The 72,089-nt window shown below is 42.0% G+C and overlaps 1 protein-coding gene across 1 annotated transcript; it reads left to right on the plus strand.

The window, feature by feature from the left end:
• The first annotated feature begins 3,973 nt into the window (after positions 1–3,973).
• On the plus strand, positions 3,974–30,963 carry DPT (dermatopontin). Its single transcript, XM_005433356.3, has 4 exons — positions 3,974–4,284; positions 14,105–14,230; positions 24,277–24,384; positions 29,551–30,963. The coding sequence occupies exons 1-4, from the start codon at positions 3,986–3,988 to the stop codon at positions 29,615–29,617; spliced, it is 600 nt and encodes a 199-aa protein (XP_005433413.2). The 5' UTR covers positions 3,974–3,985; the 3' UTR covers positions 29,618–30,963.
• Positions 30,964–72,089: the final 41,126 nt, after the last annotated feature.

Consider the following 72,089-nt stretch of genomic DNA (forward strand, 5'->3'; position numbering starts at 1 on the left):
TTCTCACTGTGAAATACCATGATATGGTTACATTAGCTTGGAAGCATATGTATATTGCTGCTGCTACTGTCACCGCTTCTGTCATACCTACTTTGTGTACAGAAGACCTCATGGCACAGGGGATATACACTCAGCCTCCTTCACCAGCACAAAAAGCAAAGCTTCACTTCTGGCTATAGTCCTGAGTAATATGGGATGGAAACTCTCTTGTGCATCCTAAAGGTTGAAGTGCTGTGAGGTAACACTTTTATATGTCCCCTCTTCCCTTACAGTGGGGTCAAAAACTAGGTTGCCCATGAGTGAGACCATTTCAGACACAGGAACTTCGGCAGCATGGCTACTCCAGTAAGACCAGATGACACTATTTTCATGCAACCCTGTTCTGTAGAGTTGTACCTGCCCCTGACCATGTCTGAACCCTTGCTATTCTCATTGCAGCTCCAGTGTCTCTGTGTTTGCCAAATAATAAAGCTTCTCTGTTCTTTCTCCTATTCTAGTACAGAGCTTGGGTGCTAAAATAAAACCCATTAAGCTGGCTACTGTTATTCATTCAAAAAGTACTACTGCATCTGTGATTTTAGTTCAAAGCACTGCAATCTCTCTGCATTTCATGGCTGTAACAAGGCATGGCAAGAGAATACTGCAGCATTTCTCCTAATGGCTCCACAGCAGTAATAACAGCTGCAGCACTAAGTAACGCTGCATTTAGTATCTGCAGCAGGAGAGAAACACAGAATAATTCAGGCTGGAAAGGGCATTCCTCTTAAGGCCTCTAGTCCAAACTGTGCTCAAGGCAGAGCTAACTTTAAAGTTAAGCCGGGGCGGGGGGGGGAAGGTAACAAGAACAATCACTTTCATCTGCCATCACTGGGCAAGGCTGAAACTAAATACTTGTGTGCATTAAATGCAGCATTCCTAAGAACTGATTGGGAATAAAATTACCAGCCAATATATATTCCACAGCAAGGAACTGATAATGAAAGTTTGGTCTCAGCACCTCGTATTTACTACTTCATTCACACTTTCTGCTTTTCCAAAGGTTGGATGTGGAAGGCATGCAGCTGACATTTTTAAAGTTAAATTAAAGGTTAAGAAATTTCAGAGAGGGACTGATTTTTAAATACCGTTGAGTTTTCTCCTCATGCAAACCCTAGCTGAAGAAGCCTAAAGTCACCAAGCTGCAGACTAGTTTGCAGCTCTTCTAGCCACTGGATTTTAAACGGCTATGTGTGATTCACTGGCCAGAACAGAATAAGGCATAGTGGTTAACATGCCAGTGAGTCAATGGAAACACAGCCAGCTCTCAGCACTGACAACATAAGTGGAATTATCTGGGTTGGAGCAATGGTGTGAAATGTTAGCTAAACAAGTTGCATGTAGCTTCAGCTTTTCTCCATGAATCGAGCAGCTGTGAACTGCAGAGCTGAACGAGCATTACTCAGAAACAAAATTCATGTATGCACACTATTCTCTTTTTTTAACCCCTACAGGAATTTTCAAATCACAGTTCCTCCCACTCACAAATACCATCCTTCTCCAAGATGACTAAAAATCATTATGTCCCTCCTGTAAGAAATTCTGCTCTCTTCTGGTTTTATTCAGTATCAGAATGAAGCATAAAATGTAATATTAAAAGTTCCCAGAAAGCACTGGATCCAGAAACACAGAACTGTAGATGTTTAGGCAGTCCTCATGTCTGCACTGCCGTGACTGCAACAGGGAGTTTTAGTTCCACATCTCTTATGTTCATGATCTTCCCTGCACAGCTTTTTCCCCCAGCCAAACCACTTATTGATCACAGTACAGCATGGAAGTGCCACCCTATCCACTAACTGGGATCAGGCAGGGTAGACTATGTAGCAAGTGACAACAGACACCTCAAAGCTTCACACGCATGTCAAAGGTAGGCGAAGGAAGACTGTGCCCTACTCTCCGTAGAGCCCTCCTCCCCCTACTCATACCCTCTTGCTGCTGGTTTTGTGTGGGTTATGTGAGGTAAGGATCATATATATATGATAATGTGCTGCTTCCTGCTAAAACATCTACCAGAATGCCTCTCAGACATATACAGCACTGTGCAGCGCTTTCAGATGTGACTACATGTGTAAGGAAGTGAGAGGGAAAAATACCATGCACTAGTGAGTGAGCTGAAAAACTCATGCGAGATCGTGCAGTTCAAGTCTGCATCCTGGTGCCCGTCTGTTTTTTTAACCTCCTCTCTCTTTAGACTTGGCTACCTGTGTCCCCTAGTGTTCCCTAAGATCTAGAGGAGGGCAGCTCCAAGGTAAGGGCTGTTCTGTGCTGTCTCCATAGCCCTCCTCCCCCGGCATCTGGGGCTGCTACAGCTGGAGGTGAGGCACTGAGCTAAACCAGCCACTCTGAGCTGCCAGGTTCATGTGGATCTGCACCAGCTGTGAGCACGGGCAACTGAGATATGGCTGCACTATGCTCCTGGCAAAGAGCTCAACCCCTCCTTACAGTTTTGTTAAACAAGGCTCTGCTACAAAAAAAAGCCAATAGCTAAAGGCACAAAAGCACCTGGTTGATGAGGCTGAAGGCACCTTTTGAGGTCTGGGGCTTGTTAGTAAAAGCACCTGCCTCCTGGGATGCTTATGCTCCTGCAAAGCAGTGACCAGGCATGACGGGTTTGGAGATCCCTAGAGATGCGCAAGTCCACTATTACCCATCACAGATCTTCTTTCTGATAGCATCAGCAACAGAATAAAAGCTCATACACTTTTCTAAAAAACTTCTTTTTTTTTCCATGGCGCAAATAGGGAAAAGAGGTAGTGAAGAGAATGGAGGAGAAACTTTCAGCAAGAAACAGTCTCTGGGTCCTTTGTGGTGATTTCACTGATGAAGGGAAAGGATCTGAATCTGGAGCTGTTCTCAGGGTCACACATTTCACTAGTAACACAGCATAGGCAACATAGGCATATGTGTAGACTATGTTGGACAGACATTGAACTGTCTCACCTATTAAACATGCTCAAGTCTCACTGTTTTCCATGGGTCAAGTACACAGTTAAGTAAAGCACACTGTTCCACTCTCCTGAATAGGGTAGGTTCCTGATAAAGAAATTACCTGAGGATGTGGCATATAAACACATTTCCAAGTGGCAAGTCACATTCTGAAATTGCAGCACAGTAGCTCCTCAGCAGGAGCCCCATGTTTCTAGCTCATGATAAATGCGAGGTAGCTTAAAGGGCCTTGCTCAAAGATTTCGATAGGCTATGGTGACACATGGAGCTTATCTCCTTGTAACTTGCTTATGTGCTTTACCCTCACATTAAAACATTTGCCAAGTCCACAGTTTTACAGTGCCACATACAGTCATAGCAAAATCAGTTCTGTATGGAAGAAGCCAATGCCCTGCTTCTCAGGGTGGGGTGTTTCCATGCAAAGTCAGTCTCAGTCATTCAGACTCCACCTTCCCTCCAACCAAACCAAACCAAAATGTCTAAAGGATTTTTTACAACAGGAGTGGTGAACTTCCCCACCTTGCCCAATTCCATTCTTTCTAGGGACTGGCAGAATCATGTCACACATATTTAGGGAAAAGAAGGTGGGGACACACACATGACCACATTTTGTTGCATGTTATTAATGATGGAAAATGATAACTTCAAATCTAGCTTTAATTTTAAATAGTTTTCAAACTTGACTGTTGTCTTGAGGATGAAAGTGGGATGTCTGTGACAGTTATAATGCGCATCTTGCTCTATACAGTAGCTCTGCAGCAAGGGTTCATAGACGGTTTGTGGTCGTGGGAAGACCCTGCTTTTATGGCCTGCAGACTTACTGTACTTGCGGAATTCCACCTTAAAAGTAATTGGACGAGTCTGCAACTCAGAGGTTTGCTAAGCAATGACACATTGCACTTGGATTGGAAGCATAACATCTGGAAGCCAAATGTTAGAGGAGATATAAAAGGGCCAGCCCAACAAACCAGCAGGGCATTTCTAAGCCAGGAACATCCTCAGGATGGACCTCGTCCTTCTCTGTGTGTTCCTGCCTCTGGTGACCGTGGCATGGGGCCAGTACAGTGACTATTACTACGGTCCCTACAACTATGGAGATAACGATGAATGGGTCAATGTGTACCGGCAGGGTTTCAACTTCCAGTGCCCACATGGGCAGGTGATCGTGGCTGTCAGGAGTGTTTTCAACAAGAAGGAAGGCTCCGACAGACTGTGGAACTACGCCTGCATGCCAGCAGCACAGAGCCTTGGTGAGCCGACAGAGTGCTGGTGGGAAGAGATCAACAGGGCGGGAACCGAATGGTAGGATACCCCCAACCATCCCTGGAGGGCACAGCCCTGCTACCCCCTGTGGAATAAGGGTGCTAATACTGTGGTCAGAGCAATGCAAATGCATATTAATGCCATCATAACCAGCAGCTTTACTGCCCTGAACGACTGCCTTAGACTCATTAATCATGATGCATGTGTGTGAGATGATCAGCATCACATTTGCCTTCTCTATAGCAACTTCTTGCTGGAGGGTCTCAGTGTGCTTTAGAAATGCTGTGTTGCTTGGTCACTCACCTCAGCTGCAAAGTGGTTCTGTCTTGCTATTTTTTCACAGCTGAGGAAAATGAGGCATGAACCTTCAGTGAGGAGAGGATAAAGTCCCTCTTGAAAGGCCACACACTGAATCAGTGACTAAACTGGGGAACAAACTATAGAACTCCTCACCCCATCCTCCTGTTCTTATCACTAGAAAAAAAAAAAAACGTCTCTGTATTGCACTGGGTTTTCTCTTTGTGATTTTGTTGCTAAGCTTTTTGGCTTAGGCACAGTCAAAGGCTGTTTTCTAGTCATGCTGGTATTACAGGAGCCAAAAATGCACACTAACAAGCAATGATGGTCGCATATATATGCATGATCATGATAGCAGAGGATCACGTTAATTCCCTAATACAGTCAGTTTTGGTTAACTAAACATTACATTTTCCATCAACCTTAGAGGCAAAGGTGATCACATTTTATGGCCACAATAATTTCTGGAAAGATAGTTCACGTTTAAGCAGCATGTACCCAGTATTTAATTATCTTCTGTTTTTTTGAAGAAATGTGAAACACAGTTTTGGAAACCCTTGAGTTTGAAATATTCTTTGGACAAAATGAAATGAATGCAAGAATACTTCGAAATACTTTAAATGGTTTTGTTCCAGAAATTGCAATGTAATTTTTGTAGATTTCATGCTATATGGGAACAGGTTAGCAATGAAATGTGAAGCTTCTGCTTTTTAAATGATTCAAAATTTTGTTCTGAATTATTCATACTCTTTCATTTACCACGTGACACATTCATATGGCTGATGCAATGCTAAGGAAAAAAAAGATTGACCCTATACTTAATTTTGGAATAAGAATCGAAAAGAAAGGGGGAGGGCTGCAAAACAGGCAGAAAGACACTGTGATAATCCTGGATGACTTCTTCATTTTTCATACATTGATGCAATTTCTACTTATTGCACAGTAATTTTAAATTAGACCTTTCTATTGTTCAAAATAAAATTATTATTCTCTTTCTAAAAATCCCTGTCAGCAATTGCTCAAGTTCACTTCTCACAAACAGGATACTGTGTAAATCTATACAGAATGTTTTCTTCTGCTGTTTAACCATGGGGCTGTATTCATCACCATGCTCCGTATGCTTAGCATGACTATATCCACAATGTACTATCTGAATATTATTTCCTTCACCTCTTAAAGATATCTTTCCATTTTGTTGTCTTTCTTGCCTACATTTTTTTCTTCTGCTAACCCTATCTTTTCCCCAAATGTATTTCTTTTCCAGCCCCTCTTTAATATGTTTAACTGTTTCATTCTCTTTCCTAGCTTTAGGAGTTATTTTAGTTACTTCTTCCCTAGCTCACCTTTCCAGTCCATCTTTCTGTCTTTTACATCTATCTGTCTTCTCTGCACAGATCTCCTTCTTACTTCCTTCTATCTGTTTCTGGGGGAGGAATACACCAAAGAGATAAGGGAACACATACCCCTTTGCAAAGGTGAACTTGTGCTCCTAATTACTTAGGCTATTTCTGTAAATCTTAGCTAGCTGTGCCTGGTTATGTTCTGCAGTTTTCTGCACCCAGGGCTGTGCTGGTTGCATCTACAGTGCTTCACGGACAGAAGCTTGCTGTAAGCCAGCACATCCCTTGCTGTGTCCAGACACTGCTGCCCAAGAACCCAGCTGGCTCATCCCAGACTGGAGTGAAAGTGTGGGCCAGCAGGCAGCCAGCCTGGAGTGTCTGAGTGCCAGCTCAAACCTCAGATTAACGTGACAGCATGGATGTAGCCTGTGGGGCCTTTGACAGTCCCAGACCTTCTCTCTTGGCAATTTTGCTTCTCATAGCTGCATCTATTTTCTCTCTCTCTCTTCCATGCCCAGCTCAGTGTAATTTGGAGCCATCCCCAGTTCTAAAGCGACTCACTTAGTAATCAAGTGGCCACAAATATGAGTCACATTCTGTACCATTAGTTCCTGTTTGGCCACCTCTGTTTCCCCACTGATCTGACAAACCAATCTGTTGGTGAGCAATACATCACCCTCACGTCAGCTGACACAGTGCTCTGCTGAACTCATTAGTCCATTCCCCATCCTGGCAGGATGAACTGCCATATATTCCTTCTTCAGCTCTGCCTCACAAGGTATTTCGTCTCACTTTGCACATCACATCCAGAGAGATTCAATGACTTATACCACCAATAACTACAAAACTGACAAGATTTTCCCCAAAATTTAAGGTACATTTCCTCTGCTGTAATTGAGGCTTTTTATTCTTTGTCCTGCCTTCACTAAGTACTGAGAACAAGCACACCACATCCTTTGTAAAATCTCTTTAACTTATTAATAGGTAGCAGCTATGTCTTTCCCTCACTCACAGACCTTCACCCATGCTTTTGCTTTCAGGCAGAACATGTCTCCATTCTTCTCCTTTGGAAGTTTCATATTCCAACATTCCTAAGCAAGCACTGATGATACCTACAGCTCTCCTCTGAATTCCTTCCAGTTTCTCAGACGTGTCCCAGAAACTCTAGTCTGGCAGAAACACCAAAAAATGACCTCTGACAAATTATGTTTATGGCATTATACAAATTACCATTCCTGACCGTTGTGCAGCTGCACAACAGAGAGAAACCCAAGAAATATTTCCTTAGAAAAGACAAAACAATGAAAGCTTTAGAGAGAAAATGAAGTGCCAACATAAAGCAGAGAGAAGAAAGAGTCTCCAACTAAATCAATTTTTTTGGCCATTAGCACAGGAGGGGAATGGCAGAAATGGATGTGGGGAGCATAGCGATAGGAGAGTTGGGGGACTGGAGCACAGGAGGAAACCACTGTTTAGGTAAGTTTACTTCCTACACTAACTCTAGGTATTATATGGACTTCCAGGAACAAACGTATAAGACTGCATCTTACAGATATGAAAAAATGTGTTCCACACAAAGAAGGCAACTACCCAGATCCACATTAGGTGTCTAATCACGATGCCTACTTTATCACCTCTGCCCCCTTCCAGGGTCAATGGAGAGAAATGGGTACTCTGAAAACTGCTCTCTGGGGCAACCTCTCTCTCTCCAGAAGCAGACTCATGAAGACCAATCATCTCTGATAGTTGCCTAAAATTACCTACTGACATTTCAGAATACATCTAACTATAGGTACTCCACTTAATAAATGCATCCCTGAAGTTAAGGATATATGTACATACACTTCTGAAGGCAGCATGTTCTTTTGCGTTTTGCTGAATGGACGTGAGAAACATGTGAACATGCTACAAGACTCACAGGGAAAATTTTGGCAATAGATTGGATCACCTGATCAAGGATGTCTTCTCAGCTTCATTAATCTGTGAATACATTTAAAGTTAAGGAAGTGTACAAAAGCTTTGTTGAATCTGTCCCAACACCTTACTTCTGCAATGGCTACCTGTTAACCAAGATGCTATTCAATACTGGGAGCAGAATCTGTTCTCGGCTAATTTGGAAACGCTCAAGTCTGAAGTAGGGAAAAGCGTTCAGGACATCCCGTGATTCCACACAATCCTTCTAAATGTTTGTATCCTGTGACATCCCATGGAATCCTGCCTTTTCAGACAGAATAAAGCTTATGCTCTTTGCTCTATTTGTACTGGAGGAAGCTTGACCTTGGGTAAATATTTCAGCACCTAAGAAAAGGTAAGTTCTGAGTGGTTGTGGGTGAGGCTGTTCTTCACTTCTTTGCTGAATACTACAAAGTTCTCTCTACAGTCTCTTTGAACAAATTACTCAAGAAAAAACTATTTTTCTTGCCTGAAAGTAATCATACCAAAGGACGGGAATCACACAACCAACCAACCAAAAGTTTGCAAGTAAAAGACAAGCAACTCTTCCTTCCAAGAGAAAGCATTTGTTTTACACCACATGATGCAGATGGAACCATGCCACATCCCCAATGCACTCCTGGTTACCCTTAAGGCACAGAGGAGAAACGTTTCCAGCCAAGTGGTATTTAATGCATGTTTACTGCTTCTTTTCCCTGTTTAGACTTCTGAGAAAGTGTTTGGATGGGACTTGGAGAAAACAAATACCTAGATTCCCCCTCCCTAGTCCCATTCTCACTCTCCTTTGCCTTCTCTTTAAGTGCACAAACACACATGCAGATCCTTCAAGTAGGAATAAAGCCCTATTTCCTACAAACTAGTGCAAAGACAGACTCATGGGCAACGGAAATGTCTGCAGGAGCCTTCTGTTCAGGCACTGGCAGCAAACCCGGGTACATCTGTGAGGAGCTGGTTTTGTTCTCAATGTCTGACCAATCCCAAGTCTCAAATCTGAGACTGTGTTACCCAAACACAATAATCAAGCTGCCCTTTCACAATGTTCCCATTTGTGCTATCTACGCAAACAAGTTAATTTTCTTCCAAACCCTAGATTTATATTAAAGCAATAGTGTTATGAGCTTTTAGCACAGCTGCAATGGACCGAGTCCAGTGGGAGCATTTGAGGAGGATTCTTTCTGTAGATAGGAAACCTCATCAGCGACTGTCAAAAAGAAATCAACAGGGTGAATAGGGCCTTGCCTTCCCTCTGGGTGGGGAGCAGAAAGAAAGAAAGTCATCACTGACCCCTAAATGAAAGAAAGAGCTGAACATGGCAGTAAGGTTGCCTTTGGCATGTGGAAGTCATGATAAGACATCTCACCATCCCATAAGATAGTGAAGACTCCTCATAGGAGTGACCATCGGAGACTTAGCATGGCCTAATCAAACACGGAAAAGTTGTTCCCTTTGAGTGCCAGAGTTTCAAGTGGCCTGAGCCTGCTCTCAGCCACTTATGTCTTCCCACTCATCTGTAACAGCCTGATGGTTAAATCAGCTTTCATCATGCCACTAACCAAATTATGGAAAAGGAAGGCACTCTACAAAAAAATAACTCAGAATAGCAGGACTGGGCCTCCCCTCCACAACTGTATGAGAAGGAAATTAAGTTTTGGATAGTGAAAGGAACAGACTTTGGTAAAATAACACTCCAGGAGAACAGTCTATCTAATGTCTCATTTAAAAACGTCTCTCACACTCTAACTGTGGTCTTACTGGCTGCACAAGGTTAGGCCACTTCTCTCCATATGCAATCCAGGGAAGACTGCAGATGAAAGCATGCAGAATTATTTCTATGTCAGTTTGCCTTATCTGATATATCTCCATAATATACAGATCCATTCTGCTGCGACAGGCTCTAGAGAGATAGCTTTAAAGTAATTAATGATGCAAGTTTTACAGAAGCCATCTGCTCTACAGCAAAACAGTGGGATTTTTTTGAAGTACATAGAATGACACTGTCAGGTTACCCCGTTGTAAGGAACAAATTGCCCTTAATGCAGCATGACCCAGTGACTACTGAGCAATGTATCAGACTCTGCATGTTTCCAGAGAGCTTCAGGGAGTGCTAGCCAACCAGTGCAGCGGGGGCTCAACAAAGAGTCTAACAGATGCACTTATGGCATCTTGACTTGGGCTTCCCTGAGGGGATTTGTAATGAACAGGCTTCCTCTTTGGGTTGTCACCCTCAGGACAACATGCCGCTTAGGCTAACTCCTGAGGTATCTGAGGGACAGGGGGCCTTAGAGAGAGGTGTACACCACAGCACCAGCATTAGGTGGGGCACAACACTCTGGGGCTTTGTCGAGCAAAGAGTAAAAATAAGATGAGGGCATAATTATGAAGTGTCACCACAATTGGTGCCAATGCCCAAAACTATTATACTGTTGCAAGCAGTGTTTGTCTTCAGGCTGGCAGACAACTCTGTTGAGTCAATGAGGTACACGCTTGGCCACTGAGGCTATTATCAATGTTTGCAAATAATGTGGCACAATTTACGTGCATCTGTAGGGTGAAACAGTTTGTGTATGGACCCAAAATTCACATATGTGTTTTGAGTGGATTTGTTTCAAACCAGCTCTAGTTTGATCTCACAGATAAAAGCTCATTGATGAACAAGGAAAGCAGTCCTGATCTGAACTAAACTGGTAACATGGATGTACACTATGGGTGCTTGCCATGACAGAACTCAGCTGTGCAACACTCATTAACCAGTCCAGAAGATTTGGTGAAGGAGGGGCTCTTCACAGCAATTGCAGCAGGCCAGGAAAGTCTCAGCTACCATATCCCTATTATTACACCAAACTCCTCCCAAAATAAGGCTGCATTGTTTACTTACTTTCTATGAAACACTGCAGTTATTTCCAACAGATGTAAACAAGGGAAGGGAAGGGCAGCTGCCCATTCAACAGCACCTGACCTTCACCACCACCCATCTTCCCACTCCCACACCTACCAGCCAGCTCACCTCCTCTTCTCCCAGTACCAGATGCAAAAGGCAACTCTTCATGCATTGCAACTTAAGCCAACAGAAAAACAAAACAACCTATGCAACTTAAGCCAACAGAAAAACAAAACAACCTATCCATTGCCAAGTTTAATCCCACACAGTCCCAGCCAGTTTCTCATACTCTTCTGCATTCAACTTCTAAGCAGTATCTTCCTCTCTTCTTTGCAATGTCAGGATTTTATGAGTGAGGAGAACCCAGTGACATGAACTCTGAATACTGAATTATCCTCTATAACAGATGTGCCACAGAGTGGGTCTAGTGAAAAAGGCTTTTTTTTTTTTTTTTACTTGACTATAAATCAAAAGTCCTGAATCACTAGTTTCTCTTCACCATACTGGTTTGCAGGATTTGCTGTGACAGGACTAGCAAATTTAACAGAGAAGGAAGAAATCCTCACATATTAAAGTTGTTTTCAGACTAGCGCATAGAGCAACTGACTAAAAAGGTGTGTGGGGAGGGGTTGTTTGTTTCCTGTGAAGAATTATTTTCTGCTTGTAGGAAAGATGCCAGCTGGGAAAAGGAAAGAAAAGAAAAGATTTTATAAGCTCACAAATAAATACTCCAATTTCTGGGAGCATCTCTTCATCCAGGAATATCTAGATTTGACTTGAAATTAGAAAAGTCGGTGGGGTGGGGGGGGTGGGGGACCTTACATTATGTCAAAGCTAAAGAAAAAGTACTTCAGCGTTCCCAGTATCTTTCTTTCACTGAACCCAATATTGAGCTTGAATAACACATCGCAGGACTTTGTGTGTATAAGACAGAAGTAGAGAGGGAGAAGTTATAATGAGCTTAAAATTATATTTCAGATTTTATTGGGAATGTTTTAAAATATATTGGAAATTTAATTATAAGACATGACTTATGTCCAGTTACACTCCCCATCCAGGAAACTAATTTTTAAGGTAACACCAAAAATATTTTTTTAAAATAAACTTTTCATGAGAGGATAGGATCAGGATCAAAAATAACCAAATTTTCCTAAAGTTTGCTGTCCAAATAACACTCTCATGTTTACATGCGTGTATAAGTTAGCTAGACTTTTTTCAATCCACTATAAAGAGAAGGGTCCATCAGTGACATTTCTATCAAAATGAATCCTTCCATCAAAATCAGACTGTATTAGTAGAGGTGTTCAAGAAAATAAAAACTGTTGTAGGGCAGAGAGAGGGGGAAAGAGGGCATGTCTTCCCAGACTGAATGTGAGCAAGTGGGGAGAGAAAAAGAAGGAATAACATCCTGCAAAGACAGGTATGGGCAGGAATATCAAATGCTGATTGATGGGGACAAGAAATTGCAGAGCAATGCCAAGTCACTGGGAGGAAGTGCAAAGGAAAAAGAGGACCAAAATGCTCCTGGTATCACACCTATGCAAAACACCTAGAAAACCTCACAGGGGCGCAAGTCTTGAGCAGTGAAAATGCATGTAACTGGGAAGGGGGAGAGGCAGAAGATGAAGAGATACAAATTTGGTTCTGTTACACAGATTAATGCTCATCCTGCAACAGGTACAACCATTCCCTATATTTCTGTGTATCAACCTTTCTTCCACCAGGATAACACCAATCATCTGCAGCTAACCAATATGTTTACACAGAGTCTTAGCCATATGTTCCCATGGCCTATGTGCCAAAAAACAGAGCAACTTCCTATCAAAGTCCTGCTGAAATCCTCTGAGTGAGAGCCAAACTGCCTTACTTGGTGTGATACCATAGCAACTCAGAGTCCCCATCATTGCTTAACTCTGAAGGTCCTCAAAGGAGTCTCAGAAAGCACAGCAAGTATGTGCGGCCCCAGCAATGTGGGACATGCAGGGATACAAACAAATGTAAATACTCGTCTGAACAACAGAACACAGTGGAAGGGACATATAGAAGAGACCCCTGGTTCAAAGCCAGAAGCTGAAAGTTAGACTGAGGAATTAATCCCTGCACTGGTCAAAACCAATCAGTTTTTCAGTTTATGCATACAAACACTTGAGCCCCAGGCTTTGCGAGCACTAACACCTGTATGCGCAAGTGAACGACTTTCCAAACACCAAACTCTGCTAGATGATGTGTTTTCCCTTCTCCAGGCTCATTAAAATAAACTATCGGGTCACTGAATTAAACTAGGGGAATTTTTTTGGTATTTGTTAATCATAAAGTTCTTTTGAATGTGTCTTTTGGATATATTAAGGTATTTGATTTTACAGTATCGCAAGGAAGGTTTGCTATGGCTCTAGGCTGCCACTTTTCCTTGATGAAGGAAAAAGAAAGTAAAGAAAAGGAAAAGAAATACAAGAAATTGAATCCCTGTAATTTTCTCCAATAAAGAAACAATAAGCCTAGGAGGGGCTTGAGAGAATGAGCACTCAAATGCTGAGTTAATGAGTTGTCTCTTTTCATGCTCTCCTTGTCTTTAGTCTCCAAGCAAGCTTATTCAAACTGATTATCACTTGAATTACTTCGGGTGTCACTGTCCAGTTGCTTGCAGGGTGTGCAGAAAGAAAAGCACATATCTGCATACTTAGACACCATGTCTATTTTACTTGAAGGCAATACTTATGTGTATGACATAATTCTTGAGTGCACAGAAATCATGAAGCAGCACATTTTTCTTTTGAAAATCCAGTCATAAAATTTATGTGAGTCTTAAATTTTATAACATTTAAGTCTCAGTTCTCCTCGTGTGATTGTTAGCAAATCACAATTTCATCACAAGCCTATAAGGTTTTGAATTAAGTGTGCCTTCTCCTGCAGACAGATAATTGAGAAATAAATAAAATAAAATAAATTGTTGAACTTCTCTCATAGAAGAGTTTCTAAGGCTTCTTTTGTGTAGAGAAGCAGTTGAAAAAATGACTCCAGTGAACCCCAAATGATCAAATACCAACAAAGACAAAATAACAAAGTATTAATGGACTATTTTGGAGTCAGTCTCATGACTTGTGAACAGTTGAGAAGGTCAACACCAGAACAATCTTCTTGCCTGATCAGCATGCAGGAATGATTAAATACTTTAGAACAGTTTCAAGTGCAACATAAATGTTAAGACATCCTTAGTTAACTAGCGCTGCTTTCTTATACAAAATGGTGCATACAGTGCTTCTCAATGCAAAGCCAAACCCTTAGCTTCCACCCTGAATCAAGATTTTTAACGCTGTTTTCAGAAATGTTTGAAACTATCAGGGAATCTAATGTTGTTTTCCTTATGTGCTCTCTTCTTTCTCCTCTTTATTAGGTATCAAACCTGCTCAAACAATGGGCTGGTGGCTGGTTTCCAGAGTCAGTATTTTCCATCTGTGCTTGACCGTGAATGGCAATTTTACTGCTGCCGCTATAGCCGGAGATGCCCGTATTCATGCTGGTGAGTTCAAGCAGCAACCAAACCCATTAGCCTTTTTTCCCCAGCAGTCCTATAAATGTTTTTTAGCTTCTTGGCCTGTTAAAGGCCTTGTCTGAGAAAAAATTAACTGTGATTTTTGGGTCTAACCAAGTTATTTCCAGTCTGGTAACAGGATTCGTGAGGATCCATGGCTAAGGGAAGAGAATGAGGGCACAGTGATGCTGATGAGTGCAATGCAGTAGCTAGTCCTAAATGAACAGGTCTGGGTACTAGCAGCAGCCTAGCTGTGCTGGCAACCGTGACAGAAGTCTCCAAAGTGGAACAGCACTTGAAAAGTGGTGATACAGCCCCCACTGTAAATCCAGCACATTTACAGGAGTAGGAGCATTCCTGCACCTCACAATTGTGCCACAATGACTTACAGGAGTGAACTCACTGTCCATTACCTCAGAAAAAATATCCTCTGGTTGACAACTTGGGATTTGTGTATTAGTAATGCACACAACTTGCTCCCTATCTCAAGGCTGTTTGAAGACCAAAGACAAAATGAGTTACTGATCATAGTCCAAACCTAAAAAAAAAAGGTGGCCTCACTCCAACACAGTATCACAACTGGTGGTGGCAACCTCACAGAGGCTGTGGAAAAATTAACTACACATTCCGAGCTTCCCTGTGTTCCCAGGTTTCTCTAAATTGAGACAGAAGCACAGAAGCAGAGTGTGTTAAGAAAGCTCGTACTGCTCCTTGTTCATTCTGCATAAAAGAATTCATGATGTTATGCTCCAGGGCTATAATACAGCTATTATCACTGATACAAAGAATCACAACTGCACTTTAGGGAAAAAAAAAAAAGAAAAAAAGGAGGGGGAAATCTGTGCTTGAATCTCTGTTTCCAGAACTCAGCTTTGAAGTAAACTTCCCATTGAGATGCATACAAACTATTTACATGCCCTTTGATCTTACTGGTCTGGCTGGCTACTGACCAAACACAACAGCAGTGCCTTGCTTTGCATCCTTCAGTCTCCTTGCAGCCAGGAGGAAAAGAAATTTTTTTATTATTTTTAAAGATTTTAAACGACAGGAACTCTGTAACAAAGCCTTTGATCATTTTTCTGCCCCTTTCCAGCCTACACTGCCTACAGATGTTCTCTACCTGGGGGTTTATTTACATACCTGCCCAGGCTCTTCATTCTGAGGGAAACTCACTCTAACTTTTAAGCAGTTCTTCCAATCTCTCTTACAGCCCTCTCATATCGCATGTATTTTCAGAGAGACAGCAGAAATCTCTGACCTCTTTTGTTGTTATTGGCAATTCTGCCTCTCTCAGACGTCGTCTTGACAACTGGGAACAGCTTTGTCTCTGCCTTGCAAATTGGCATTCAGAGTAATGCAAACCCTAATGTAAATGTTTGGGGGTACTGATATCTCATGTTTTCACCTCAGCTGCACAGGACTCCTATGCTGTCCTTGTATTTCCAACAGTGACAACACTCCATTTTTATGCTTGAAAAAGAATGCCTTATACAGTTCAGCTGCTATTGTTTTTCCATGGAGAAAAAGCAGCATTTCAAAGGCAGATGAAGTGTTTCTCCCTCTAAGCAGGGTAGAAATCCCATGTGCTCATGTTCTTCTGAGAGGGGAGAGCTGTAAAAACCCCTAGGAAGACCTGTCACCTTGTAAAAAGCCTCTGGTGCACAGTTTGTGATTATGGGTTCATTATAAAATCATTTTGTACCCTGTATTACCAGGCTCAGTCAGTCCATCTGGAGCCTACTTTGTTCTGTTCAAGCTACTGGCCTATCTTGGTACTTCCATATCCACTCTCAGCCTGGACAGCCTGTCATACCATTTCTTCTACTTGAGAGCCTTGTTTGAGTTACTCTCTTGAAGTGCCTCCTTACAATATATTTCTACCAATTCCTTCCAAGGTCTCATTCTGACTTTGGAGTCAGCAAGGTAGGTACAAGCTCTTTCTACACACAGTTATCCAAATTAGGATGTTATGGTCTGGATGGACAGACAACTAGATGGCTAAAAAACTCGTGGTATAACAGGCTCAGAGGGTAGTGGTTAAAGGGTAGATACCTTGCCTGGCTGCCCATTACAAGCACAGTGCTGTTACTAATGGTCTGCCCTGGGACCCATCCCACTTAATATCTTTATCAATGACCTTGAGGAGGTAACAGAGCACGCTTTCGCCAAGTTTGCGTATGACACCAGACTGGGGGGAACAGCTGATGTGCTTGAGGACAGGACTGCTGTTCAGAGGGATATAAAGAAAACTATTACTTCTATGAGGACAGTGAGATATTAGAGCAGGTTGCCCAGTGAAGATGTGCAGGATCCACCATCAGAGGTTTTCAAGACTTGACTGAATAAAGCCCAGAGCAGCCTGATCTGACCTCATGGTTGACCCTGCTTTGAGCAGGGGGCTGTACCAGAGGCCTGTTGAGGTCCTTTCCTGCCAGAGTTATCCTGTGATTCCAAATAGGCGGACTGTTCTGCTGGAGGGCCTACACCAAGCAGCTAAAATCTCCTCTCCAAAACAGTGGTCTCCTGCCTATTGTCTGCTGGGGATGCTTTCTTTTCTGTTTTACTCCCTCTACCCTGCCTTGACAGTGTCTGGGAGAGTGCTAGTTGTTATGCTAACATACAAGCAACATGAACTACAGTGTGGTAGCATGAAACCCCATGCTTCAGACCCACTTCTACTACCACAGATGTGACTTGTCTGAATTGTGAAACTTCAGTGTATAGCAACTAAACTTCCCATTCCCTAAGTCCAGGAGATCTCACTGACAACTTCACTCCCATTCGCATTTCCAAGTTATTGTCACAAAATAGTTTTCACACATCACACTTCTACTCTGTATCTTGCACTCTGGTTTAAGATACATTTGACAGAGACAATGTGTTTTCCAAACAATCTGCAAAGCAGTTTTGGGCTACCACAGGTAGGACCTCAAAATGTATATGCTTGTAAGACACAACAAAACTGTGTGTGCATATACAGTATCATTATTTATTACAGCTTCTGCCCCAACCTATAATGGTATTTATTCTGTTCCAGAAACTAGCTGTCAGTAAACTAGTGGAAAAATGGCTATTAACATGTTGCTGACTCCTTTTTCTTCATTGAAGCAGCTTAATTTCATGCAAAGGCATCTATTTGTATAAGACTATGTGGAAAAGTAATACCAGGAAAATATGCAATGGTTGTGATGCCTCCTGGATCATGTACGAACATAGGAAGATCCATATTCAAAGACAATCCAGACTGCAGAATTTCTCAGCAGCCCTGAATTTTAATGTGCAATTAGTCCTTCATTATGAAGCTAAACATGGGCATAAAGGCATTTTTGAGAAAACCGACAGTACTGAGGCATAACAAAACTATGTTTTAAATTAGCTCTCACCTTGGGTATTTGATCCTGGTATTCGATCCCTTTTTCTTCCAGTTGTCTCCATAGAGGACTCTATGGCCAATATAAAAGCAGTAAGACAGGTGATCCTTAAGCACCAATTCTCTTGACTTCTTCAGGACTACATTCCTTCTGAAATGAGCTGGTCTTCCCTACAATGAATAAAGACAGGTTGTCTCTATGTATATGAGCCACTCAAATGGTTTATTAGAATTTGACCAAATTTTTACAGCTGGAACATCCCTGTGTTTTTTGAGTCCTGCTAATGCTTATTGAAATACTAATTTATGACACCATCATGCTGACTGAAACCCACACTTAAACACTTTGCTTAACTTAAGAACATGGTTAAAGCCAAATACATGCTTAACGACTTTGCTTGGTAGCATCTACATCCTTATTCTTAAGAACCCAGCAGTTCTGTTTCATAGCTCGTCTTCTCATCGTTAATGCTCAGTTTACCTGTACAGTAAGGCCGTATTGAAAATAAACAAACTAGTCTTTTCTAGTCTCATAGTTTTGCACTTGCTATTTTAATTTTTACAAGTACTTTGTTTCCTTCCTTACCATTCCAAGTCTTGTCATGGATTCTGACGTTTTTACCACACTGGAAATAATTAACATTCCTCACAGGAAGCAGAAAAGCTCCCGTTATTTACCTGGCTAGGGAATGCTACCACAGTAAAATAAACTGCGTGCTGATTCAGATCATAAAGGAAACAAATCCACTGCAGATGCAGAGACAGTGTTACTTAAGTGGTCCCATTAGAGCTCAGATTTTTCTCTTTACCAGGAAATTGAAAGCTCAACTCCATACTCTCAAAAGAAAACATGTCACAGAACAGCCCCAAGTCTGCACAGACTGTTTATGACTGTTTCCCCTCTCCAAACAGCCAGCAGTCCAAGTGCCAGAAGGCCTGTCTGGAGCTGTGGCTGCTCTCTGTCATGGTGACATTATCCAGGCAACAATTACATTTTCCAAGAGTTATGGAGCTTAAAGAACTTATTTGTTTTCTTGGTTCAACCTGCTACCATATTGAAACCGATGAGATCCTGTGCAGGTTTTGCAGAGATTACCAACAGCAGAGATACAAATCCAGCAGGAGGTGAACTTAGAAAAGATGTGGTGGAAACATGCTCTTCTGGGCAACACAATCCTCGCCCCCCCCCCCCCCCCTTAATTTTTTTTATGTATTTAACTGATATTTTTTTTTTATATCCCAGAAAATACAACCTTACAGTTCAATCTCCAGGACTATCTTCCAGAGACATCTTAGGAGAAATAACATTAGCCAGCTTTCCAATGTTAAGCAAATGTATTTCAGACATTTTTCTTGAGGAATAGGCATAAGGTGCCCTGGGCTCTCTGCTGCTACTTGTGTCAGTATTGCACTAGCTCATGTAGGCCTTCAAGAAGAACCATGGTCCCCACAGCTGGGTTCATGGCTCCTCAGCCCTGTGAGAGTTTGTGGCTTTCACTACAACAGAGTGGAAACAGAAGGGCAGTGACGTGTCTAGGTGAATCTATGATCTTGGAGCTTGGAGCCTGAACTCAATCCCAAAATGCATGTGACATGGCCACATGAGAAAACTGCTCATCTCTAGAGCAATTCCAGGACATCTCTAGTTCCCTGGCAGCCCAGCAATCTGGGTTCTGTACTGGAAGCATTGGCAGGAATCTCTTTAGACAGTTTACTAAGACCTTTCAGCTTTTCAGCATAATATGCTTCCAGCTGGAGAAAGAACTGAAATTGATTAAAGAGACTTAACATTCCCATGTTGACCGAATATAACATGCAGGCTCATGGCTCTTGAAAAAATATTGTCCTTTAGGAGAGCCATATTCTTGAAGCATTTGTAAACAACTTCTGAAACAGTAAGGCTATTCAGGGGACACTCCTTGTCCTCAAAGGTCAGAAAGTTAATGTCAAAGCTTATGTTTTCCTCTTGAAATGGAACAGCTCCTTTTGTCTGTGGAATTGTTAGAGGAAGAGTTCAGCAGCAAATTGGAAAATGAAGGTTAAAGAGGAGCCATTCATCTTGTTAGCACTGTAGTTGCACAAGAAGTGGAAAGTGTAAGGCGCTCCAATGTACTTACTAGCAGGGAATAAGTATATTCAACAGTTGGAGTAGGAAACCTTGAGCTCTACCACTGACTGTCTTTGATATTTTAAAAGACTCATTTCTTTTGTCTGCTTGATATCCGGAGGCTAGACATACCCATGGTTCCCATTTACTTCTCTAAGGGGCAGGCTGTACAATACTAATAAGGCCATTGGTGTGACTTGCTCTTCTTATCAGTAGAAAACAGACTTATGATAACTATATCTGAAGTCAATCATTGAAGAGTGCTAGGGATCACCGTAGATTAGTACAAAACATTCTTCTGAGTACTAAACGAGTAACTCTGTGTTTTCTATTAGTCTCTAACATAGTAATTCTTCACAATGGAAAATAAACAACATTACTAGCTTCAGGTTAAAATAATAACAATGGTAACTCTGTTAAATATTTAACACCTTTTTTCAATACACTTCATACCCTGAGCAAGGCTTATAGGATTATGGTAAAGTACGTTAGAAACATGTGGGGATGGGTGGGGTGCTGAAACCAGTCAGAAGACAAACCATCCCACACCAACTCTGTACCAGTTGAAAACCCTATTGTGAAAAAACTTTTTTCTGTCAGGTTTTCCTGCTCTCCCACACACATGCCAAACCACCTACATCCTTCTCACAAATTTCTCTTTCCCAGTCTTTAATGTAGAATTACCTGCTTTCTCCTCTCTTGACAATGCCACTAGTGCTCCAAGTGTCTTATGTCCAAACATCATACACCAGATACTAACCTGAAGTGGATTTGCAAAGCCAAATCAGAGTTCCTCTGTTTCCTATATTAATTCTTGCAAATAGCTTATATGGATTGAAAAGACTACCACTTGCTAAAGGTCTCACACTACTACTTTCTCTCCTACGAGCCCTTCCCCAAATTTAACACCTTTGTGCATATCTGGGTTTAGTAAGCAATCCCACCAAATATACCCTGATAGCCCCTACACAGACTGTCTGCCTCCTTGAGATTTGTTTGGCATTAAATTACTCAGTGCCTAGGTCTCACAACCAGTGTAACACAGGACTTCTCACAGCTGCTTTGCATCTAGGGCCTTCCCTCATGTACCCCCTCAGGCACCACAAGCACAACAGCTTGGTCCTAGAGGCCTTAGATCATCCCAAGTGGCAGCAGCAACTTTGTCACTCAGCAAACCCAAGCTTCTCACTGCTCCCCTATCCCTGTTTTCTTTGCCAAGAGGTCAATGCCAGAAGTGCTTACAGGGCCCTCATGCAGGTTACTGTGAGTGGCTCTTCCCAAAGGGGTCTTGTCCTTGGGCTTGGACTCCTTAGGAGTCCAGACTCCTGTGGGCAGGCAAACCCTTACCAACTAGGGCAAAAAGTGTCTTTCACTTGTTTCATGACTCCTCTCAGGTATAAACCATACATTGCCACAAATGGTTTACAAATGCTACCACATTTGTAAATAAGTTACCTGTCTGTAGGGTCCTCGTAGGTGGTTCACAGTTGATATGCATTATAGAGTAAAATAGTATTTTCAGTTAAGCACTTGATAATGTTTACACACCAAGCTACCACAAATGCTGAGGGAACCACTGTCCTGTGCTGCGCAGACCACTTTAAGAAGACCCTTAATGGCTGAGTTAAATGACCTTTCTCCCCTTCATGAAGAGAAAACCATGTACTGAATATCCCTATGCATTAAACGCTACAGCATCTCTCAGTGCAGATACATTTTGTGCAACTTACCCCCAGGATTCCAGAAATGGGGATAATAGAGAAGGGCTGGGTCACACCACAGAGCTCTGCTATATGGACAACCAATTGCATTTTCCTCTAAAGGATACAGCGCAATCCAGACGACCTTGAGATGCATGGGCTTAATGGAACAGTTTCATAACTGAATAAGGCAAACATCAAAGAGAACTGAATTAGACACACAGATCACACAGACCCAAGTGAACTTGAACATTGCTGTCATAGGACTACTTAAAATTTTTTTCTCCTGAACAAAAGGAATAAGTAGGCATCTGTCTATGTAACAAGACAATCCAGAGCAGCTCAAGTCCCCAAATACTTTACTTTTGGTAATTGCATATTTTTGATTTTTGAATATTTCTTAGCAGAGAAGCCTTAAGAAGCTCAATAGTAATGTGGAGAAGTTAGTAGAGAAGGAGGAGGAGATGCCAGCAGGCAGAAAGAAAAGAGAGGGAAGCTAAGTGAAGGCTCCCTACTGCATTCACTTCAGAATAACACTGCCTGCTTCTGCGAAAGACCCTTCACAGTAATTCACAAGCTTGTCATCGGATTCACTTTTCAGCTGAAGAAAAGGCTCATGAAACAAGGTCAAAGGACTGACTCTCAGTTCTGTCTCTGAGTAGAACTGAAAGCAGCTTTTTAACCTTGTGTTTTGTACAGTCTTGTCTGCCCAGTACATAGTGTTGGTCAAGATTACAGAACATTTTCCTTGCTGAATGCCAAACAGATGTTATGAAACACATTTGGTGGAACATATATAAACATGTCTTAGTGTTTTCTCATAATAATAGCTAAAAAAAGCCCCCAAACTTGGGGTTGATGGGTGAATACAAAATGAAATCCTGGTCCACAGCTGGTCTTCATGCCAGATTTTAAAAACCTGCTATGACCCAGGAACATTCAAAGATGTGTCTATCAGTCAACTCAGGCTGCAACTTGGTAAACTAAATATGGGCACTCTCATCTGACAGAGGGAGCAGACACACCATTAAACTTTCTTATCCTCCAAAACATTCTGCCTGTTGGGAACGGTACCTACCACGAGCTAACTCACAAATTGTGTCTTTGAGATATCTGCTGAGACTGTGCTAGTTGGTCTGGGCTAAAACTGTCCCAGGGGCTGTTCTAATAATTTACATGTCTAAGCAATCAAGTTACAGTGCCCGGAAACATTTTCTGGCATTGTGTAATTTACTAGCATAGATGTAGCCCCAGTTTCTCTTGGCCTGTGGCTATGGATCCAGAAATATTCTCAAGATTCAGATCCATCACTTCAATGATGGGAGATTCCTGTGTGCAAAAAAGTCCTCGTCAAGGCCTTGATTTCTGTGTAAAGAAAATGGACAAAATACAGACCAGGTAGCAGAGGTCAGGCTTTGTGAAGTATAGTCTAGCTCCCATTACAGCTCTGGGCATGGAGTGCAGGGCCCTGAAAGCAGCTCTTTAAAACTGGAGGGCTTTCAGCAAGCTGGCTATACCGTGGGACCAGCTTATGCTCAGGTTAAGGTTCTTTTCTTGGGCCATAAAAGTGTGTTACAGATTCAAGTCATAGGTTGTCAAAGTAAAAAAGTATTCAAATCAGAGTTGTAAACTTTCTGACACTGACAAATAAATATATATTTAGAAGCACAAGGGGAGATCTAAAAGCAGAAATGATAATGTCAGCCTTCAATCAAAAAAATAAACTAGGTTTGCCATGGTTCAACAGAAACACATTTAGGTGATGAACTTTAGTCTATGGAAAATCACCAGCTAACTGGTGAGATGTCATGAGAAACAGCTTTTTGTAATATTTGCATTTATTTTCTTCGTCTGGGTCAGAGACAGTTCCCTTTAAATCCATAGTGGTCTCATTCTGGACTTTTCATGGGAGCTGGACTGAAAACTGTGGCTCTAATTTTCCCACTTGCAGAGCATACGTTTGACTCCATATATTTATCCATCCAAACAATTGCCAGTGTAGGTGGTTTCTTCTCTTTCTCCTTGTCCACATCAGCTGTCTGCATGACCTGTGAAATACTGCTGTTCATTTCTTTTCAAAGGCATAGCACTGCAAGAGCTCTGCAAACCCGTGGATCCTTGGTCAGCTCCCATGTGAAATGAGTGCCAGGTTTCCATTCCTGACCTCTAACATAATGTTGACATAAAGTACTGGTCAAGGTCCCAGTCCCTTCCTGCATCTGTTCATTATCGGTAAAACCAAGTACAGTATTACTTGCCTGTTTCCCAGGAAAGCAGTAACTATAATTCTAATCAGATTAATAAGTGCGGAAGCACTTTGAGCTCCTTAGATAAAATACTCTGCACAAATATTGTCCAGGCCCATATTTTTACATTATTAACTAGGCAGAAATTAGAAACAACAAAGGAATGGATTAATGGCTACATTCATTTAATATCATTAATAAATGGATAAATGCTTGTAGTTATTTGACTTGGTAACATTTACAGCACTCTACAGCAGCAAACCAACCAGACTCACAAGAGGATGGAGCAAATCCTTGCAATAAAGACAAAAGTAGTAGACAAGCTTTACATTATTGTTCAGGCTGCTTTTACTCCAGAGCTGCAGATGCATACACATATAATACTCCAACTTGCTCTTAACATTTTTAAACTTACTGAAATTTACTCAAATAGCTACATGACTTAGTTGCGTAGAAGCAAAAGGCAGTGTCATAGGTGAGACTATGTCTTGTGGTGCTGCTAAGAAACAAGAATTTCCAAAGAAGGAAAAATCTATTTGAGTTGCATTCAGTCAACTGAACTTTTCTTTAAGATGGTAAATTATATTATTTTCTTTTTCCTTAATGCAAAGGTTAACAACAGAACATCCAGGACACTATGGAGAAGATATGGACATGATGATGTACAGCTACGATCATTACATACGTGGGGCAACCACAACTTTCTCTGCTGTGCACAGGTTTGCTTTTCATCTATTTCATTTTTTTTTTAAAAAAAAAAAAAAGGTCTTCTTTTTCTATTTCCCCCAGACACTGCATGGCTACTCTACATCAGGCTAGTACTTCTGCAGACCAAAGTTCACAGTGCATGCGGCTGATTGTCCAGGGTGGTGTATCAGGAACAGGGCATTTTCATGCACAAGGGGATAATTTGCCATGTCTGAGTAGTAAAAAATATAGCAATGGTAGGCTTGGCTAAATCTGAGCTCCACAAAGGGTAACAGATTTTTAGTATTGTTTCTCACCTATCTGTAATTGGACCATCATTCACCTAACTCAATAAAACCAGCCTGAACACCCTGTCATTTCAAGGGATGAGAGAGTTATTTTGGCCCACTTTTCTTTGCAAAGAAGCACAGGGAATCTGCCAGCATTCAAAGATAAGCCCATACAAACTGCAGTGTGAATGCTGTAAATTGCCCAAGCCATTGCAACACAATTCTAACAGATCTGAAGCAACATCAGGAACTGATCCCTTTCCAAAAATGAGTTAACTACTTTTTCCTGATCAGTCCTGGTCATTACTTGACATTTGCTAATACTCTTGAGTGAGGACCTATGGCTAGTGAAGTTGTAGTCATGCAGACTCATAATTGCTCGGCTCAGTTAAAAAGAAGTGTCTCTCCCTCTTTACTAGGAGAGTGTAAGCAGTCACTGAAACCTGACTCTGGGAGAGGGATCTTGATTCTTTCCTCTCAAGCTGACCTCTAATACATCATGAGCTATTTCTTTGCTGATGCTTATTATATAACAGACACCTCAGTCCAGTATATTAAAGCATTTGTTATCAAACACAGCACAGACAGCAAGGCAAGGTGTGCTGCACCGTATTGCTGCCAAGACTGGCTGCAGGAGAAGAGGGGAGAGAAAAGAGAAGTGGGAGTTTAAACACACTAACATTTCAAGCTGTCTCTAATAACACCCAAAGAAGCCGAGGTGCTTTTGTGACTGTGATGCTCTCAGCTTGCCCGAGTTCACTAGGGATCTCTCAGCCAAAAGATTACCTAAAGTAAGGTGGCTCTTCCAGAAATAGTAACACATTGCCAGACTGCTGCAGGTCCATAACTGTAATTTTCTGGCTACAATCCATTAGCCTGTTTATTACTAAATGGAAACCATGTCTGCAAATTGTTCCTAGAAGCGGAAGAGTAACTTTCACAGTTAATTGACTCAAAGGTATCTATCCCTTTAGATAAAGAATTTCCAAGGTTGCAAGGGACATCCTTGTTGTGGTTTGCTGTTGGTTTGTTTTTTTTCTCTTAAATATTACCCACTGCTATTCTTAATACTTCTTCCTCATGGTTGTGGCAGAGTAGGGGAGGTAACACAGACAGTGCACTCCCCTGTTCCCAGCTTCAATCAAATGTGGACCAGAGTAGTCAGGAATCACAAGGATGAGCCCGGAAAACAGAGCAGTTGAGGTAACAAATTGCCTCTGAGCAGATTTCTGTGACTGCTAAAGGCTTAACACAGCTTTCAGAAGGGGATGGCGGTGGAGGGACTGGCCAGGAGCAGAGGCAGCATCATGGGGATGTACAGCAGGAGTACAGGCCTTCAAGGTTATGGAATCACAGTACCTGGGAAGGAAAGAATACACAAACACCTTTGTCCTACCACTGCTGTGACAGCAGCGATGAACCTGCAATAGTAGCAGGTGGAAAGCATGGAGAAATTTTTTCATGAATTGCAGTCTAGGAAACTTTTCTGTGCCAATGAACTTTCTGGCCCCCAGCTTCCAGAATGACTAAAACCAATTTCTGTTACCTAGCATATGAAGCGGAAAAAATTCCTGCTACACCAATTCATAATTCAGATTCACGCTGTAACTCTCCTGAGTGATATACTCACAACAGTCAGCAAAGTTTGTTATCCTAAACGGTTCTTTGCAGCTAAGTGAGGCAGAATAGGAGCAGAAAAAGTTATCCTGAGTCTTAGTCTACCAGGAGCTTGGACACCTGCAACTTGTCTGTGTAAACATGCTGTAGATTTTGAGACTTCTTTTCATTTTCAAGCATATTAAACTTGTGTCCATACTATTTAGCCCATGATGAGCAATGTCCTTGAGCTAACGAGAGGCACGAAAAAAGCCTTTGAAGGTATTTCAGTTTAAGCTTTTCTAATCACTTCAAACAGTTAGGTATTTTTAGAGGTTTTGAATAAACTTACAGAAATCATATCCTCCCTTCCTACTCCCTAAAATATTGCATCACTGAGGTCACTGCAATACACAGATACTTGAGAGAGTATGTGATGCCTCTGGCAAAAAGCTGTAGAAAGTTTAGAAAAGTGGTATCCCCACCTTCTTTTCTGTAATCACTTTGTGAGTCTCCATGCCTGTGTATCAGGAACGAATGAAGGAGTTGCCGTGCATCATCAGAAGTTTTAAGTGCTTATTTGTGGACAACAGACTTTGGAGATAGTTAATATTTACATATTTATAACAATACTCTTGAGTCCAGAGAGCACCACTGGAACATTCACAGCCCAACCTGCAGCAAGTAGCCTGGACAGGGAGGTGGGGATTACCAGACGTGCTCAGTAGTTGCCACAGCTTGCCCTTTGCTGCACATACAGACTGTTATTAGCTATTTTTTTTCACAAAACTGTTCTCTGCTCTGAATAGCTGGTAATTTCTAAAATGCTCAGAAATCATCACTGAAAGATAGATCAACACCCAGATACCCCAGCAGTAAGTACATCTGAAATACTGGACAAGTTGGATATCTACTGAGCTTAGCTGAGCAAAATAATAGATGCCTAATAAGTTTCATATAACCAAAGAAAGAGGATTTTTCCAAAATCAGTATGAATAGGAATTCACAGAATCTTTTAACTGAACTGGAAACAGATTATTCCGCAATATTTGGAGATAAAAGATATTTTGCCTATTGCTTCAAAAATTCAAATCTGACAGCACACGACAGCTGGAGAGTAAAAGTGACAATTCAATATTGACTACAAGGAAAATGCATGAAATTAGCAATTTGTGGGGGACCTATAAACTGGTATTAAGGATCTGCAAAGGCAAGTTCATACATATTCTGGAGTATGCCACATAAGGCAATTCCTGACAGGATCTGCACCCGCACTGGAAAACCGGTAAGGGATCTACAAATGGAAACAGGCTGATAACTACTGAATTAAACACACAGCACCAATGATACAAAGTAATTGCCTGCATCCTGAAAAGTTGGACATATATGTTTAACTTCAAACTCAAGTAATGCAAAAAACAACAAAAAAGATAAATTAAGACATTAAATGCATAAATCTATTGGCCATCAACCATCTGCATAAATACTAAAGTGTCTGCAAGTTCAAGCTTAAATTACAACTTCAGAAATTATTCTGTTCGAGTACTCTAAAGCTTGTTATTAATTCAGGTAACAAAAATACACTTACTTTCACGAACTTGACTTTTAACTTTACAATACCCTATTTTAGAAAAATTACTTGAACTCAGCTTTTGATCTAAAAGTCTTTCTGACAATGGGTGTTAGTTTAGCAGACCTTAATTTTGACCCATATAGTCTTGTTAATCTACATGTGAGGCATCTTTTTTTTGTCTCTCTGGGTAGCTTAGTGACCAAAAGGGTAATAGCTTTCTTTGAAGAGCGTGCACATAATCCAAACGAGGACTTCCCAAAATAAAACTAGAAATTAATCTTGCATTTTATTAACCTTTGATAACAGTTTTATGAGGAAATTACAATTTAAAAACATCTAAGAAAGGCATAAAGAAAACCAAACCTAAACATTCTATAACTAAACGCTGACTCGCTGATGAGTATAAGGCAGACTCAGTTCCAAATGACACTTAGCATAAACTGATGAAGTAGCATAGTAAATTCCCAATTTAAAAAACTCAGTTCGTGAAAGCTGAAATGAGACACTTTACACCTCCACAGAGCTAAGAGTCAAATTAATCTTATTCCAAGACAGATTCACCCAGTCAATGAAACCACGCAAGAGCAGTTAATACCAAAATCTGGGCTCAGCACATCCCTGAGAGGCAGCAGGTTCTGCACAACTTTCCTCACTGTTTGGAGCTGGCCACCAGAAAACCAGGATGGAGCAGGGCTCTGTAAAGCAAGCTCCTATTGAATCACTCAGCAGCATTACCTGTTCCATGCCTTAGGTTTAGGAGATCACTATTAGCAGAATCCAAACTTCCAGAAGCCTCTCAGAGTACTACCCATTACCAATTTATATGACAGCTGCCATCTCCAAGGACTGTACTTTAGATCTAACTCCTGTTAGCAGGTAATAAGCAGCCTAAATTGAACATTTGCTCCACAGCAGGACAGCATTTGATCCTCTGAAATCATGCTTTTTCTCAAGTGAAAAGTTAATGCACAATAAGCTAAGGTGGAAATTTGCAGCCTGCTGCAGCTATTGGACACTAAATCAACAGCTTCCACTGTTGAATCCTGCTGCTCCAGTTACACTTCCTACTAACAATAGTTAAGAGGTATCGTATCACTCTCCTGAGAGAGAATACAGACATCCAATTAGTCATAAACTAGGAAGAGCATAAACTCTCCTTACACTCGCAAACATTACCCTGCCTCACATGTGACTTGTGCAGATCAAGGATGAGAAGTGAATTTAATTTGTCTCACTATTGATCGCTTCGCATGTATATTAAATGAGATCAGCTAGAAGACCTAGTAGTGGAAAGGAAAAAAAAAAAACCCAACAAAAGAGTGATTTTTGCTGTGTGGACAGCTCCCCACTTCAGAATGGCTTGAAAATCACCCACGTATTTTACTGTGTACACCTCCATGAGCAATATATCACATGACAATAACTTTTGACAGAACCACGCCTTTCCTCTTGGTCACTGATTTAAAGTTGATTCAGGCCTGATCACCATCAAGTCATTGTTTTCTGGAGGATGCTCAGAAACCTAATTATTCAGAGAGCTGATTTTCTTAACTTGTAAGGGAGTGATTTAATGTCCTTCCAGCCCATAAAAGCACAAAGCACCCAGAGGAAAGTCAGCTAATGGCAAACGGATATTTTTGTTGACACAATACCTAGTGTAAAGTTATTCTTACTTATATAGTCTTATCCTCTTCAGTCCTGTCTCACTAATATCTCTCTCTTGTCTCTCTCTCATGCAGGGATCGTCAGTGGAAATTCATTGTCTGCAGGATGACAGAGTATGACTGCCCATTTCAAAATGTTTAACAAGATTGAGTGTACCCCACTAGGAAAATGTGGGGATGGACAGGGTGGGATGAGGGTCAATAATTACAGGAGAAGGGCAAGTAGGCTCACAAAAAAAAAAGCACCAACACTCATCAGCTGTCTGCTGAAGATATAATTCTTTCCCTCTGGAGCTAATAAATAAATTGCCAACCCACGTGCTTGCAACAGCAGTTTTGGAGGATTCCTTCAAGCTGCACTGGCAGTTGTATCCCCCAAATAAAATTGCTTATGACATACACATTTATGATACACAAATCTATGGCATATGCACAGTTACATTTTTTATATATATGTATAGCCATTCTGAACACATACAACTTTCTTTCACATAGCAACTTTGTATAAATTGCTTCCCAGCACAATCACTCCAAATGAGGTGGAAACATACTATAAGCTTTCCAACATCCACTAGACTTTTTCTTCTTGTATTTGGAACCAACCTAGTGACTCCTACCAGCTTCTTAGTGTTTAGCAGCTGAAAATGTGCTGAAAGCAGCATCAGGAGGTCTCTGATGTACTGCATTTCGTCTCACCTGTTACGGCCCCCAGCATAACTCCATTGCAACAAAGGTCTGCCTGCACAGGGCAATGAATTCCAGGTATTTAGAACAATGGAAGACATCAATGTCTGATTAAAATGAGGGTAGATCCATCAATAAAAACAGAAGCCTAACCCAGCCTCACTGAGGATCTGTTACATTGTCTTAAAAGTCTCTAATGATACAGCTAGCCAGGAGCTCTACTCTGGACAAACCCAGGAGTAGGTCAGGCCACTCACACTCCCAGTAAATATTACACTGCACTTGTCATCAGGATTCTACTTTTCAGGTGGATTTGGTTTCCACTATGGATGCCTATACAATATCCATCTGCCTTAGGAATATATACTTGGCTTACAACAGACAAATAAAACTAATGACTTAGGTGACCTCTGTTCCTCCAACTTACAGATCTCATTCCCTGTAAAGGATACACTGACCACGTTTCAAGACTGCACAGCACTTGTGCAGCTGTAATCCAACAAGAAAGACTATTGATCTCTTCCAGGAAGATCTGAGATAGGATTTCTTGTCTTGAACAAAACAGAATTTAGGGCTGTTTCTCAGCTGATGAAGTCAATGGAAATTTAGCAGTGGCTTCGATGGTGCTAGCTCAAGGGCCATGGTGACCCCGTGTACCAATTTAAGGTTGCAAAGCTTCATAGGAAACAGTGGTGTCGGCCAGTCAGTTTCCACATTCCAAGCATTTTTAACATATTTACTAGCATACCCTCAAGCGTGAACATTAAAACTACACTTGTCCAATAAAGAATAATAAGTTTTGCATTGCTGTAGCCTTGTTCTTTCTTGGTTTTACTCATACCAGCCTGTTAATTTGCCCACTGTCATTCTCAGAGATCATGATGGTGATTAGGGAGTTTCTGTGAGAGCCAGTTGCTGAGACATGTAAGTAACAGTGGGAAAGAGAAATCAAGAGGCCTAGGGATGCTGGAGAAGCTTGTTAGCTGACACTGGTAGACAGGCAAAGGGAGCCAAGGGAGCTCCAAACAGGACAGCACCAGAGGAGAAGGCACTCACACCAGGGAGTTGATGGGAAAGGCCAGGCCCTATAATGAGGTGTACAAGGATCATCTCTCAGAACCTGCTTTAGATGGACACCCATCTCCCACACAACTTTATCTGGAATAACTAGGCTGCTCTCAATTCTGTGTGTACACCATGGGCCAATGGAGGCCTCTGAGGGGACCATGCAAGATCAGTCTAAGCTGATTTAGAGCCACAGTGCCACAGAAAGGAGCAGTTCTGCTCTCTTTCTTGTCCACTGGAGTTGCAGTGTCATATTGCCCCATATGCCACCTTTTTCCCCCACCCCTGTCCCAGTCGCTTCCTTCCACCCATGCTCTATTCCCAGCTCCACCCTAGCAGTGCATCTGTGTAGGATACATTTCACAGGACTCCTCTTCAGAAAGTTAAGTAATTCGCAGATGAGGAAAGGCGTGGGTGGGAAACAGAATGTATCTTGGGGGAAGGCAGAAATGGGATGTGGACCAAAAAAAAAAACCCAAAAAGCAGAACTGAGGCAGAGAAAGAGTAGCTTCTGTGAAGTCCTAGGACAGCTAGTTAGCAAAGGTAGGAACTGAACTTGGTTTTTATCTAAGTTGCAGCATCCATTTCTAATGTTTAGGTAATCTTTGTGTGTGGGAAGACATGGCTCCAAAGCTGATAAGGTTCCAAACCAAATTCCTCATCACAGAGCAAGGAAATGTTGAGCCTGTCTTACAAAAGTTCAGTGGATTCAAAACCTGATCAAACTTGCTTTGACTTTCCTAAAGCCATTCTGGAAAAGAGAGCCTCTCAGCCTGCTTAGGACACCTTACTGAACCTGAACGTTTCACTCATGCTAACACAAACCAGGTGCCATTGCAGGGAAATGAACAAGAGTTATGGCTATTCAGACCAAGAGCAACTGAGCACAGATGCCCAGTACGGGGAGCCCACAAGCACTTCTTCATTCTCATGTGTACTGCGACACAGAAGCATCCCATCTACACTTGTACTATTCGGAATAAAAGTCACCCCTGATCTGAGAGCCAACACAGAGCCTATGCTCTGTTCATGACATCCCGCCAGGTTGGTCCCAACTCCTTGGCCAATTTGTTGCCGCTAAGGGTCGCATCCCAAAGGGAATCCCCAATCTCTTGCCACTCAGTCACACTAAACATCAATTGGGGGTCCTTTAAGTGTCCTTTTTCCTCCACCCATCTGCATAGCTCTTGGAGCTTCTTTGTGCTCACGCTAGCCTCTCGCTTAGCAAGAACCTCAGATAAAATATGCATTACTGAAGTCCCATATAGGCCTAACATTTTGAATAAACCCTCAGTTTTTAATAAACAAATCATCAGGAAATAAAGCCTTATTTATTTAATAAATAACAACTGTACAGCTTCAATCCAAACATCTGAGAGAAAAGCACTCTCACAAATGCTGAGCATTGCCCCAGTCATGCTACAAGGGCTGCAGATGGCATGCTGTCAGCTTTGTCAGTAATTTTTTTAAATAAACTAGGGCAGGATAGTCTGCATTCACAAAGGGAAATGCAGCAAACCTCAAAAAACAAGGAAAACCTTTTGAGCTTGTCTAACTCTAAATATAAAAGTTGAAGAGGAAAAAGTGGGGTGGGATGGCTGAGGAAGAGAAATACCAACACTAGCTCCCTTTGTGGATATCCTTTAACCTAAAACTCAGTGAAAGCTGGCGCTAAGCCAAACCCACATCCTCTAATTGATCTGCTCCTCTTGAAGAGATGTTTGGGTAAGAAAGAAGTCTAAGTAATTGGGGAAGGCATAGAGAATTCTATCAACCCCAAACAGAGAACTTTACTATTCTTCCTCCCAAATCTCAAGATTAACTTAAAAACCATGGGGCTTTTGTAGAAAATAAGAGCGCTCTATTTTTTTCATATATTTTGATTACTCAGTTTGCAGAGTATATAAGCACTTCCAACATTTTTCACTTTCATTATTCTTTAAGTGCTTCAAACAGTACTTTTCAATTACTTTTCAACAATGCTAAGCCTAGAAATGTGTTTTTTAAGAGAAGGCTGAGATTCTTGTTAATCACTTAACAATGAGATCTGGGATTAGTTTTACAGGACAACAAATACTATGAGACTCATGATAAATATATCAGACTTAGCAACACAGCACTGATAAAAAAATGAAATGGCAAACCCATGGCCATGTTGAAATATGGCATATTTCCTGTAAAATCAAGGGAGACCTTTCAACCTCTTCCAGTCCAGCATTCAGGGTTTTGTAATATGAGATAAGCCTGGCAGAGAGTCATGGCATCACCTAAGCAGAGAGATGCCAACACAGCTGAAGGGAAAACAGTCTGTGGATGAAGCAGAAGACCTGGCAGAAGATCATTTGGCTCTTAGGAAAACTTAGTTGACCCTTGACTCACAGCCACTGAAACCTTTTCTGTTTTTAAACTTTATTTCAAGCCATGTTTATTGCACCAGCAACATATCGCTGTACTGGCCTGCATCTTTAAGGCTACAGTACTGTTTGCAGAGAGTATGAACATCACTAGTAGTGGCACTTTGTACCAGAGTTGTTGTCATGAACTGTAGGCAGGAGGAGTTCTGCTAATAACACATTATCAAACCTGAAATATTGCTTGTGCCTAGATTTACTTTTCAAGACACAGTACTTACACAGGGGACTGCTAACTTATTCCTCATTATTTCACAATACTGGGGTGTGTGTGTAACTGATGCTCTGCTTAGTAACCTGGACCTATGCATCGAGAAGTTTAGAAAAGGCAGCAGAGCTGCCCACATGCTGAAAATGAAAGACATGCACAAGTGCCTGTGGGTCAGAGTCAGCAGGCTTGGCTCTGCCTTTCTGAGCTCCATACCTTAACAGCATCGATTTCAGTCTTATCCAGCTTGTGAACTTTGGCCAAAATCAATGGAGCTCAGTCTTAAGCAAGAGTCAAGTATCTAAATACTTTATAGGATCTTAGCTTTGCTGGTGCATCTTTACAAGAAAGATGGGAAAAAATGGACCTTGAGTTAGAGGGAATCAATCGAAGAGTGTGCCAAGATACACAGAGATGGACAAGGCACTGCATATCCTGTTCGTACTTTCTCAGACTAAGTCCTGAATTGGTCAGCACTTGGACTAGATGATTGTTTTAAGTCCCTTCCAACTGAAATGGTCTAGTCTATTGTATCTGAAAAATCTAGATGACTTAACCTCTTGAAGACCAGGACACAATCTGCCTTAGGTTTCTTTAAATCATTTAAGAAGAATAAAGATAAGTTTTGCTGAGATTAGCTTTAAAGCCATGTCAATTGGATGAACCCCAGTATGTAAAAAAACTAGACACAGCTACATTTTTGCAGGATGTGAACTTTTTACATGCACGATCAAATTCTACAAGCCTTGCCTGAACCAGACAAGTCACCACACCACAGAACTTGGTCCTAAAAAGATCAGCCCGAATTATGGAAAACACAGAAGATTACACAGGTACACAAGAGATGGTTCTCATGGAAAACTGAGGGAAATTACAAGAACTGAAGCAGAAACAGTAAAAGACAGACATGAAGCCACCTGAAGAATATGCCATTATGTAATTTCTTAAAATAAATGCATGCTCCTCTATCTTAGGAGATGAGATGACTAGGATAATTTAATACCAGCAAAATTTCAAGAATTTGGAGAAAGCTCCCCAAATAACTTTGTAAAGAAAAAAAGGCAGCACAGTATATCAAATACCATCCTTGAAAAGCAGAGGATTTGCCAAGTGAAGCAGAACCAACTGATAATGTTGATATAATTCTTTTAATCTGTGTTGGGAGCTCTTAACCCTTAACCAGAGAAAAGAGATGAGAACAGAAGGAATAAGCTAATAATGAAGTGTGAGTAGAAGGAGGAGATGTGATCACAGATGAAGAAAGAGGCAAGAAAAAAATAAGTTCTCAAAAAATTAAAGAAAATGTGGCCCCAGAACTGAACTTCTAGCTTTCCAAGGTTGTGTGAGGCTGCATACAAGGTTTTGCTTCAGCTAACATAAACACGTTGCTCAAGCTACCTTAAAGTTTAAAGTCATCAGCAAAAACACTATCATAATTACATGAGTCATCCAAAAATAAGTGCTTTTGTCTTTCACTGAAATCTAAAAGATATCCAGGGTAAATGTGATTGCCATCCAGGCAAGCTCACAGGATTTTTGCTCCTCAATTACTTCTGTTTTCCTCTAGGAGGCAGGGAACTCGGCATTATGAAGCATCTAAGATGGCCTTTTTTGGGTTTTGCCTTGGTAGCCCCAAGCCAGGGTACTATAACCTGGGAGGCATGCAGCTAGCTTCTCCTCTGTCATTATTGTGGTCCAGCTTCCTCTAGTTTCACATGATTTTGCACTGAAGCTGGCTGTTCCCATGCTTTCACTCTCTCTCTCCTGCGTTCATGTTATTCTTACAGCTACTGAAAGACTTTGGGACAGCAATCTTCTCTGCCTGTCTGGCCTGTCAAGTCACATACAAACTAACCGCATGAAATGCCATAAAAATTATAAAGGACTACAGCTTAAAAGAGCATCATCATAGTATAATTTCAGGTATACATCCACACTGCCCAGAGTCCTGGTCCAAAGACCACTGGTAATGGTAGAAGCCTCTCCATCAATTTTTATAAGGTTTGCATTATTCCTTGTGTGAGGAAATAGAGCCATCTCACATGGAGAAAGCTCACATATCTTTCCCAGTCCTAAGCTAGCAGCAGGCAGGGGATCCTACTATAATAAATAAATGAATAAACTCTGATCATGATCTTACATGGAAAGATCCTTTCTTCCTTTATTTTTCATATTACTTATTCAGAGTGAGTTTGGCACTGGTGGAAAATTTGAGGTGGCCTTGGAGAACAGAGCGCTTCTCTGTCACATATCTCTGACCTCCCCTGGATGGACCTCTTCTGGTCTAGGAGAATAACTGAGTGTCTGTGGCTTACTCACCAACAGCTGTACTGCTGAAGCAAGCAACAAAGGGCATAAGTGATGCTAGTTGCTGTCACTCCTCTGCTAGAAACTAACTTGTAAGCATAAACTTAATTCAAGATCAGCAAATCTAATAGTTATTAAATTGTAAAAGGCTTGCACTTGTTACTGCTCATAGGCTGGACTGTAGCATCAAGAAGAGATTTTCTCAAGGACTTTATTTGCTGGATGTGCTGCACTGGGTTGGAAAGTCACCTGCGCCAATTTCTTGTACAGTACTGGGAGAGAACTAGATGAGACAAGACTGATGCAAACATCCTTTTCTATCACTTTGAAATGTTAAATCTGACCCTTTTTAGCAGCAGAGCCTGCAGTTTGCTCTTTTGCTGGTTCAACATTATCTGCTTTCCAGATGCCTCTGTCTGACACCTGCCTTTGCTGCATGTGGGAACTACGGCATCCACATCACAGACCCTGCACTTCACATTGCAGCACAGCAAACATTGAATTCACGGGCCAATAACCTGAGCTTTCCTTTGCAGTTACTCTCTGCATTACTTAACAATGCAGACAAGAGAAAAAGGGCTTTGAGTACTTAAGTGCTGCTCAGCAGACACAGTAAACACATAGATCACCAAGGCATTAATCTGAAATGGTGAGTGAGAGAGCATTGGTGCTCTGCATCCACTTCATACAGATACAGCACATTCTCAGGATTACTAGCAAGAAATATATGTGACGCCTTCAGGTCATTACTTTCCTCTGTTAAACTGAATCTGTCTCCTGGCCCAGCTAGTACAAATGGGCTGGGTTCCTCAGCAATAGTGGAACTTTTCCTGCTCAGTGTGAGCTGAGCACATGGCTGCACTGCTTGCTTAGTGCCACAGAATCTCACTGCCAGCATCTCCATCCAGCCTCTGTGTATGCCATGAGACACTCCACAACATAATTATTTTGACCTAGCTCCTGTCAAGCATTCCAAGATGCCCATTTAACTTTCTTTCCCCGCACACCATAATAACAATTGTAATGACTAAACAACAAAAATCAGTAACATCAAAAGTGAAATCACTGACACCATATGGAATTTCAGATACTTAAACACAATCCAGTGAGACTTCCATGTGTTGTTGAAAAACAAAATAACCTTAACACATTAGGAAGCACTATTCTGGCACCTTTGAACAAACCTTTCTCTAATACCAGGAGTTCTCTAAATTGATATTTGGGTTGGCTCTGCTTTATTCTATCTTCCTTACACTAGCAACTGTCTACACCCAGTGTTCAGCTTAAAAGGTTGACTGAGATTTCTCAGACTTAGCTTAATCTACTCAGGGATGTAGGATGGGATGGGATGGAATAGGATAGGATATTTTCAGTTGGGAGGGACCTACAAGGATCATCTAGTCCAACTGTCCGACCACTTCAGGGCTGATGAAAAGCTAAAGCATGCTATTAAGGGCATTGTCCAAATGCTCTGAAACACTGACAGGCGTGGGGCATCCACTACCTCTCTAGGAAGCCTGTTCCAGTGTCTGACCACTCTCTCAGAAGAGAAATGCTTCCTAATATCCAGTCTGAACCTCCCCTGGTGCAGCTTTGAACCATTCCCATGTGTCCTGTCACTGGATCCAACAGAGAGCACCTCCCTCTCCACTTCCCCTCCTCAGGAAGCTGTAGAGAGCAAGGAGGTCGCCCCTCAGCTTCTTTTTCTCCAAACTAGACAAGCAAGCCCAAATCCCCCAGCCGCTCCTCACAGGACATTCTTTCCAGCCTTTCCACCAGCTTCGTTGCCCTCCTCTGGTTGCAGTCAAGGACTTGCACACCCTTCTTAAATTGTGGGGCCCCAGACTGCACACAGTAATCAAGGTGAGTCTGCACCAATGCTGGATACAGCAGGACAATCACCTCTTTTGACTGCTGGTGATGTTTTAATGCTCCCTAGGATGTGGTTTCCCACCCTGGCTGCCAGGGCATGCTGCTGCTTCACGCTGAGCCTGCTGCCGGCCAGCACCCCCAGGTCCTTCTGCAGGGCTGCGCTCCAGCCACTCCTCTCCCAGTTTATACTTGTACCCAGTGTTACTCCACCTGAGGTGCAGAATCCAGCATTTGAACTTGGAAATTTCATCCCATTAGTCATAGCCCAGTGGTCCAAACTATCTAGATCCCTCTGCAAGGCTTCTTGTCCCTCAAGAAAGTCAACAGCACTGCCCAGTCTGGTATCGTCAGAAAACTTGCTAATTGTGCATTCAACTCCTGCATCCAGATTAGATCATTTATCAATATATTGAAGAGAACTGACCCTAGAGTTGAACCTTGAGGAACACCGATGGTGACCAGTTGTCAGCCAGAGGTAGCCCTATTCTCTACAACCCTCTGAGCTCTGCCCTTCAGCCAGTCCTTCACCCAGTGCACTGTGAACCTGCTCATTCCACAGTAGGACAATTTGTCCAGAAGGATGCTGTGAGGGACAGGATCAACAGCCTTAGTAAAATCCAGAAAAACTACATCCACCACCTCACCTTCACCCACTAGGTGGGTGACCTTATCATAGAAGGATATCAAATTACTTAAACAGTATACGTGTGCACTTGTTCTCCATTTGTTGTGCCTGCTGATCTCATTACTTGAGTTAGATGTAAACAACTCTGGTTCTGCAAAGTCAGATACATTCACTTGTAGCACAACACTCAAATTCTATATACGTATTCAATAAAACTAATAACATATTTCCATAATGTACTGTATGAATACCTGCAAAGATAATGAGCTGTTGTTACATCTTTCTGAGCTGAAAGTTTACAGCAGCAACGAATTAACTCTTTTGATCAAGCAAAAAGAAAGAAAAAGCAAGTGACTAATACATATTATTCTCCTGCCTGCTCTATTAAAAAATTGACTCAGCCTTCAGCCTGTTACTTGGAGGACCATGCCAAATAAACAAAGAGGGTAGTGATGTAGTGTGGGATGAGCAGAACTAAAGAAAAATCAAGATATAAATGCCTTCAGAGCCAAGCACCCTGAGTGAAAAGGATGGACCATGGAAGACATGCCTCAGTTCCAATGCTGGTTCTGAATTTTCCTTTGCCTCCTTCTGTCACAAAGGGTCTTAGCCATAATAGAGAGCAGACTGCAGTGCAGTGCTGACACACTGGAACATCTTGAAATGAACTTGCTAGAGCAGTGTAATTCCAGTTGGCCAGAGCCTGGCATTAAGAATTTTATCACGCTTCTCCTGTTGAGTTAATTAAAAACTATAAAAAATGGCTAGTGCTTCAGAGATAGCTGTCATCAGAAAACAGACTATTTTCTACTACTGAGTCTTCCTTTCTCCTGAGACCTGGATCTTCTGCATATAAAGCCTAATGCTGTTTGACACGCCTCGAGAGGAGGAAGGTAAATTAGCCCTCCGTGGCCCATTCAGACACGATTCTGTATGCCAGCTAGTTTGCTTAGCATTTGCTTGGGTGTTGCTAGGTGGTACTCTGTGCAGTGTACAACGCAGACAAACCCCCAGCGTTCTTCACTCCTTACCTGTAATGAGATACTGTACTTTCCTGATTTCTGCATGGACAATGAAAAAAACTGTTAGAAATTGAGATTGATAGGGGATGACAAAGGATTAGAAGGTGACATCTGCCGCATTATAAGCATCAGCTTGGTACAATGGACATGGTCCCCCACACCAAGCTCAGCCATAGATATGAATGCCAGAGCGAGGCACATACCTAAAATAGCATAAGCTTTGACAGGGAGAAGGACAGAAGAAATATATACCCTAAACCCATGTGCAGTCAACCTGACAGTAGGAAGATAGCTAATGTTTTCTTTAAATGTTACACTGATGAAGTGTGAAAACTTCAAGTAAAAACAAATTAAGAAGGAATATTCATCATGAGGCTTTGCTAGTGAAGCAGTCAATTATCTGAAATCTTAAAAACTGAAGAGTGCTTGTGTGGGCACAGGATAATGAACCTGAAGAGAATTCCAGCAAAAATAATTACAACTGCCTGTTTCTTTGGGGGCTGTCAGGTTGAAAGTGCAGGGCAGAAACACCAGTGTCATTTTCCAGGCTTCACCTGGGCAAAGGCCTTTCACTGATTCCTGCTAAGTCCCTTCAACTGAGGGAACAAATTCATTATTCTGTTTAGAGGACCATGCTCCAACAAGCTGTTCAAGCTGTGATTTGTGTCTTGAATGCTGTGCAAGGCAAAAAAGATGCCTGAGTCATGCCAGAGACTGTTTCACAGCTAAAAGAAAGAGAGGAAGGAATGGATGTAAGAAAGAAACCACCACAAAGTAAGGGAGCACTGGGGAATAAGCATCCACAGCAGGGCTGAGGTATGATTAGGCCCACGAAAAACCCTCTCTTATAAGTCACAGTTGACAGTCCCACTGTGAATAGTCTCCCTGGGAAGACTGCCCAGTGGCTAAAGTGCTAGCCAGGGACTTGAGAGGCTCCTGCTCAGCCATCCACTCTCCATGTGGGCAGAGTTAGGCTCCCATGCCACATTGTAGAACAAGGCTAAAGATCACCCTTGCAAGCTTTGAGCGGGCTGATACTCCTAAAAGCCCCACACAGAGATGCTAACACATTTTCAAAGCAATACTTTCATTATGCCCAGGCTGCTAATTAATCCAAACACATACCTCAGCTAACACGACTTGCCTGATTCCAAGATAGCTCGGTTAACACTAAGACTGCTTCGTTTCATGTGTAATGTAGACATATGAAACATGCCCTGTGTCTTTCTGCATCTCGTCTCTCTTTCCATAAATCAGAGATAGTAATCATCACTGGCATTGTGCACAAATAAATGCAATGACAACAATGAGGCTTTGAAATACTATGATGAAGAAAAGGCAGGGAGATACCTCTAAATACAACAGATCAGATGAATCACAGTGTGATAGTGCTGGCTCCACCCTCTGGCATTTTGTGCTTGCCTAGAGTACCAATGCCAAGAGCATCATGTCCAGTTCCTCAGGGCTCTGCTGCCCTGCAGGTCCCTCCAGAGCTAACAGCAGTGTGGCAGCTTCCCAGTCAGCACAGTTAGAACAATGCATCACGCAGCACCAAGTTCCCTGTTCAGATGATGATTTCAAACCCTTCAAATACAGTTACTTCATCTGGGAGTGACAGCGTGTAACAACTCACACAGCCAGCAACCAACACCCTGCCTATTCCACCTTTTGCTCCTAGGCCAGCTACCACACGTAGGTGTCATCAATGAGCCAGTCATGAATTTGACTTGGCTGTCTACACCTGTCAGGAATCACTTGCTGAAGAGATAAGGTGCACCAGTGGTCTAGGCAAGTGTCATCATCTTCAGCTATGCCAGTTACCTATTTTCTGGGCTAGGGTCTTTCAGGAGGAAGCTGTGGAACTACTCTGCTGCCCCTAAGTTACTAGGGCTGCACTTCTCATCCATGGGATACTGACTGTTAAAGTGCTGCAGGCAACACAGATGCTACGAAGGACACCTTTCCCAGCTACCACCACACATGTCCACTGCAGCAAGGAGAGAAAAGGTTCTTAAAGGATCAGAGTGAGACTTTGATTAAAATGCTTTACAGACACTGATTTAAGGAGCTTCCAGGCATATCCCCCTGACCAGGATCTACCAATTTCTTATTAGACTATAAGAAATATACTTTGTATTGAGGAAGAGTGCAAGCCGTGATCCATGTACGTTGCTATGTTATTACCAGCCCAAGCAGTTTTATGTACTTCATTTTACACTCTTCACAGGGTGTAAGAATAGATTTTTCTAACTCAGAAACACCATAATAAAAAAATTGTTATTTTCCTTTGTTCTTCTATCCTGTCTTACCTCACACCTCTCATTCCAGTAAGAGTGTCTGAAGCTGGCATATGCATGCTTTAAACAGTCAACAACATACCGTTTTTACTCAGAAGAGAAAAACCAAGTCCCTCCATCAGGGAAAGATGCTATGGTATGCAGTTGCTTAATTACAGTTTCTTACTAGTGCGGATTTGGTGGATGAAAAACTGTTTCTTACACACTTATATACAGTCCCTCCAACTATGTGGCTCTTTCTATAAAGGAAGAGAGGTATCCCAGGTTGGGAAGCCTATCAGGAAGTGATGAACTTCACATGCATGTGTGTGTGTGTGTGTGTGGTTTTGCCCCATTAAGCACAGGGAGACTTCCACAGTTATGATACTGGGCAAGGTTAATCACCTTTTAACCTCCTCCAAGATCCAGGACTGTTTTGCCTATTGCCTCTACTCAGAAGAAAATAACTTCTTATGGAAGCCCACCACAGCATATACACCGTTACTATTCACTGAGCCCCCAAAGGAGGAGAGGGTAACTTGATCAACTCACATTTTCAACTATAAAAAGCAATTTGCTTTAACAAATGCTGTGTCTTTCATGCAGAGGAGAGGGGCTTCAGCAAAACAAGCAACACAGGCCAGAAGACAAAGCGACCTAATAGTTTCCAGCAAGTGGAAAATCTGAAGGCAAATTCTTACTCTAAATCAGGCAGCAGAGGGATTTTAAGTGGGTTCACCTACACCTTAGGTAAACCTAACCACTGCTGTCTTGTGCACAGCCTGAACCAGACTGCTAGCCCTGGGAATGGCAACAAAATTGGGTCCTGCAGGTGAAGGATGCCTGAGAACCTGTTGGGTTTTAAGGATGGAGCCAACTGAAAATGAGTAGCTCTGTTTGTGCCCAGCAGCATAAATTAGTCAGGATTTTCCTAGAAGATTCATACGCATATAGAAATCAGGTATATCTGACTGAAACAGCTGCTGGCTGGGGTTTGAGAGGAAGTGCCGAGGCACCTAACTAAGCACTTAGGCTTCTGTGTGGAACTGACTCTTGAAAAACATAATGCAATTCTATGTGCATCTCCTGTGGTAGCCCATACAAAAGAGGCCACACGCTGAGCTCCAGGATCTTGGTTCTGTTCATTTGAAGAATCTCACTCTGGAAAGCCCAAGCCAGTTACTGAAGGTCAAGGCTAGATGTAACTTGAAGATGTTGACATAAAGCTGCTTGATACAGTAGCCAAGAAAATGTGAACCCTTTTTAGCTCCGTGTTCTCAAAACTTGCCTCCATAGATAGCTAGTGACATATGGGCATAGTCACTGTTCTAGTTAGCACAGCTTTCACAGAGCTTAAAGAAACTCTGAGTGTGGAGCAGTGTGAACTAAGACCCACCTGCTGGAACTGGTATTAGCTAGTGGATTAGAGTAAATGCTTACAAACCAAGTCAAAACGTTCCACAGCTAATGACTTGACATTAAATAATATTCTTCTATGGAGGAGGCTGCTATGTTTTTGTAATGGAAGGTTTTTCCACTTTTAAACCACAGAATGGTTAAAAGGCGTAACGCGATAATGATAATAATAAAGGCATGAGGACATGGTAAAGGCACTGCATTTTTGTAAGGCCAAACTATAAAGATATTTATAACAGCCAGTACCCTCATAACCTCCAAAACATAACCACAAACAACCATGAAATGAATATGCTTAGGCGACTGCTGGGCTTAATCCAGTGCAAGTAGAAATCAATGGAGAGACGTCAGGGACACTGGACTGTGTCCAGAAGTGAGCAAATGAAAAGCACAGCACAGAGAGTGGTGATCCAGGCAGCCTTCATACAGTAGGCTAAGCACATCAAACACTGGCAGACATTGCACAGGAATTCTCAATGGAAAATCCTTGGTAAGGCAGAAATTGTCTCATTTTTAAGCTATTATGGGCATATTTCTCAACGCCAAAGCTAAGGTCCCAAAGCCATAACTAAGGCTTTCCATGGGGCTTAATGGAGTTTACCATGAGTGAGGTTTAGCATAGCATAATTGCCTTCTTTGCAAATCCTGTTAAATTGTTTCCATGCTCTCACCACTGTGTTTCCAGTAAGGACGGGTTAGCATAGACTAAAGGAAGCCAAAAAAAACCCACCTCAGTTGCTTAGCAGGAAAGCATACAGTTTCTTGCAAACAGCTTGGATGTTTTGAGTGTCTGAGTGCTGAAGGCCTGTGCTTCAAACAGGACCAGACAAGAGAAAACTTTCACAATTCTCTGTGTTTGTCACTGATTCCCAGTGGGTTATCTCTGCTTCTGAGATTTCTGTACTTCCATGGACATTTTCAGTTAGTGTTACATAAAGAAGATCCACCTCTGGATCTCCTGAAGAGGTCCAAAAGACTTCTGTCACTCTCCCTCTGCTCTGGTCCTTTGTGGCCTCTGGAAGTACTGCTGGTTTGTGACTAGCTGGGAGAAACTCCTCCCACACATCTACTTGCTTCTGATACTCTCTTGACACTCTCCTAGATTATAAAGACTATCTCAGCTGACCAGCCAACTCCCCAGGAATTCAACAGGCTTTAGATCTGTGTCCACATGGGGACAGAATACAAAGCTGTGCTAATTTAAGGGAGTCGTTATGATTCTGATGTATACATGTACAAAGCATAAGATTAGCTCTTGCTTGACTTAGGGAGGCAGTGTGAGGATGCATCACAGACACACGCATGCAGAGCAAGACCTCCTGCTCATTGTGACTCAGCATCAGAACACTGCTGCTTCCCTTGTTCTCTGCCTTCCCCTAATATACAAATAACACCCAGATAAACAAGACATGAGATACTCATTGCACAGGGGAAAACCCAAGCAACATGAAGGTCTGTTACAGGATGCTGATTTAATGGACACGTTAATGATAAGTACTACGTGTACAGAGTGAAGCAGCCCAGCAAAGTGCAGAAATGCTGTAGAGATACAAGACAATTTGATTGCCAAATAGGAAATGTGGCAAATATTTTAGCTATAACAGTTCTACATTGTCTGACATCAGCTTAATCTAAGCTATTAATTCTTTATTCTTTCCCTTTAACCTGATTTATAATGCTAATAAAATATTTACTATGTACTATAAAATATATACAACGCTGCCTTTAACTGTGTCCTTGCCAGAGAAAGCACACATAAAAACAATTTTTAAAAAATCAAGCAACTTATGAAACTTGGCTAAAAAATATTCAGCTGGCATCAAGTAATGCCTTTCCATACACATATATATTTCCCTCAAGAAAGTGCAACTACCTATTAAATATTCTTACTGACGATAACTACAGTAAAGCCCTGATAAACCTGGAGAAATGTCTTTCTTTTTAAATATTGGGTTGTGTTTTCCAGGTATAAGAGTATGCTGCACTTAAATAGAGAGGAAACTGCAAAAGATGTTAATACATGCCAGAATCTGTGGTGTGTACCAGCTGAGTAAATTGATAGTCTTGAACAACTAAGAGGTGCCCATCACAGATGGGGTGGGGTTTTTTGATGATGGAAAGTAGATGCAGGAGCCCTTCTTTTGCACAGATTCATTGGGGGAGAAAAGCAGTTGATTGTCAGCTGCTGTGCACACTCATCAGGGACTAAGTGCAGTCAGGGGCACCTTTCCCTGGTCTGCAGCCAGTGCTTACCTGGCTCCCAGGTAAGAAATCTGTAGTGGAGACAGTGAAGACACCCAGCTCCCTCCTTCAGGAAGCACCAAAGGAACACAGCCTTTGCTATAATGCATCACTCACAGATAAGAAACCAAGACATGGTAATTTGATCAGGGACCAAATAACAATTTGCACGAAGACCACAGCTCCTGGCACCAAGCCACGTGCTTTGGAGTCAACCACCCTCTCCACTCTTCTCAGAGCACAAGTATTTCCGGCACTCACTCAGCTGAGGTGGCACAGAAGTGAACTAACAAATGAGACAGAGGCGGCGGGGGGAAATACTCTAGTCTTCACCTGAAACATGTCAGAAAGTGCCCTCACTGAAGCACTTCCTCTTGAAGCTCCAAGCAGGCTCTAAGCCTTGATGCCCTGGCTTCAGTTTCACATGTTTTTTTCCATTAGAATAAGCCTGACAATGCAGGCAACAATGGCAAAGGGATTTGTTTACACTGTACACTGGCTCCCTGCTCACCTGTTACACGATTAGGTGGTTACATAAATGGCTCAAGATGTCACATTCCTCACCCGAGCACCGACCCTTGAAATAATCCAGGCAATGTGACTCCGAGTAGCTGGAGGGTCTATTTGTGAGAGGATTTGCTGAGCAGGGCTGCAGCATAGGGTGTTCTTTCCATTTTTATGAGCAGATTCATCAGTGGATCATCATTTGCAGACAGAGGAATTCAGACAGTGTTGATACAAAGAGTTTCCACGATCCTTTCCAAAACTGGCTCTACATCAATGGGATCGCAATAACGTTTCCCTCACTCTCTTTTTTTCTGGGGACCAGAATAAAAGGGCAATCAATCACAAGTTCACCAGCTTGCTTCCCTGTTTAAAAAAAAGTAGATGATAACCTTGCATAAGATTTTTTCTCCCAGCCCTCCCTCCACACTGATTATCTGACGCAGAGCCCACAGAAATCTGTGAAAACTTTAACACAGACTTCAAAGGGCTCTATAATCAGCCCTTTTTCATTTACCCCTTTGAAACAGGCCAAGCATTTTATACAGCACATTGTAGTCAATAAATCTGGTGCTATTTGCCTACAGACCTCAAAGCATTTCCCAGTCATTAACAGCTCATGATAACAGAAGCAAATATTATTCAATGGCTGATTCTATAGCTCCTGAAAATGACTCTTAAGTGAGGGGAAAGGATTTATCCAGGATCATGCTAAGTTAGTGCCATGACTACAACAGGAATCCTGCTCTCTCTGAGGCATGTTTCCTCCACATGCTGGATGTATTTGGAAAAGACTGTGAAGGGAAAACACAGTGAACACCATTCCTGTTTCTCATGTCACATTCCTGAGTGTGGTTCTCACACGTTGCCCTCTAACACACTATTGGAGCATGTTGTCCAGTTTTGAGAAAGAGCAAAGCACCTGAGCAAGGCTGACAGCAATGCCAGCAGGCCATCCGTCGATCCTCCAAGAGGCACTTGCCTCCCAGACATAGGGAGCATAATTGTCCAATAAATGACACACAAAAAAGGAGATGCATAATAGTAGCTATGAACAGAGTATAAAGCTGCACTGGTGCTGTCTTCACACAACAAGGAACAGCGTTTGTTTAGACATTATGTATTCCACAAACAGATGCCCTGTTACCCTGTGCACCATGGGCTGGCAGACCTTACAGAGTAGAACTCACCCATTTGGTTTTGGGCACCTGACCCCCAAACCAGGAAGTTTTTCTTCCTTTTTTTTCGGTCATTTTCAACAAACATCAAAAAATTAAAGAAATTATGACAAATGTAGACCAAAATGAAAGCTAATGTCAACCACTAGAAATCTTTATTTGGATCAAAAAAAAAAAATCTTTCCAAAAAACCCTGGTATCTCCCAACCAATTATAAAATTCTGGCCTGCAATTAACACTTTATTCTCTGTCTCTGCTAAAGGTGAGTTTATGCAAAAAGAAATCTCATTATTTATTAATATGCAATGTGCTCCAGTTTCTCATGAGATATTGGATCTAACTGATCTAGTATGTTATTTCCCAGAAAAGGCGTTGCAAAAGGGGAGGGCAGGTATTGGATTGTCTGTGGAGGATCTCTAAGAGAAGCTATGTGACATGATATCTTGCAGCTGTTTCAATGGATGGTCTCTCCTGCACTTTCAAAGACAAACAATACACCAAACAGTCAAACTGCTGCTAACGCTATTCCAGTTTACAGGAAGTCTGGGATTTAGGGAAAGGCAGCACATGGGTGATTTGAAAGTTGGCTACAACTCCTGAATTTAAATTTAAGTTACAAGCCCATCTAGCATTCAATGCAAAGCTCTGGGAAAGAACAGTTCTCATTCTGCAGAACCTAATAGACCCATGTATCTAAACTGTACCAAAGTCTCCACCCTTTTGCATTCATTCCCATGTGAATGCCACAAGTTCTCCAACAGAGGAACTACCTTTTCAATATTCTTGTCTTCCTTTTATTTACTTCTCCAATCTGTGACTAATTTCTCTTGGGTCTGCCAGGCGTGACTACAGTCCCTTTAGAAACAACCAGCATATAATTTTGCTTAGTACATTTGGTGGCATCATATTCAACTGCAAGGATGACTTATTTCCAAAATATAATATTTAACATTGATAATACTTGTTTCTTGGCAGGTTGCAAGAATAACACTTTAAAGTATGTAGAAAATAATATGTAAATTCAGTGTAAACTCCTGTATACTCAACTGCTTCACCTCATTACACATTTTCAGCCCATAAGGCTTTAAGAAGGAACAAATCAGCACTCCCTGATTTTTGCAGGCCTGAATAAAATAAATAAGCAAGATGTCATTAATTTAAAAGAAACCCACCACAGAAGTGAAAACTGTTAACGTTCCCAGGTTTCCTTAGCATTGAATGACAAAATCCAGCTCACAACTGAACCTGACCTCGCAGATCAGCAGATTGGTGACAATGACATTACAGCTATCTGGTTTAGTCATCAACAGCCAGAGCAGATCATGCAGCTAGCAACAGAATCATTTTCTTCTTATCATGTATCCTTTTAATCTAATCACCTACAGAGCAATTTACCTACTTATTTCAGATCAAAGTAGCTTTACTAAACAAAGCTGACACCTTACAAAGTAGCAGTTTCAGAAAACTTCCTTAAATGAAGCAATACGTGGCATAGATGAGCTTCAGACTTGGATTTTATAGACAAGTGTGCATTACCAGGGCCAATGTCAAGGCAGTCTTATCAAGAATATGTGTGGCATGCAAACACACACACTCCACATGCTGCCACCAGAATAATTTTCCTTCAAAAGAAAAAGAGAACAGGAAAAACAAGAACTATAGAATATAGAAATTATGAGCTACTTTGACCTTTTTTTTCTGCATCTTCAAGGATTTTTACTTCAGTTGCAAAAAGTAGCCAACAGAGAAGGTACCTGTACAGATATTTCATCAGCAGGGATCTCCCAGACAGTAGTACGTCAGTCACCTGGCAGTGAATATCACTGAGAGCCTCTCTTCTTCATTTCTTAGGTTGCCAAGAAAGCTATCTAGCTACAGGTGTTGATAATGAGGATAGAGAATGTGTAGCTTTCTGGTATTTTCTTATTTTGACATGTTAAAATCCCATAGTTTGACACTCCTGCATTTTGGGAGCCAAACTGGCAATCTAGTTTGTGAAAACACCTTCCCATAATGCTTGCTGAGGAAAGTGGGCTTCAGCCTAATCTCAGTGGGAAAGTTACTGTCTGGAAAAGTTGCCTTACAGTCACATGGCCTCTCCAAATCATATGGACTTTCAAAATACTTTGCTTTATGGGATCCTGCCAGGGGAAGCCGTTCCTAGGCTAGCAGGCCAAGCGGGTCATTAAAGATAGCTAACAGCTTAGTCAGCCTCTAAACTTTGCTACTGGCCTACGCATCCTGTTACACTCTCTCAGCACACTGGAAGTAACTAGCTTATGACAATCAGTCACATCCTTCCATTGGAAGAAAATTAGGGAAGTAATTGGGTAAGAAATTATGATTTATATGACCCTCTCTGACGCAGGACAAAGAACTGTGTTTACATCATAACAACATCAGATCCTTTCAAGATAAACTAATCTACATTTCTGCCAAGCCATAATTCTCACTTGGGCTTTTCTCTCATTATTATAGGTAAAAAAAAAAAAAAAGGAAGAAGAAATAAACTATAAAAGTGTGTAGGTGTGTGTGGATACACAAGGGAATAGTCACCCAGTTTGTTCCCCACTCATAATAAATCTTTGCATAAAAAAATAGGTCAGAATGATTTTTGGGTTAAGAACTGATCTCATGAAACCAGGAACTGCTAACTTGTTAGCAAAATTACCCTTGGGCCAAAATTTTGGTGATACCTGTGTACTCATTTTTTCCCTTCTATCTCCTATTTTACTGTAAAAGTATCAACCTGCTTGATCATTTTATAAGGACAAAAAGGCAGCTATAGTAGAGATGAAGAAACAAAACAAAGATGGCATGAAAAATATATTACAAAAATTAGTAACAGCTGCTATTACTATATAAACAAAAATCAAATTGAGGAAAAGCACTTGCAAAGATGAGGAGAGAACTGGGTAAACCTATCTGTGGCAATGAGCGATTCATGGGGTTTGTAATATGACTGATAACATTTCAGGTCCACATGACCAATCTGGTCCAATTTCATGGTGGTCAAAAGCTGGTACAATCTAATGTGATGCTCAGTGGCTGTAGAAATCAGCTGATTTAAATCTAATTCCTCTCAGTGGACAGAAGTCAGTACTGTACAGATGCTGCCCAGAAAGCTCAGAAGACCAAGAGTTATATGCCCAAGCAAAACCTTACCTGCTCACGTGTGCTCATCATCTAGCTTAAGGGGAAGCCCGACCAAACTAAACACAGCACAGCCACACCTGCCAACTTATGTATGTACTGAAACTGTAGTAACCTCCACTGTTAGGCAGTAAGAATACAACCAAAGAGAATGCATATAAAACATTCCTAATCAACTCAGAAGCCATTATTTCTGTCCCTGAGAAGAGATTCACTAAATATGGTACTTTCTCATTCAACATTTATTGCCTTTTATTAACTCCAGATGAAACATGAAGTCTCTAAAAATAAATAAATACTCCCTTCATTCTCCATATGCTGGCTTTGCAAACTCAAGCACACATTTACCAGCAAATTAAGCCTTCCTACCAGCACCAATCAGTGCAGGCTGCAGTCTTCTATTATCTGACAGTTACAGCTCCACAGCTCTGTCTTTAGATGAAGGTCATGTCATGGCTGTCCATAAATCTCTGAATCTGACAGGCTGAATCATCACAAGGTCAAAACCCAGTTCATATCCTGCTGATTGCATGGGAAGCAAGGAAGTAAAAGCTAGTTCTCTCTCTCATGAAAAAGTCCATCTGGAGAGTTAGAAGGAAGCATGATCTGTAAATATTTATACTGTTTGTCAAAACTACAATGCACACAGGACTCAGATTCATCTTACAAGCCAGTCTGCAAACTACAACAGCACTACATTCACTTGCCATAGAAGAATGGCTCCTTCACAGCCCTTCTCCACGCAGCCAAAACCCACTAAAGAAGCCAGTCAGAGAACAAGCCTTACTACCTAACAATGTAGGTAAGTAAGGGCTGTTTCAGGTCTGGGGAAGGCAGATATCTTCACCTAAAAATCACCAGCCCCGACAATTCCATCTAGGACCTTTTAACAGTGTCTAGATTTATCCTAACATGTACAGTTCAGTTTCATAATTGTACCTCCCTGCACAATGAAACTGAATTGAAAGCAACCATGTCTTTCACTTCATATTTCAGTATCCATCCTGCCTCAAATGTGAGAGTGCCAAGGGAAAAAGGACAAAAGTGAAACATCTGGTTTGCATACAACACTCAATCAGCTACAGAAACCTCAGCCCATGGAAAACTAGAAGCACGGCAAAAAATGTCTTCTGTAGATATCAGGTTTGGAGAATTATATATTAGAATTTTAGAGGGGAATGGACGCAAAAGCAGCTGTTAACAAAGTACTGGCAAAGTGCTGCAAGATGCAGGTCAACCACAGCCTGTGGTTGTGGACTGCTGTTTATAGGATATTCCTCTTACAGTACTATGAAGCTACACAAACAGCAGTCAGGAAAAGCATAACATCATATGCACCACAGCATAAAAGTGAAGGCCCTTCCAAGTGGAAATTTGCAGCAAGGGTGGAAGAAAGCCCCTAATGTTCCTACAGTCTGTTGACTTACCACAAACATCCGCCATTCAGATTGATCTTCTACTGAGAAACTAATGTTAAAACGTGTTGCTGTAACTGATTTGCCTCAGAAATGTGGAGTAAAAAATAATGAAGTCTTCTAGTACTTAATGACAGTAAATCCATCTCGTGTCATTCAGTACCTTCTTTGCTTCTTGGACCTTTCATATCCCTCCTTATGATGCATTTTAAATTATTCTGATCAAAAGACACCTTCAAGAAGTTTTTATGGAATAAGCACAGGAGCACTGTGTGTGTATCATAGGTTTCCAAGCTTCCCAGCAAGCTCATGTTCTTAGGTTGGCTTTGCCCTCTCATCTATTTTTAGGTGCCTTCCTCTAGAAAAGCAGTGGACTGTGCCAGCTCTGTGCTCCACCAGAGCGGTGAGCACCATCCCTGTGGCAGGAGAGGGAAGCCCACAGCCTCCATACAGAGAGCTCAGCACCCGGTGCCTACCATTCTCTGCCTTCACTCAGATTTCTGTGTTCCCCTGGCTTTTCCATGTTTCTCCTTCACGAGCTGAAGCAGCAGTAACACATGCAGGTACTGCTGTGCCCTATCTGGAATGCAGCTGGCTTAACTTGCATCTTTTTGCCAGCTAGCCAGGGAGCATTTGCATTTTCAAGCCATCACCCGCAGTGACTTCACAGAAAGAACAAGTATTATCCAGCACTATTCAATAGCATTAATTATAACACAAATCTTGTTCTCAGGCTCATTTGCCTCCTCCCAGGCTTGTACTGGTGCCTGACTCACACTTCAGCACAAATTCCCACTCTCCTTCACTACTGAGGGCCAAATAGCAATTTGACAGGCACTGGGGATACCACCAGCAGGACAATCTTTCAAGCCTGTTGGCATGTCAACTGCTATTGATTTTCTTAGTGCCTCTAGCAACTTAGAAAGGACAACCTCTAGGGTTTTGTAGCAGGAATGTGGCTCACAGAGTGACTGCTAACCTGGCTGTCTTGCTGTGCTCTTGGAACCAACTCCGTAGATGGAGGACAACAAAGTGACACCAGGCACAGCTCCAGCACAAGAAGTGGCTGCAGAGGTTTGTCTCCCTGCTGCAGGCAGGCTGATGAATCACAGTTACCTGCAGAACCTACCACTCCGTGTCCCACAAGGGAAGCAACCTGCTTGGTTTCCTGGAAGCTTTCCTTTGTTTCTCTCTGAAACCATTAAGTCTGAACACTGTTTTTAAGATCAAATGAGAGAGCTAACTCTGTAGGGTAATACATAGTTCAAACTAACATCCAAATGCATCCAATGAGAAAAACAAAATTCTACTTGTCAGCTTGGCATTTTCTTGTGGCAGCAGCTTGTTTGCTGCTTTATGAGTTTCAGCTGTACACAGCTGTTAGTGACCAAGTGGTCCAGACCACTTAGCAGCCACCACAAATCTTCATATACCTATTCCACAATTTTCATTTATTTTGTTCCCTGTCAGGTTCTTTTGGCCTAGCCATTATTGTAACACGAGTAATCCACCCCAGAGACTCAGTGGAGGTTGCACAGCTCAATATGAGATGGTTTTGCACTGGGGAATCATATAGATGATGGGAAAACATCCAAACCTCGCCTGCAAACTTAAGGGACATCTTCACAGTCATATTCCTTCTAGCCAATAGGATTTATATTTTTGCATTCATAATTAGACACTTCACCATTGCCAGAGTGGGTCAGGAATGAGTATTTCAACTTACCTTACAACAGAACTAGAACTTAAATATACATGTCTAAGTATGATCCAGACTGGTAATATGAGAAACTATGGCTGCAGGCAGGAGAATGAAAAACGCTCAAATCATCAACTCAGAACAACAACCACAGAATGCAAGAACAGCCTTTAAACAAGAAGGGTGATGCCGTATTTTGTTTTAAATTTGCTGAAAACATGGGGCCACAGCTAGAAAACTCAGACAGATGGATTTTCTTCTCTGACAAACCAAACTAGCCTACAGATCAATAATACAAAAGATAATTTTTCCAGCACCCTAAGCCATTTTTTTTTTTCATTAACCTCACCCTTATATCTGCAATTGTTGCACCAATGGTAGTTCTTACTACTTTGATCCTGTAGTATAGATTGTCAGCAGAGATTTTTACCAGATTATTTCTTCCTTGCCTTTGGTAACAGAATGTATTTCATCTTGTGCTTACATACAGAAAACATCCAAAAATTCTGATGGTTGCCTACAAAAAGTGATGGTTCTTCCTCTAGTGTCAATGTAACCCATATTCTTTCCAATTCCTTTCACTAAATTGCATGAATAAGGGGAGATTAAGACCTACTACTTTGACCTGGCAATAAGTGTAAGTTTTGCATTTAAGCCCTGTGCTGAATCAAAGTTTACAAATGTAGTTCTCCATCTATGGACAAGCAGACCTAAAGAAAGGAAAAGAAAGCAGGAAGGAAGAAGGCAAAGAGAAAGAAGAGGAAATATGAATAAGGACAAGGAAGGAAATAGAAAAAAACCAAGTAGCAATGAGAAAAGAAAAACAACTGTTTGGTTAATAATTTTGTTCTATTTGGTATGTATTCCAATCCATGCATTCTGCAACATGTACTCCATTTGTTTGATTGCTCACCTCTGTTAAAGGTGATGTTTCATTTCCATGACTAGTCTAACCCAATATTTATAAGAAGCATGAATAATCCATCACTGGGAAATCAAAGCTCTCTGGAAGAGAAGGATAATTCTTTAGAAAGGAAATCACAGTAGAGAAAAGTCATTCCAGATTCAGATCAATAAACACTTTAGATATCACTATTACAATACCCTGTATTGTTTATAGCTTTTATATGAGAACTGAAAAGTAGGGAGAAAATAATCTTTATAAATTCCTTTTAAAAAAAAAGTCAATTTAAACAATTCTGTGGCATGCATACTGTATGATGCCTATAAATATGGTGAAAATGTTTAAATAATACTTGTGACCACAGGTACACATTAGTAATAAATAAATAAACACAAAATGTGACATATCTGACCTTCCAGCATTAGCTTTTTTTAAAAAAATTAAGCATCCAAAATGCAAGTAAGAAAATGAAAGTTACTTAACCTATTGCTCTTAAGTAGGACATGCAGATGCTTTCACAAATGCCATGAGGCACCTCTATGCATCCTTAGGGGTCTAAGTGTGTTTAAAAACATGACAGACTTCACTTAAAAGAGGAGGTTCTGTAATTAGGTTGCTGGGAATATGAAGTTGCAAATGTATCAGTTTCTTTGTTCCTTTTTTATTTTGACACAGGCTTGTGATGTCTTGCTCTCAATAAATCACTTTTTTTTTAAAACAGGCTCTCCCTGTAATGTATCAAAGTGTCAGTGGCTGACTGCTAGGTGAAGATTAACTGTTGAGCTCATCTAGATTGTTACAATAAACTAGATAGAAACCTTGCGGCCCATCTGTAAGAGCTCATCAAAACAAAATTGCACAAGCACATTCTTTTTGGACAGCCTTTCTCTGGTAAACTTTTTGTCCTGGTTTCAGCTTGGATAGAGTTAATTTTCTTCTTAGTAGGTGGTGCAGTGCTGTGTTTTGGATTCAGTTTGAGAATAATGTTGACAACACACTGATGTTTTTAGTCGTTGCTAAGTAATGTTTATACTGAGTCAAGGACTTTTTGGTTTCTCAGGCCCTGCAGCAAAACGGCTGGAGAGGCACAAGAAATTGGGAGGGGACACAGCCAGGACAGCTGACCCAAACTAGCCAAATGGATATTCCATAGCATAGAACGTCATGCTCGGTATATAAACTGAGGGGAGCTGTCCAGGGCCTGCTGATCGCTGCTCGGGGAACAGCTGGGCACCGCTCAGCAGGTGGTGAGTAACTGTATTGTGTATCATTTGGGGTTTTTTTCCTTCCCTTTGGATTTTATTCCTCTCCCCTTCCCTCTCTTTTTTGTTATTATTATTATTATTATAATCATTAAAATTTTATTTTCTATCAATTATTAAATTGTTCTTATCTCAACCCTCGAGTTCTATGTTTTTTTCCCTGAATCTCCTCTCCATCCCACTGGGCAGGGATGTGGGGCATGAGTGAAAGCTGTGTGGTACTTAGTTGCCAGCTGGTGTTAAACCACGACACCTTTGTCCTCCATCTTTCAAATTTATCCTCCCATTACCTTCTCCCTTTGACCCAGATGATACCCTCTCTTCTTGCTTCACAAAACGCTTGTTTTCTTAGCCTCTACCCAATTCTGTCACATTGTCATTTATCATGTTCAGCTGGCCCAAGCAGACTCTTTGGGTGTGACTGGGTTTCAATTTTTTTGACTTACTGAAATGCAGAATGCCATTCCAAAATCTTGAGACTCCACGGAATTACTCCATGGGTTCTATCTGGATCTGGGTGGGCTCTCAGCATCAGCAACCACTTCACTGAAGGAGCAAGGATTTTACATGCCAGAAAGTGCTCAGACTGCAATCAGGAAGAAGTCTGCAGTGTCCTGCTGGTCCTCTGCTGTGTTGGACACATTCCCAGCCAGCCAGCCTGACCCCATAGGGTGATAATCTAATTCCCCTCACTCCCCATTTCCTTGCACTTCTCTCATTATCACAAATCCTGTCACTGCTTTGAAAAACACAGCACCTTGAGAAGAGCAGTTTTCCATGTGACTAACCCCCCAAAGCAACTTTTGAAGGAAGCCATCTAGATTGCTCAGAAGCCTGCATCTCTCCACAAGGACAGAAGCCCTGAAAAACTAAGTGTCATTCAAATCACTGAGAAAAAACTTTGGCACCTCTGGTATAGCAACAGCTGCAAGTTCCAAAACACAGAAAAAGATATGTTTAGATAGGTGTATTGCCCTTATGCGAGAAGGCATTAAACTGTCCTTCCTCTGAGGGCCCCGGCTGCCAAGCTGACTGAACACGTTCAGAAAACAGACTGAAACTGTGTCTTTCTCATTCTGTGTAATAGTCTTACCTGTCATGCTGCAAATAGAATAAAGCGATATAACCACAGAGATGGCAAAGACCATTATTTCATTACTTTGGGTCGATCAGAAGGGAGTATTTGCTTGCACAGCCATGTCGGTACCAGACAAACACACAAGACAGTTTCCCACTCATTAGCCCTTACATCTCTATCCCTTTTCAGCCTCACAGACTCCCAGTTTCTACGCTGGATGATCTTCAAGATGCTAACAGCTGGTTTAAGGTGGAAAATTGAGCCCCAGACACAGCCCAGCAGCAGTCTACACATTTAGATCGTAACATTTCCTCTCAAAACGCAACCTCTTAGGACCATGGAGAAGGCCTTCCCAATGGAACCCGCGGGGTGCAGTGCTGAGGGCTGCAGACCGCTGGGGTACCTCCTCCCGTCCTCCTGCCCTCACCTCAGGGCTCGCACGGCTGTTTCTCACACTTTTTCCCCTCACTCCTCACTGCAGAGCAGCATTTTGCCCTTGCTTGCACAGACTTTCCCTGAGGCGCCTCGCCGCACCCTGTGGCAGGGCGGCTGCATCCGGCTGGAACCGGCTGTGTCCAGTGCCTCACAGGGGCCACCCTGTGCTCCCGCTGCCAAACACTGGCACTGGCACCAAATCCAGAGGGCAACATATTTTTCCATTTTCTCAGTCCATGACTGAGAGCTAAAAAAAAAATATGAGTTGGGGTACTGGAAAGAAAGCAACCAGCTTCCACAACAAACAGTTACAAGGGATGTGACAGAAGGCATGTGCACACTAATAAGGAAAACATATAAACGACCTTTATTAACAACATTTACTATTTACTTACATGGCTGCGTTTCTGCTGGCCTCCAGCACCACCAAAGAGGTGTATCTGCTCAGCCTTCTCAGGGACAAGGCAAGGGGATTATCCTGTGTGTCAGTGAAGCCAGAGATGGTTTGAGCCTGGTCTTACAGGACGTTCAGTGCAAAAATCACTGCACTTTTGGTTGCCATCATATTCCCCAGGTGTTGAGGTCCATCTTCAACCTGAGGTATTTGTTCAGAAATCATCACCAAGACGTTCAAGTCTGAAAAAAAACCCAACAATCTACCATTAGCAAATGAGAAATTTTTGAATTTTCACCCTGTACCTACAACACAGGTGGACAACCGTAGAGCTGTGCTGCTACAGTAACACTGCTAAGGAGTTTAGATTTCTTTGAACAGAGAAATGTTGTGTGTTTTACTACTAGCCCTAGGAAATTAAACTGCTTTACAAACAAAAAATAGCATGGAGCAAATAGAAGACATCAAATATATACTTAATTGAGTATTTTACATTAGAAACTAAAGAACTTCTGACAAAGCCATCATCTACTGCTAACTGGTGTGTCTCCACAAAGGTCAACACACTGAGTAAATTTATAACCACTCTGGTGCGTACATGTGTTTCTACTGCTAACACATCGTCCCATACAGTTCTCCCTGCAGTTGTACTGAATGTCCAGAATGCAGTATGTCTCATTCTGATATGTCTCTGTATTTCCGTGTCAGTCATTTAAACAAAGTGTCCTCTTTTAAGAAGAGCAGCAGTGTCACGGAGATGGCAGCCCTCTCTTTTTCCACACGTCAGATATGTTTCCATCACACCACAGTGCACTTTTAGCCTAGCCCTGCACTCAGGGAACAGCTTCGCCTCCCCACTGCCCGGATACTTGCCTTGTTATGACAATGAAAAAAACCCCACTGGGCATCAGCTATGCTAATACAGAAACTCTTCACCAGGAATGTAATTGAAGCCATCTTAATGCCCAGCACAGAGGGCATCAGGAAGCTGTAGGAAGTAGGAGCTTTGAGGACAAAATGGATAAAATTCATCAGGCAACAGCTAAGAAGTGTCCTCCATTACGTGTCCCGGAGGGAGCCTTCCCCCAGCCACCTCTACTCTCTGCAGGTAAACAGCAGAACAGTGTTCTGGAACCACTCTAATCTACTGCAACTTGTACCAGCATTTGCTGTAAACAGGAGCTGAAATTTCAAACTAGAAATGGTTATTAAAGCCTCTTACTAATGTAAATCATATGCAAAATAACCAGAACAATTTCAGCAGGGTGTTTATGTGCATTTCAACAGCTGTTCTAAAGTAACAGCTCTCTCATCCACACAGTTATTTCTTGTGTCTTGAAGTGAGGAAGATTTGGGAACAAAATATTCTTGCACAGAGGAACACTGCTACTTGGTAATTAAGTACGTTGCAATTCATGGCACCAGAGGAATGTCAGCAAGGCAGGACTGTCCTCTGATTTGGACAACAAAAAAAGTATTCAGAAAACAAACCAGGTTTTCCCAGGTTTTCCTTGTTCATCTCTTCAAGGTGCTGTTCTCTGTCTATAAAGCAGGAGGAACAATGCTCCCCTGTGAAACAGAGAAACTGATCTCATTGGTAGTGTCCAGACCCTGCTGTGTATGTTATTAAACTTTATTACGTACTATGGATAAAGCTGAGTTTATTGCAGTGACAGGTGTAATCAATGAACTGCATCATGCCATTTCCAGAATGCTGTGAAAAAGATAAGCAAAAGCAAAACCTTTAAAAGACTGGAGTTCTGTGCTGCTTTTCACTGGGATGGAGTTAATTTACCTCACAGCAGCTAGTATGGGGCTGTGTCCTGGATTTGTGCTGAAAACAGGATCGATAACACAGGGATGTCTTAGTCATTGCTGAGCCGTGCTTACCCAGAGCCAAGGCCTTTTCTGCTTCCCATCCCACCCCAGCAGCGAGCAGGTTGGGGAAGCACAAGAAGTTGGGAGAGGACACGGCTGGAACAGCTGACCCCAACTGCCCAAAGGGATATCCCAAACCATATGCCATCATGCTCAGCATAAAAAGCTGGGGGAAGAAAAAGGATCCGGGAGACATTTGGAGTATTTTGGCATTTGTCTTCCCAAGTGACTGCTATGTGTGATGGAGCCCTGCTTTCCTGGAGATGGCTGAACATCTGTCTGCTGATGGGAAGCAATGAATGAATTCCTTCTGGTTTACTCTGCTTGCACGCACAGCTTTTGTTTTACTTATTAAACTGTCTTTATCTCAACCCACAAGTTTTCTCGCTTTTACTTTTCCAGTTCTCTCCTCCATCCCACCAGGAGGGAGTGAGCAAGTGGCTGCGTGGTGCTTAGTTTCCAGCTGGGGTTAAACCACAACAAGAATGCTAAGGAAAACATGCTTTGCACAAACAGTTGAATACTCCTGGACAATTTGTAATAAATGGGCTGTGGATTCTGCAAAAAGCAGTTGGATAAATGTGACTGGCCAGACACCGGAAGGAACATCCTCTCAAACAGCAGAATATAAAGTGCCACAATGAACATTCTGGTGACCCATAGAACGAGCCCTTCTCTCCTACATTAAGTCCAGAGCCCAAAATAAAAAATGGATATAAAAATTGATCATCTGCTACTCAGCTTTACAAAGATCGAAGTAGAAAACTCATGGAAATGATTCTGAAGAGCAGTATTTGAAATACATCAGCAAAAAAAGCTACAAAAAGTGCCTGTAGCCAGAGCTACAGCCAGTGCTGAAAACTTTAAAGGATCACTTCACTGAGCTAGAAAAGCAAGCAAAACGCAGCCAAAAGGCTTAATAACTGAAGTACCTTGAACAGTTTTGGGGATTAGGCACTGGTTTATATTTTCTCTGGAGTTCACAACCTTGCCTGCAGTAAGGAACAATTGAAAAGTTATTCCAGTGGTTATGAGCTGGTGAGGTGTGAAATGCACCACATGCAGGTGCCTACTCAGCTCTAGTTTTCAGTGACGCACAATACCACCTAGGTAGCCACTGCCTTCAGTTGTGCTCCTAGCATGCTATACAACCCTTTTTTCTAAAGGAACTAAAATGCCATTGACATAATACTGTAGCTGGAAAAGTCCTGAGTTATCTTGTTGGATTATGTTTCTCTTTGAATACATGAATGTGTAGACGTGGCACCTTGGGTCTTTTCCAACATAAATTATTCTATGATCCTATGAAATGATACAAATACTTCTGCAAAATAATGTAGCAAAATCTTCAGTTAAGAACAACTAAGCCACTTTAAAATGAGACCCCAACTTGTTAAATAATGGAAATCTTGGAAAAGATAGCTTAACATACAGCTTTGCTTCTCTGAGTAGACCACACCGCTCTCTCCTGACTGGATCCGAAGCAGTTAAAACTGCACCATCAACAGAATTTGCAGCCCAGTGTGTAGAGTTCATGGAAATTGGAAATATGGCTGGCATTTGAATAACACTAGGGAACAGCAAAGTCATCTTATATCTGTTACAAATTCACGTGGCCAGATGCCAAATACATGGCGGTCCTGGAGAGGGGTAGGATGTGGACTCTTTCACCACTCAAATTGTAGTAAATTGCCATTTACTTAACTTAGCACTGTGCCCCATGGCTTAAGATCTTTATTTATTGCTCTGATTTCCCCTAAAAATAACCCTGCCTGACCTCTTCAAAGGCTAGATTGACTAGAGGAACTGCACAGCAGGACCATGTATTGTTAAGGCAGCCACTCTGGACAACTGGTAACCAACGCTTTATTAAAGCACTGGGATAAGTTTCCTTTCCTTGTTTGGGATTTGGTCCTCAGGAAAGAGCAGTCCCAGACTGCTCATGCACTGTCTGTGTTTACAAAAAACAGAGGGGAAGTTGACCTTGCCTGCAGAGAGGACCAAAGGGCAAACTCCTGAAGTCCCCTGGCATACTTACAATCAGCATGCCTGTTGTTTACAGCTTTCTTTTCAAATTTAGAAACAGAGTCTTTTTCTCATCCACTTGTTCCTGGCTGCAGAAAGGTCTCCAGCTATTTATGTATGTTGCAGAGGTGCCAAAAGACACAAACATGGCTGGCAGCTTCCAGGGGGCTTGGCTCCACGAACACAGCAACTATCCAGAGTTTTTTGGAAGCTACTTTCTCTCAGCAAATCTTTTTTTTTCTGGGGACACTTTGATCTGAAAACTTCTATGTATATACACTTCCTAGCCTGATACTGTTTTTTTAGACTTCATAATTAGACAAAGGGTGCAGAGTGGCTTCACATCCTTGATAGCCTGTTAGCAGCTCATTTATTTATTATCCATGCATGAGCTGGCTCAGATGAAATACAAGCTTTTTAACCTATCACACAAAATGTGAAGTGCACTGTAGTTTGGTAAATGGTGTAGTTATGTCTTCTTTATGTATACTGCATCTTTTAAAATCTGCTGAAGCAAAGGCATGTGAAGAGAACAGGAGCCATTTGTTCGTTCTGTCAAGCACAGAGTGGTTTAAACTTCCAATTCATAGGGGCTTGGTTTGCTTCTCCAACAAACCAAATCTTCGGCTTTCTTAAAAAATTAAAATTACGGAGAAAATTTGTAGTGAGATTAAAAATTTAGCTTGTGTTTCAATTAAGAGCCCCAAACTGAATTATTTTTCACTTTTCTCTCCTTTCTCTCTTTTTTCTTCTCAATTTGGAAAAACGAAAGCAATCAGAGAAAAAAATGACTGAACTAAACTATAAGTCACCTGCATCACTTCCTTCTATGTTTTTTGTTTAAAAAGTCTACAAATAGAGAAGGAACCGAAAAGACTGAGAAAAACCTGATTTGGCTTTCCATTCTTATCCATGATACTTTTGGTTTTCCTATGAACTCCCCCATGGTTAGAACTCAGTCATGGTGAATCACTTTTGCCCCTTACTTTTTCTAGGTAATGCCAATTAAAAGCCATGCAGAATGACAACAAAACATTGCCAACACATCAGTCACACAGTGGACAAAACAAATAAGTTCTTTTTTTGTGTGTGTTTGTGTTTTGGTGCTTTTGAAGGTCAGAATTCCTCAGTTCAAAGGAGCTGGGAAGGGTTATTTCAACTACTTTTTTGCTACCCTCCAATGCTGTCCTCTTTTCCAGTTGCCCCAGTATACTGCACCTCTCATTTGCCCTTCTCACTTAGATACCCTTCCAATATCACCACATGGCTTACAGAATCCTTCCTGCAACTTCTCACCAACCATCTCAAGATTGTCTCCCATCATCTCCTTTTGGACCAGACCCTGCCTCAGGCATGGACAACTTCCTAGCTGCCATTGCTCCCTGAGATCCCACATGTGCTGCTGCTTGATACTGTAGTCTGATGTGAAGGTGAACCTCAAAAGAAGAGATGCTTGGGCCTAGCAGCTGCTTCAGCCTGTCACCATGGATGATATGTAAACCTCAACTAGGGACTGGATGGGTATTTTAAGAACCACAGATGCACAGCTGGAAAGGAGCCCATTTAACCCATGGCAATACCAGCTGCAAGGGATGGCATACAGTAACACGTGCATTTTAGCAACAGAACACTAAAAAGAACGTGGTCTTTCTTAGCACAACCAAACGCACACTGACACAAGCTGTTCAAGTCACAGTAGAGCAGCAATCTCATATAGACGGTAAATACCAGCAGGCTTTCTCCAACAGCAGAAGAATACAGGATATTAGAGGAAAATGTTAGCATATATGGAAAACGGGCAGATTCAGTCAGGAACCAAAAAGCACAGAGGTGGATTGTAGGGGAGGTAAAAGCTACCAGGAAGGTAGGAAACAATAAAATAGAGAAAAGACAACTAGGGGCTAGAAATCAGAGTGAGGAAAACCCATGTGCATACCCCTGATGGAGAGAGTCCCCTCCCTCTGCTGAGCTTTCAGGCAGGAAAGCTTGGGCAGAGCCTCAAGAAACCCTCAGCATGCTGACGGCTCTAACTGAAAATATGAGTCATCAGCCCCCAGGATGACTCACGGCCTCACTCCTCCACCCTGAGCGGCAAACGAAAATATAGATGAAGAGGAAGGTCGGGCTGAGGACAGTACTATAAGCCAGGGAATTTCTCAGCCTCTCACTATGTCAACACTCATGTCATGATTCTTTTCACATTCAGCAGTTGGTAGCTGAGAAGACAGCAATGACCATCTGGGGAAGGAGAGAGGGGTGCCATCCTCCCTCATGTTGCCTGCCAGGGAGGGAGACGGTTTGGCAGCAGAATTAAGTACCTGAGAGACAGAAAAAGGGCAACTGGTACTCAGTAGCTAGTTAGCAGGTGAATTAGGAACATGAGAGGGAAAAAGAATCACAAAGAGTTTTGCATCCCTTGGCTACCTGGGCTATGGCTGTGAGGATGGCACTACTAAATACCTTGCCAGGCTGCAGTTCTGGCCTTTTTAGAGTCACTGTGAATTTGGCAAAAGAGCTGGTTTTCACCACCACTTTAGTGTCACATGATACAGAGAAACAGCAAAAGCTTGAGGCCTAGGTGGGTGCAGCCTAGCCAGATCTCCCTGAGCACCTCTGCTCTGTGCCACAGGGAGCTCCCAGCTGGCCCTGGGCAGGTGGCACCCTGTAGCTGAGGCATGGCAATGTGCTGACAGGGCTATACAGGCTCTGCGAGCTGAGCTTTTAGACATCACTTTGGCAGTTGCCACCCAGCCAGGCCATAGGAAGCTGCCTGCAACCACTGCTGTTAGACTCTTTGCTACAGAAGCAGCTGTATTGCACTTAGTTTCCATCACCTTTAAGTGCAGATTGATTAGAAGCAGGAGGTAAGGTTGCTTGTGAGCTGTTAATATTGCTGAAGTGGCACATGCTCCCACAGTGTACCACACTGCTATCACTCCTCACCTCCCATTTAGTTCAATGCTACATCCTCCCTTGTTTCTCCATTGCATTTGTTCATACTACAAGTTACTGGAGCTGTGACTCTAGCTCTTGGGCACCGTTTGCCCAACAAGGCCTCCATTTCCTTTGGCTCTTGGATCTACCAGTGAGATAATATTAAATCATTTACACACTTTCTTGTCACATAGCATAGAGGTGGCTTGCTTTGTACTGAGTCTTTTCCTAGAGTCTTCAGGACACCAGTGGGATCATTACTCTTCTGTTCCCATGACAAAGTGAGTTGGGTCATTTAGTAGCATGTAAAAAAATTATTAACACAAATCTAAGCAGCAACATTTCAGCATTTTTTCCCAGACCAGTGAAATTCAGCATTAACTCTAAGTGCAGTGAAGCATTCACTTCATTTAAGTACTTCATCTCCTCTGATTACCTTCAGTATGAAATCCCCTTCCCATTCCTTTGTAGCAGCTTTTGGCCTCCAGCTAAAATAAATGCCCTTTCACTCCCCTTTTATCATCAAAGCATTGCCCTGAACATGGGGCCAAAGGATGTCAAAATAGATACACTCTAAAAGATATTCTTAATGCTTGTGTTAAAGCATGAATGCTCAAGTCAGAGTGTGCTTTATGGGTAACAGACAAGTTAAATGGGAACTTGAGTAGCAAGGGATTGTCTTTGTGCCTGTCATTTGTGGCCGCAGTGTGCGGTAAACACCCCCCACCCCAAGACAGTTCAGGTTCACGATTCCATGGACAGCAGTGGTTACTGACTGCTGTTCTCAGCCACGAGCTCTCCTTTGCTGTGTGGACTCAGCCCTGCTCTTCTGACATGTGTCCCTCTTCTCATTCCTACACAGATTCAGTTTTCACTGCCTGCCAGCTCCATACTGCTGGTGCCCAGCTGAAAGGAGTGGTCAAAAGCCATCAATGGCAACTCTTTACATGTGTGGAAGCTCAGCCAGGAGACAGAGGCAAAAGGAACAGAGGGCTCACTCCAGTCTGGGATACTGTCACAAGGCTAGAAACATTTTACCCTTTCCAAGCACCAGCCTGTATGTAAGAAGCAACTGTGCGAATGCTGCCCTGAAGACTTTTTACATGCTTTTGCATCTCTCAGAAAATTTAGGAAAATTTTAGATGTTTTGAAGGCTCTGCTCTTTTTTTCCTCTGTTCTTGCTGCTTTGTTCAAATGGTTTTCAATGGTCATGCTCCTTGGCTTATAACGGTATGATTTTCTCTATAGCAACTAAGCTATTCTGCATAAAAATAATTACAAATCAAGGTATTAGAAAAGGAAAATGGCCCATCTACACCAGTACCTGGCAAGTGGCATCATAAAATGTTTCTCTCAGTGCAACGCTCTGACTCAAAACTACTCTGATGCCACATTTCATAAAAAGACATCACGGCAAATTTTCCCCATGCCACAGTAACCCCACTTGTGCAATGTTCTCTGATGGACAGAGGGGTAAAAGAAGGGGGGGGGGGGGGGGGGAAGGAAGCATTTATGCTTTGTGGCAACGGTCCTGAAGCTTGATAGCCTATTTCAGAATCTACAATTTGAAGAGCTCTGCTTGTTTAGCCCAGCCAAGCAAAGGCTGGCACCAAATATGATTATCCCAGGTGTATTTATATTTGGGGAGGAAGAAGAACAAATAGTACAAGAACAAATGGGAGTAAAATGGGAGTGCGCAAGCCACAATAAAAATTGGCTGGAGATTAGAAAATGGTTCTACCTGTGCTATTCTGGAAGAGCCTCCCAGGAGGAGTACAGGTGGCAAAAAGCCATGGCTATTTTTAGGAAATAACAAGATCAGTTTAGAAAAGTTTTATCATTGTATGGCTTGATGGCTATGATAGCAGGGGATCATTTCAGGAATCTTCTAGCCCTACATACTTCTCTTCCTAGAGCATTTACATTTCTTCTGAAAACAGGCTCACACAAGGCTCTTAGAATAATACCCTGACGGAGGCTTGTCTCTTATGTACCAGCCTTTTTGATCAAATTTTAATCCAATCTTGTTTAAGGTACAGACTGCAGATTTGAATGAAAAAAAAACCCAAACAACCCAGCAATTTGCTCAACCAAATTGATCTGATGTTTGTCCAAAAGGTGCTTTCCGATTCACCCAGGAATTAAATGACATGGCTTGCAGTACCCACGAGGCAGTCTAAAGTGATCACTTAATACCCATTTACATTAACTCCATTAACCTCCACTGGCAACAGAAAAAGGGCTCAATGCTGGCACATCCTACATTTTGAATTAGAGTTCAGACATGGGAAGCCCCAGGCTGTGAGACTTTTAGCAGTGCCCCCTGTGCTCAGGGGCCGGTGCAGTGCCACGCAGGGGGAATGCGCACTGCCATCAGTGTGCCGCCATGGCCACACAACTCATCCACCTGGTCAGGCACCACGTAAGTAAAAGCCACAACACATTTCCACCCCCACTGCTGTATCTGTGGCCTGAATCACCTGCTCTGATGCGAGACCCAGATTTCCCATTTCTTTCCCAAATACATCACCTGGTTTAACAAACAGTATTATATTGATTTACAAATCTTGCCAAGCTGATATTAGTCAAGCTTTGGGCCCTTTCAACATATACAAACATATGCATATTTCTGCACACACAAGCAGACAGACAATTGTAGGACAGAGGAGTAAAATCTAGCCTAAATCACCCCTGCAGTGCCCCTGGCGATGCTGCACCAGCCTGCCAGAATCACCATCACTGGGCTGCCAGGGCTGAGCTGCTAGCGGCCTCCCTCCATCACAAAGCCAGCAGCTATGCTCAGCACCCTCCCAGCGGCGCTGGGCACTGCAGCTCCGCTCACGTTCAGGAATCCCATGATAACTGCCATGATACATATTTTTTACAAAAGCCTGGCCCTGCATAGGCCCCTCCACTGCCATTGCTGCCTGGCCAGAGGGGGAAAACCCAAGGAGGCACTTCACTGTTACTATTTCTGTCTCCTGGATTGCAGAATGCCTCATAGTTTAGCCAGTTCCTAGCTGAAGTCTGACTTTCACAACACTAAATATAGGAAATGTGCACTCTGCAGGGGCTAAATTTAGCTTTGCTGCGTTAGAAGGGGAGGTACCTTGTTCCTGGAGGCAGGAAAGCAAAACCACTGCAGGCAGGGAAACTTGGGTGATGCAGTAGCAGCCACTGCTCTATTGTGCTAGCACAGGAATGAACTGAATTAGAAAATCCAGTTCTGGGCTCAGTTTTCTTTTTTTAAACAAATTTGTTCAATGCCCTAGTGAGGATTTACAGTAGTTCACTTTCTCCAGAAGAAATTACATACCTCCATGTTACTCCACTTAGGAATATTCCTTATTTAAATCAAGGAGAAACATTAAAATAATACAGATTAAAATCCAAGGTTAGAGGCATCTGAGCTTGCTACAGCTGGCACATAAAGCCTAATATAAAGGCCCTCACATGCAGTAAGTCATAACTACCTGCCATAAGCCTGGGCAGGCTTTTCAGGAATTTTTATCTCTGCTAAACAAGAGGACTGGCCATCTCACAGCTGCAGCCTTTCACCTCTGAGTCACCTATTCCAGCATACTTGGCAGGGGGGGCACACGACCTGGACTCTGTTCCCAAGTTGTGCTACTCACCACAGATCAGACAACATGCCTCTGTTTCCCTACCTATCAGCTGCAGGTAGCAGAATTTCTCCTGTGCTGCAGAACATTTTCAGAGGTGAGTGAAGAGTTAAAGCCTCTAAATTGAGCTGGCTGGCTTCTCTTTAGAAATCACAAAGGGCTGGGAAGATTGGAAAGACAGGATTTTGACCAAAATACTATGCAGAAAAATGACTGCTTGAAAGCAGGTTTCCTAGCAGGTATCATCACACATGAATCAGAAAATGCAGGTGACTGCTCAGAGGCACCAGACACCCCAAGCCTGCAGGGAGGAGATGGCCAAGGCTGCTGCCGGCTGCACGGTGGGAGATGTAGTTCAAGGAGGTGGCCCCCCACTGAGCCACTGACTAGAGGAGTGGGAGCAGCTGATGTAAAACTCTTTTCAGGAATTATGATGGCATTTCAGAAGTGTAACGGTTAGGTTCTTTTCAAAATTTTACAGTCCCACTTCTCTGCTACCATTCCCACTTACCAATATGAAACAAGGCAGTGAGCCGGATCAGCTTCCAGAGAACTAGTATGTAATAGGAAACCAAATCAAAACACCACTAACATAGTTATTTCATCTTCATACAGATGATGATGATACACAAACTACACGATGGAGAGGACTACCTGTTCTAAAAAGAAAATAACACTGGGATCCACAAAATGTTGTTGTCAGAACCAAATATAATGATCCCAAATACCCTTTTCCACAGTCCACATTAGGTTCAGCCCTGGTTAATTCATGGCAAGTGACAGCTGCACAACTATTTTACCATGGACTGCTGACAAAGGTATGTTATTCACAGGATACCTAATGTCTATACCAGGAAGGTAAATGCGCCCAACACTTCTCTAGTACAGGCTGGCCCTTTTTCACCTACTCTTATAGCCCAAAACATTTTGGTTCTTGTCAACTTTCAAGCTGTGCATGTGAATTGTCTGGGAAGGGTGTTATTTGGCTGCGGCCAAAACAGGTCAGTGACAGTAGCTGAGCACTGTACACAAAAAAAAAAATCATACTTAGCATCTGGGAAAAACCTCTCAGACTGTTTAATTATCAGCATAAATATAGTCATGGAGTTTAAACTGAGGAAACCCAAACTGTCTGTCTTCCTCCTCAATACATCCAGTAAATCATGCTGAATTAAATACAGTTTGGTCTGGCTCAGGCTACCAGCCCTCTTGCAAGCAATTAACTCATAACCCACGACTTCAAGTTCTTGTCCTGGGAGCTGATGATGGTGTGACGCACTGAGGTATTGGAGCAGAAGGATTTTAAAATTCAGGATATTTATCCTATCCATCAGTTTACACTTTTATTTTTGCCCCTTGGTGTGCAAACCATGTTCCTTTGGACTCATGCACAGGCAGCCTTGGACCCACAGAAGGCCTTACAAAAATGCCTTATGACTGCACGTTCATGAAGTAGCTATTGACAGAAAAAGAGAAACTGTTCCCAAATAGAAACTGCTTGCAACAAAAACTGAAAGCATGCGGAAAGGAAAGGATTCCATACAGCACCGCCTCTAATTTAAATAATTTTGTGGTTTTCATTTCTGTCCCTGAAAGGCTGAAGGTAGGTTAACTCTACTCCTCCCTCAGTTGAGCCTCTCATGACCCTGATATTCTTTCCATATTCTGAATATTTCACAACTAATAAAAGATATTACCACTTTCTTCAAAACCTATGTCTTCTCTGATACCCAAGGGGTAAAACATCAGAGGTGATATCCCGCTTGTACACCTGCTTCTTGAGATTCTTTTCTCAGGCTTCTCACGCATGCCAGTGGAGACTTCAGATACTAATTATCCACAGCTATACAACATGGCCAGTGACAGCACAGCTGGAAATAAGCCTAATTAAACATGCAATATAGGCTCATTATACTATAGACCAACATTAACAAAAGAAAAAAAAAAAGCCAATCAAACAAAGCACATGATGGGGGGTGGAGGTGGTGCAGAAAAAAAGGAGATAAAATTAAGCAAACTGAGCCAGGTTCCCAGACTTGCATCAATAACTTTTTTTCAGTTTTGTGTAACAATTCAGCCACTTTTAATGCTACAGGCTATAATACTCAGCCCTCTGTAACTGTCAAAAGGCAAAGGATATTTTATCCTGTACTGGTTTTGACTGCTGATTTTCTGTGTAATAGCTTGTGTGGTGCTATGTTTGGGATTTGTGACCAAGCCAATGCTGATAACACAAAGATGGTTTAGCTGTTGCTGAGCTGTGTTTACACAGTGTCAAGGCTTTTTGTTTCTCACCCCACCCCAGCAGCGAGCTGGCTGGGGGTGCACAAGAAGCTCGGAGGGGACACAGCTGGGACAGCTGACCCCAACTGACCAAACTGATATTCCACAGCACATGACATTGTGCTTAGCAATAAAAGCCGAGGGAAGGAATAGGAAGGGGGAATGTTCAGAGTTATGACATTTGTCTTCCCAAGGAAACATTACACATGGTGAAGCCCTGCTTTCCCAAAGATGGAAAGCAATGGACACCTGCCTGTCAATGGGAAATAGTGAATGAATTCCTTACCTTCCTGCGCTTTTGTTTCACCTATTACACTGGTTTTATGCCAACCCACAAGTTTACTCAGTTTTGCCCTTCAAATTCTCTCTCCATCCCACCGGGAGGGTAGCGAGCGGCTGGGTGGGGCTGAGCTGCCTGCTGGGGCTAACCCACAACACAACCCCAGCCCTGCAAGACATTCAGCACATAGCCTTGCAGGAGGTTCTGTCTGTTGGCATATCAGCTGAAAAAAAAAAAAAAAAAAAAAAAGGATAACATTCCCCTTTCCTATACTACTATGCATTTTTAGATATTTGATTATTAATCATAATTTTGGTATTTATTCTAAATTTTGATCTTAGTGGATTTAATTCTTACTAATGACACTTCCCCCTTTTAGCTGAACACTTCCCATCCTTATCAACATAACTATGTACTCTTTCAGCTGTCATGTAAATGAACATACTAATTTAATCTTTAAATCAATGTCAGCTGGGAGAGAAGTTTTATGAATGTAACTGAGAACTCCCAGTTCTTTTATTGTGCAAAACAGATTGTTTAGATGAGCTTTGCCTTCTCCAAGAAGAATGTCTTCAAGTTCTTCTTGCATTTCAATGCTGTATTACTACACTCAGAGTCACTTTCTTACATCCTTAGTCCCTTCTCTGTGTGTGCGAGCAGTAAAGGCGTACAGAAGGAAACGCAGGGGAAGTCCAGTGAACTCTTGCTCAGGTCAGCATTGACCACAGAAGCTTTTGTAACAGAAATCCCCTGAAAAGAAAACATTTCACCAGCAGCCTATGTATCTGACCAGCAGAGTGAAGGAGTAACAGGCTAGGAGGCCTTCCAGCCTGTAAACGATCTAGTTGGTGCTATTACAATGAGCTATTAATATTGTATATCTAAAGAGACACACAGTGGACCTATCATCCTCATCTAAAAATCTTATATGAAACATATATAATGTCTGTAACATATATAAATAAATGTTTATGTGGTGAGGTAGACCTACAGCGTATCATGAAATCATTTGGCATGTTGACAACTTCATTGTCATTGAGAGGGCTTTTCCTTCAACACGGTTTTGGGTGCCTGTTTGTTATAGACCTTTGGGCTTATTTACTTGGGTTCTAAGTTTGTCCTTCACAGAGTGTTTTTGTGTTATATATTTGTTTATTATCTGCCACAGTGGTTCTTGGAGCAAAACTGGAGTTCCTGCATCTTATTGTGATGACAAAGAAAATTCTTCCTTAGGCCAAAAATATCCTTTCTAAAGCTATCAACTGAAGTGACTTATTACATTTAGATGATGCCAGTATCTCTAAATAGTTGATGAAACTACAGACAGACATAAAACGTGCAATGCAAATAAAGGGTCACCTACACTGATAGAAGTTGTATACAAGAAAAGATGCGACCCAACTTTAAGCTTATGCAGCCAATGAATGCCACCTCCTTTGGAA

This window comes from Falco cherrug, chromosome 5, assembly GCF_023634085.1.
Source record: "Falco cherrug isolate bFalChe1 chromosome 5, bFalChe1.pri, whole genome shotgun sequence".
Classification (NCBI taxonomy): Eukaryota; Metazoa; Chordata; class Aves; order Falconiformes; family Falconidae; genus Falco; species Falco cherrug.

Coding starts and splice junctions, on each gene's coding strand:
- DPT (XM_005433356.3), top strand. CDS start 3,986: ATGGACCTCGTCCTTCTCTGTGTGTTCCTGCCTCTGGTGACCGTGGCA. Junction 4,285..14,104: donor AACAGGGCGGGAACCGAATG/GTAGGATACCCC, acceptor CCTCTTTATTAG/GTATCAAACCTGCTCAAACA. Junction 24,385..29,550: donor ACTTTCTCTGCTGTGCACAG/GTTTGCTTTTCA, acceptor TCTCTCATGCAG/GGATCGTCAGTGGAAATTCA.